Genomic DNA, 70,396 nt, shown 5'->3' on the forward strand with positions numbered 1-70,396 from the left:
CATTTATCTTATCTAGTTGTTTCTGGACAACCATAATCTGGGGTATTGGAAACCATGACCAAAGGGCTAGAAAAAAGGTGTCTGAGTAATTTACAAAAGCATATTCAGATTGTCGTGGAACATAGCTATATAATTTCAGAAATTCCTGTACCGTTAGTATACGGAAACGACAAGGCAATGCATAGGCAATCATGCTTCCTGATACAAAACATTGTTTGTTACAAACCTAAGAAGACCTAGACACAGTCTAACGGCTTCTTGTTCCAGCATAACCAGACACTTTATTTTGTAACCAGGGCCACCGAAAAACAATACGCGCCAAAATTCTAGTATTGATCGCATATACATTATATATATCATCACCGTTGTGCTTTTGCGTATACCATATCGACGGCTGCTCAGTCCGCGAAGAATTCCTTAGACACGTTGTGTTTCAAATGACATGGTTTCTATGTCGGGAGTCGAGTTTAAGTTGTCATTGTAAATTACTCCCAAATATTTAGGAGATCTCACCTGTGGATTGGGCCCTTGTTTCTGTTTATAAGATATTGGAATTGAGATGGGATCTGCTAACGGTAATATCAATACTGCACGTTTATTTACATTTAAGGTAATGCAGATTGCATCTAGTCATCTCTCCAGCATATTCACATATCTACGTAGATTTTCATATACAGAATACATGTCACTATATGCCGTAAAAATGTGATATCACCGGCATATACAAACACAACATTCCGGTGTTTCCGGATTGTGCTCATTTATATGTTAAATAGAACTTGCGGTAATACAGCACCCTCGGGACACCGAGAGTTTGTTTTCACTTTGACGATGCGCAACGATCCTTAAAACAATCAAACTTTCTTATCCTCAAAAATTCCTTCGCCCACGCCATTATACAAATAGGGAGATATGGCTATTTAATATGTCTTAAGAAAACTGAATGTTCCACACTATCACATGGCTTAGCTATATTCAATGTCAGTAGTGCCCCATGTTGTCTTCTTTTGCAAGCAAGTTGAATGCGGCTTTCTAAATCACCATGTGCACACCAGATGGAACAATCTGTTCTGAAGCCGAGTTGATTTGTGTTAAATATAAAACTTTCCTCCATCCAGACTACAATTTTTTATGGAGCACCCTCTCGAGCTTCACCATAATAGATGTAAGAGAAATGGTTCGTATGTTTGCTATGACATATCCGAATCTTTGTGTATTTTGTATCGGCACTATTACAGCTAATTCTCACTCATACGGAATCCAGGCATACTATTAAAAATTACCGTAAGTCACATGACGATAATTCGAATTATCATAGTAGCTGTAATTCAATCCGGACTAGAAGCTGACAAGGACATATCTTGTATCACTCGCGCTAAGTCTTCCTCTGTAACTTTAGTAACTTGCATTGTTAACGCTGGTTTTTGTAGATCGTAAGGCTCAGTTGATCAGCACGGTGTATGAACCGAGATACCTGTGAAGTAATATTTAACAGAGCCCAGGTGCATGAACAAGTGTCCACAGAAGGACCCCATCATGGGTTGAAACGTAACAACCCGTTGTTTTGCATGAATGCCGACTTTCCTCTTGTCCTGAATTGTAGTTGTGTCGGCGCAGGCAATTTAACGGCAATGGGCGACGCGTGCAGCGATCCCTTCTGGTAGAAACGAAGATGCAGCATAAGACATGGACAAAAAGGTGGTGTCCAGAACAAAAGTCGGTGAATGGACATACACGAGAAAAAAATGGGCTGTAATTTGTCGTACGTTGTAAGCCAGTATTGTATGTGAATGTGAAGAAGGGAAGTATAGTGTCCCACTTTTTGTGATTTTGTTGAATGTACCTGAAAATTATGTGGGACAAACTTCGGTGAAAACGCTGTGTCAGACCATTCGTTTCCGAATGGTAGGCTGATGTGGTCTTGTGAATGGTGTCAGATGCCTGGAAGACTTCAGCAAGGACTTGGGAAGGAAACGTCTTGCTATGATCACTAAAGAGCACACGCGGGGTGCCATGACGTAAAATGATGTCACGCAGGATAAAATCGGCGTATCAGAGGTAGCACCAGAGGGAAAAGCTACCGTCTCCATATAGCGAGTAAAGTGGTCAATGGCAATAACATTCCAACCGTGACCAGCGGGAGTAAGAGGGAGTGGTTCGTATAAATCGATGCCCACGAATTCGAAGGGTGTGGACGGACATGACAGAAGTTGCATTAGCCCCGATGAAAGATGTGTGGTACGTTTTCGGTGCTAGCTTGAGGTACACGAACCGACGTATTCGGCCACACAAGTGGAAATGCCAGTTGAGAAGAAGTGAGTCTTGATGCGGTCGTAATTCTTGTGTAAGCTTAAGTGGCCAGCTGTCACGTCATCATAAAAAGCTTATAAAACCTGGAAAAGAAGTGAGCAAGGAACGACCGGAACCTATTGTTTACCGAGAGGATGATGAAGTTTCCGGCATAATTTTCCGCTCTGAAGTTTGAAGCATGCAAGCTGTCGTCTTGGGCACTTGGCGAGAGTGGGCAACGTGACAAAGCTTTAGCATCTTGGTGTTGCTGTTCTGCCTATACGTGACGCTGTAGTCGTACTCTTGATAGGGTAGCACCTAATGGCCTAGGCATCCCGACAAATTCTTGAGAGTCGATAACCAACACAGAGCATGGTGTTCAGTTACGACTATGAAATGCCGGCCATATAAGCAGGGGCAAAACTTTTGAACGTACTACACAATGGCAAGGCATTCTTGTTCGGTTATGCTATAATATCGCTCAGCAGGAGAAAGTGTACGGCTAGCGTAGGCCACGACTTGTTCTTCGGTGGCGTCGTTCCGCTGAAGCAGGACCGCACCGATGCCAAGTCCACTGGCGTCAGTGTGTAGAAGAGTGAGTGCTGCAGAATCGAAAAGACGGAGCGCTGGCCGTGATGTGAGGCATTGCTTGAGAGCGTGAAAAGCGGTGTCACAGGCGTGCGACCAGAAAAAATGGGCACTTACAGTCAGAATTCGTGCAGAGCAGCGGCGATAGTGGCGAAATCACGCCAAAATCGGCGGAAGTATGACGCTAAGTTAAGGAAGCTGCGATGGTCTTTGGGTGTCGTTGGTTTAGGAAATTGGAGTATCACAGCAACCTTGTCGGGATCGGGCTCAATGCCATGTTTACTGACGACGTGACCTAAAACCTTGATGCTGCGACTGGCAAACCGACACTTCTTAGTGTTTATATGGAGACCGGCCTTAGCTAGGCACATTAGAACTTCATCTAGTCGTTCTAGATGCTATCAGAGCTGGACAAAAAGATGATGATGTCGTCCAGATAGCAAAGGTAAGCCTTGCATTTTAAGATCCGCAGTACCGTATTCATCATACATTCCAATGTGGTTGGGGCATTGCATAGGCCAAGAGACATTACACTGAAATCGAAAAGTCCATCAGGTGTGGCAAAGACACTCTTCTATTCATCGAACTTGTGCCTTGGGATCTGCCAATAACCAGAGCTTTAAAAGAGTGAAAAAGTACTCATCACTTTTTAATGTATCAAGAACGTCATCGATCCGAGGCGTAGGATAAACGTCCTTACGGGTAATTTTGTTTAGCGCTCTATAGTCAACACAGAATCGCACTGAGCCATCTTTCTTTTTTCATTAGTACAACACGAGTAGACCATGGGCTTTCTGAAGGCCTGATAACGTTGCGTGCGAACATGTAGTTAACTTCTTCATGACCTTGCGTTCAGAAGATGATAAAGGCGGTGGTGAACGATACGGGATCTGTCTGTGTCGATGCCATGAGTAGCCACGGTTGTTTTACCAAAGCCATCGAAACAAACGTTGAAGTAAATTTTGTGGTTAAGTAAAATGGTGAGCAAGGCATCAGTGTCGGTTCGATTAAGATCTGTGCTCATAGTGGCTCTGATAGCGCGAAATGGGCATCCTGCTGGCAGACAAGGTGGGGAGGAGGAGCCATGGAGGTGAAACAGTGACGATGCCTACAGGTGTTTTTCAAGAATGCTGACAACAGTGGTCTCCTCTGGCAGTAGCAGTGGTTTAGGTGTGGTGTTTAAAGCAGTACTGCTTGCATAACTACGAGATAAACGCACTAGGCAAGAGGAAATGGCGATTACGCGAAAAATGCAGCGCTGGCAAGGGATATCCACTGCGTCATCGTCTATAATGTCTCGTGATCTGATCGTAAGAACGCCCTCTTGGCCAGAAGGCAGGTGAAAATCGGCAGCTGTAACAAGGTAGGGCGACGAAAAATTGGGCAAAGAAGAATAGTCAGTGACCGCAAGAAGAATAAGAGGTTCACCACACGAAATGACAGCTAACGCAGTCGATAGCAAATCCCAGTCTAAGGTGATCTGATGAGCACATGAAGGAAGCACAGCTAACTTTACATGATGGCCGGTTCCGTCGATGGGCACGCGAGCAGTACACTCTCCGGCAGGGCAAATTAGATTGCCATTACTCCTTAGCACCACATAACATAGGACCAACATAAGGAGCCAGCAATTTCTGTAAATGAAAACACAATTCATGGTGATTGACCAAAATGGCAAAGCCAGTGTCTATAAGAGCATCAACCGAAACACCTTCAACTTAAACGGGCAGTAGATTTGTTGGGTGAGATGGTGGAATTGTTGCGTTTCGATAACGGCAGTTTTCCCTCCAGAAACAACAGCCTCTAGTTTTCCGGGTGGCTGTGCAGAGAGGCTGGAGCAGGATGTAAGGGTGATGACATACGCCGAAATGGTGACGGAGAACAGTAGCGACATGAGCAGGAAGAATAGAGCAAACCTAGGTACTGTGGATATGATTGGTAGACGCTGTAAAGAGGCTGGATACGGCACGGGAACGTATAGGTATTGGATCTTGGGGCAAAACCTCGCTCATAAGCTGAATATCCACCTCGTTCATCCTGCTGACGGCCGTGGCAGAAGCAGGATATATGGCCCCGTATGCCACAGTAAAAGCAGACGGGGTGCGGAGGGCGCCAGGTCGGGTAGTGTGGTTACACGGACTCTGTGCTGCCATCGAAGCCAAACGGTTGCATACAATGTCAGCAGGCCCAGATGACACTTGTGCAGGGGCCCGTGATGCACCGTCGACGTACGTAGGGGCACGAAAGGGCACAGAAAACGGGGCCTGTGTGACGCTTGTCATGTGATGATGACGCTTGTCCTGTGTGACGCTTGTCTGTGTGATGCCTGTTCGTCTCTGATATTGTCACGCAGGATTGGAGCAGAAGGGCGCACAGAGAATGACACACTTGCCCGGAACAATACCGTCAATTTCCTCTCGGACAATTGTGCTAATAAGAACTCGTAATTCAGGCTCTCCGGTAAAGTGAGCGTCGCAGGAGGCTTGTGGAAGACGCACGGAATAGAGCGCGTCTAGCGTAGGCATATAGTGATGGCGTCTTGAATTGTAAAGGAGGTCTGAATGACGAGGACATTGAAAGCGACAGAGTGGACACCTTTCAGTAGGTGACGAATGTGGTCCCCATCCGTCATGTCACTTGGGACTCTGTGGCAAAGAGCCAGCACATCTTCATAATATGATGTATAGGATTCGTCTGGCCCTTCAATCAGGTGGCGAGTTTCTGTTTGGCTGGTTGTAAGAATTTTGCAGACGTTCCAAAAATCTGCTAGAGCTGTAATCATGTCTTAGCGACCTCCTCGAGGAAAAAGGTGACAAAGTGCAGTTTGTCGGCCTCGTTCCACTGATTACAAGCGCTAGTTTTGTGTAATTATCCAGCCACTCTTCAACATATTCTCCGCGAAGACCGTGAAATATTGGAGAGTCATGTTGTGGGTGTACTCACGGTGTAGTGAGGCCCAGCAGTCTGAGCGGGTCGTGCGAAGAAGGCGGCAGCGGGTGGGTCGTTTTGCGCCATCACTGTTGGCAAGCACAGCCGTTGACCAGTCCGGAGCTCCAGGAGTGACTAGTAGAGCACGAGGACGTGGGAACCACAGCACGCTCCACCGCTTCTGAGAAGACGTCAGGTACGATGAAATGACCGCGCAAGCCACAAACAGCGCAGATCGCGCGTTTCACGAAAAAGATGATAAAGCGAATAGTCAGCGCTCGCACCACACACGCCACACACACACACACACACACACACAGACACACGCACTATTATATATATATATATATATATATATATATATATATATATATATATATATATATATATATATATATATATATATATATATATATATATATATATATATAAGTGCTTTGATTGCTTCAAGTGTGTACCTGGATTTTCAATTATGCCTTTTTCGAGGGTGTTAAATTGGTGTATGAAGTATGACTCACGTTATTCACGTTCTCGGTTCGATTTAAATCCGGTTTCTAAAAGTGTGACTGACAATTTGTCGAATGAGTGGCCGGGAAGGTTAAAGTACTTTGAAAGAGGTAGATTCGGGGTTGATCTGGCGTGGGCTCTGTGATTATTGAAACAAATACTAAAAGCTGTTTGCGTTTGCCCAATGTATTGCATGTCACATAAAATTGATAAAGCGTACTTACACACACCACTTGGCTATTATCGTGGGTCACGCTATCAAATTTCAATAAATACCGCCTCATTGCTGCATACTGGCCAATGAAAAAGCAGATGAAATGGCCCGTGAAGAAATTCAAAAGCAAAATACAGGCGAACCTATTTCAGTAAATCAGATGCTTCGCAGCTGGCTAAAAGGTTTGTTCCGAAGAAAGAAGAGACCATGAAACCTTTTAACGCATTAATATGATTTCTTCCACTCTATCGACCCACATATAAGGACTAGACTCCCATCCCGAATTCTTCGACACCTGGAAACTGGAAACCACCGTCTCCGCCGGCAGAACAGTGCTTATGCAAACAATTTACGGTATCGCTTCAGTCAAGTAGACAGTCCATACTGCAACCACTGTGGCTCCGTATAAACTGTAAAACGCATCTAGTTTGAGGGACGAGCGTATGCCGATGAGCATGCGCTCTATGAACACTGCATGCATCTCTTAACTCAAACAACTTGATCAGTTGATTGCGCCTTCGGCCCTTTCCCCAACTTCACGCAACAGAAGCATGCAATGAAACTTTTATTCACGTATTTATACAATATCGTTCAGCTAGAGAAACTGTAGGGGCACCTTGAAAACTCGTAATAAGTCATGCTGTCGACACACGTCCCGCCCAAGAAACAAAAAAAATGTTTGTAGATTTACTTTTGCTTCTTTCTATAAGGAATCATCCTAATATTTTCTCTCTCTCTCCTCTTGCCTTTCAGTTCCCAATCTCCATCCCCATGCAGAGTAGCAAGTCAGCGACACACACACGCCGGCTAAATTCTCTGCTCTTCAATAAAGAGCTCTCTCTCTCTCAAGTAGATATACGACATTAGATGAATCCCATGTTAGATTTTCTCGTATGTTAATTGAAAACTTGAATTGTGTGCTGGTCGCTTTGCTTGTCTCTCGCATTGCTTTGCATACAAGACATCCGGCATGAACTGTTGGAAGTTGAAGTATTGATTTGGGAGTTCACAAGCGTGTCTTTGAGGTTGCATGTTGGTCGATAAACGATGCTAGGAGCCGATGGGAATGCGCGTTTGAGACGTTCACTTGTTTTTTCAGTATGTTGCAAAGTTGTTTCAGGATTTTGTTAACGTTGGAAAAGTTCGTACAGTAAGTTAAACACAGGTGTGGCTATTGCAGGTTGTGTTGTGGAGGCCGGTTAATAAGAAGGTCCTCACGCTTCAGTTTTCTAGCTTTTTGAACAGCGTCATTAATTAGTTGTGGTGGATATTTCTGTTTATCGAGAATACGTTTGAGCCTTTGTGAACTCGCGTGGAAGTCAGTGCATTTTGAACAAATTTGTTTAAAATGGTGGGCCTGGTGGTATGGGATGCTATTTTTACAATAGCGTGGATGATCACTTTAGTAATGGAGGTACTGTTGTCGATCCATTGGTTTGCCGTAGAGGGTTGTGGAAAGTTTGTCATCTTCTGCTGTTATCGTAACGTCAAGGAAATTTACGGTCACTTGTGAGTAGGTGTGCGTGAAGTGTATGCTTGGATTCAGAGTATTGTAAGTATCGATAAAGCTCAGTATAATAGTTCATATTTGCTCTGAATACAAAAAAATGTCGTTTTTCTAAACTTCTGAACCAACTTCTAAACCTGCTGTTTTGAAGTTGTTTCAAAGGAGTTTGGGACGAAAATTTGTTTTCTAGATTTGCCAATAAATGTTAGCGTAGTTTGGTGTAAGCTTGGTACCCATGGCGGTTTCACTGATTTATCAAAAGTACTTTGATTGAACTCAAAGGAGTTAAGTTCCAAAACTGGCCTTGTGAGACTTGCGATGGCAGGGCGGTTGGGGGTGCGATTCAGTCTATTGTCCGTATATGTGTTTTGTAATGCGGCTATGCCATCGTGGTGGGAAATACTTGCATAAAATGAGGACACATCAAGAGTAACTAAGTACAAATGTTTTGGAAGGTGCAGGTCTGCAATTTCTCGAAGAAATTGTGTGGTGTGTTATACGTACGACTTCAGAGTGCAAGGAATGTGGCCTATTCTTTGTCCACGTACCCCGATATGGGCTCAGTTACTACGCCTATGCTTGATATGATTGGTCGGCCTGGGTTACCGGGTTTGTGAATTTTTGGGAGTATGTAGAAAAGACCTGGACGAGGGCGTTCTGGTCACATTAGTTTGTGCTCACTGCGTGTTATTCTTCCTTCGTCAAACAGCTTCTTTAAATCAGTTGTACGATACGCGTGTAATTTATAAGTAGGATCCCCTGGGAGGGATTCGTAGAATTTCAAGTCGTTTAGCTGACGGTATTCTTTTTGTAAGTAGTCGGCTGTATTCAAGACTACAATTGCCCCTCCTTTGTCGGCGGGTTTCATTATTATATCAGTCCTAGTTGTTAGATTTTGCATACTCTTTTTCTGGGATATTTCGTGTTTTCCTGCATTCGCTTTTGTCTATGGTACTTCTGAAATATGTCTCTCTGTACCACGTAATTGTCTCGCTGACTGTTTGAGTCGAATCGCTTGTTTGGTGGCGGGGAGTCTTTGATATGTTAGAAGACTTGTCTAAGAATTATTGACACAGCCTCGATTTTTCAGCGACGTTGTTGAGGTCTCAGAGTAAGTGAAACGCATCAAAATATTTTCTAGTTGGATAGAAATTTAGTCATTTAGATAATAGTTTTATTACGTCATCAACCTTCACAGCGGCCTTTTTAAATACAGAATGCTGCCCGTGTCTTCTGAGATTGTGGAACAACTTGAAGCCATATTCTGTATCTAAATTCAGTGTATTTTGTATTCACAATCGAGACTAGTGAAGAAGGGTAGGCGAGCAATGCTCTACATCAGTATCGTCGGTGGCTTCATCTTCATACGGTGCGATGAGAACTTTTGCAAAATCAAAATTTTATCGCGTCTCACTGAAGTAGAAGAAGAAATTAATGATAAATTGGCAGAGCCCACCGGATGTTACACAGAAACATATAAATTAATGTAGCCACGAGCTCAACACTCTGCTCAGCCCAGTTTAACCTAGACAGTTTGGTACCCACACAGCTACTGCTTAAACGGTAATGTCCTGCAAGTGTACGAGTGTTTATTTCAACAGAAGAAAGGAGAGCAATATCTTTGGTCTGGCAGAGCCACTTTCGAGCGAAGCAAATCCTGGTAGGGCTTTTATCAAAAGGCACAGGTTGACTTGCATTTGGCAGTTTGGCTGTTACACAGCCATCGACGTGTTTGTAGACCAAATTCTTTAAGCAATGGACGCACCTGCTTTGCGGTACCAGGATAGCAAAATGGGGATTAAAACAGTGCTATCATCGTACATGAGCGGTCTGCATAATGTTTCAGCCACTATGAGAAACGACGGTTTCAAAACCACACTATGAACCATCAAGCATTTGTATAAATTGCCTTCATGACAGAATAATTTTCTTTCGCGTCATCTTTAGTTGAAATATTAATAGATGGTGCCCATCTTGAAATTGGAGAAAAATGTAATGGCAGGTTTAAAATTTCACAGGAAATGAATTCTGAGACACTGATCAGCGTCTACCAAGAAGATAAATATAATGATACCTGTAAATTCCTAAAGCATAACGACGTGTCGTGGAGGTCAGCTATCAAAAATAAAACTGATTTTGATGGTAGTTTGGAGTGTCTCCGTCGTAATCGGCGTCTATCACAGCCATCGTGCATAGCGAGAATAGATATACGTTGCAAGTAAAATAAAATCAAATATATTTCTGGTTTTCATGTAATCTACAAGAGAACTTTGCCAACGCTTCAAACTGTTGAGAACTACAGCCTGTGTAGGTGTCATGTTGGTTCAACAGTCTCGGTAATAGCTATGTAAACTAACACTCGGCATCACACTATGTGAACTGCGCCAGGAGTTAGTGGTTTAAATCTGAACACCTATTACAAAACCAGAACTTTATTGAATTATGGCCATTATCATCAGCTGCAAAAGTGTCAACAAAGTGTGTACCCATGCAGGTGCCAATATGGCTTGTACACTGACTGTGTTTACTCCGTTACTTTGTGAAATGTTGGTGAATAAAATGTTGGTGTTGGTGAAATGTTGGTGAGGAATAAAAAATTGTACTTGAAGAAGGGGCTCCGTGGGTCAGGCGCGGCGGCTGTGCTTCTTGTTCTTATGGCCAGGAAATGTTCTTATGCTTCTATGGATTACAGGAGCCACTAGCGCTTGGATCATTGAAGGTACTTGCGGTAAGTAGCAATATCAAGCCTTTCAATAATAATAATAATAATAATAATAATAATAATAATAATAATAATAATAATAATAATAATAATAATAATAATAATAATAATATTAATAATAATAATAATAATAATAATAATAATAATAATAATAATAATAATAATAATAATAATAATAATAATAATAATAATAATAATAATAATAATATATCATTAATTCATAACATTATCATTAAGAAGAAAACATGGGGTTTTAACTGCAAATTCAGGACACGATGGTGAGGCAGATGCAGTAGAAGGCTCCCGAAATTTCAAGCAAACACTGGCATCGCACAGTACACGGGCCTCAAGGATTTCGCCTTTACCAAACGGCGACCGTTATGGTCCAAGTATAACACGTGATCTCCGGGCCACCAGACGAGTACCATAATCGCCATTCCATCGGGGCATACCTTCAATAAATGCTTATAGCAACTATTCAACTATAAGATTTAATTTCGATGATCTCTCTTGTCATACGTGACATAGCTACAAAAACATGTTCACCAGCCACACACAAATAAAATGCTGAATGTGGCAGTACAAGACTTAGAACATTGGCGTCTGCAATAATTATGTTTGAATTTCAGTATCAATGCGACAACTGTCACTACTGAAGACTGACAATGTTTGCTTCCCTGATATGCTATTTTTCTTTCTTTCTTTCTTTCTTTCTTTCTTTCTTTCTTTCTTTCTTTCTTTCTTTCTTTCTTTCTTTCTTTCTTTCTTTCTTTCTTTCTTTCTTTCTTTCTTTCTTTCTTTCTTTCTTTCTTTCTTTCTTTCTTTCTTTCTTTCTTGCTTTTTTTCTTTCCTTCTTTATTTCTTTCTTTCCTTATTTATTTTCTTCTGTTCATCTTTCTTTCTCTTTTTTCTCCTTTTTTACTTTCTTTACTTTTTCTTTTCTTTTTCTTTACATTCCTTCTATGTTTTTTCTCTCCTTTATTCCTTCTTATTTGTTTTCTCTCCTTTTTTTTTTGTTCTTCCTGTGCTGATTTCTTTTCTTTCTATTCTTACCTTCTTTCAAACCTTCTTTCCATCTTTCTCTCTCTTTTTTTCCTTTCTTCATTTTTCTTTCTTTTTTTCTACTTTTCTTTTTTCAATGAATGATTGTCACGCAGTGCATGATCGAGAGACAATCAATAATTTGGATATACTTGTAAAGGAATATATATGAGTGACGAATCTTGCAAGCCGAATACCTATAGAAACCTTTTGAAAATTGCGTGTAAGCACTGTAATAGCAAGCGGTGCATTTGTGTAGGACTAAATTCAAATTATTTTTTTCGAGAGAAGTTGCTGGAACATTACGTGAGAGTCATACACCAACTCTTGTTTATTTTGCAGTGCCTTACCGTTTACGTCCTTACAACGTCTCCCACTACAGTGGCTGGACAATTTGGATGCGACTTGATTACAATCATATCCAGAATATTCGGCAATGCAGCGTCTACAACATTAACTCCACTACTGTGTGCACTTCAAAACGCGCTTAATCTCGATTGCACTGGCATCTCATGCTGAAATGATCTCAAGGAATTGTGCTGTAATTGGGCCATTCGTAACAAAATGTAGCGTGGGTGCAAGTTGAGTTAAAGAGCACCCTAATAAGTCGACCAACAGAACGACCGCGCAAGCGCTTGTTTCTTCTTTGTAGGCTTGTTGTGCTCTGTTGCACATTGGTACGAAGAAATCTGGCAAATAAATGTGAAAATTGAGAACCATTTGAGAAGCTGATATAAAGAGAAAGGGCAAAATATGACAAGAAAAGACAATTTGTTCTACCATTTCTAGGCCTTTTTCTACCTTTTTAATTTTTGTTGTGGTAGTACTAGTGCCAGTGATCTTTTCCCCTAATAAAAATAAACGACAAAATAATAAAATGTTGTATTTAATGAAGATAAACCCTTACCAAACTTCAAGAAAACGCAAACATACGTAATTAGGGCAATTCTCACTGTCCATGAAACCCAAATTTCAAGGCATATATATGACTTCGCCTAAAGTGATGGCAATTGTACACTATACATATCAAAGAGATACCTGTGCTAAACACAGCGGAAAGGTGAGTATACTGGCAGCTTTGTGTACGAAAATCTTCACAAGTACTAGATTTTGTTCTGCAATCGTTGCAAAACCCAGTGAACCTGAGTACAAATTACTGCGCTTCAGTTGCTGCTACCACCAAAATAACCTTTTATAAGTAAGTCCTGCTTTCATCTGAAAAATAATAAATTCGCACGAAGAACATTCAGCACCAGGACAAAAATGCTTTACTCTTTTAAAGCAGCATGCCTATATGTAGGAGAAAACGTATGCAGGCAGAAATATTTTACAAGCTTTCAAACCCAATTCAAATTTACCAATATTATGACGGAATGGTTGCTTTCAATAGGAGCGTTTAACACCGTGGCCTTCGTTCCCGAAATTCATTCCAATAAGGCACCAATTTTAAATATTTTTGTTTTATGTGTAATGCCTTTGGAAAACCAAGAATAATCGCTTTGAATGTGATGCACAATTAAAATGTGACTTACTTCTGTGCAAGAAATAAAAGGGCAATTTGGTTGGATGTCCACAGCGAGGCAATTTTAGGAGCTATGTAGAAACTGGCTGCTTCAGAGTTCATGCTTATTGCTAACACATGAACACATATCGAACACAGGTGTTTCTATATGTTTTCACAAGTCAAGGAGCCAGAGGCGTTGGAGCGTAACACTTTACAATGTAGACGGAATGCTCATACTGTGAAACAAAGCCCACCTGAGGCATGGGAGCGTGATACGCTAGGAATATTCAGTCATATTTACACTTGTAGTAAACACTAAAGTAAATCCTTTTTTTCGTATGTAAATAGGGGAAATAATGATAGAGAAACGCATATAAATTGCCAAAAAAAGAAATTGGAAGGCACTTTTTCTAGCACGACATTGACAGTGCGCTCATGATCACGTGGAGTTAAAAAGCTGCCGTAGAAACAAAATATTCTAGGACATTTTATATGAAAACACGTAGCCAACATCCCTAACAGTTACGGGACATGAGCGAATAGCCTTTCACGCTGGTAAATATGTCAGGCATCGGAAGTTTCAGAAGTCGTTCACGCTCATCAATTTATCCCGTCTAGAATATTATAAGAATGTTTCGATGTCCTCCATGATAAAACTAATCAGCTTTCCCCAAGTATGGCTTGCAAGTATAATTTTTTACACCATCATAAACAATTGTTCTGAACATCAAGCTAGATGCTCATTTCATGTCGTGACAGCTGAGTTCTCACCCCACTGACTTCTTCACAGCAGGCTTCAAAGAGGCCCAAGAACAATTTTTGAGCATGTTCATAAGACACTGTAGATTGGTAGTCGAGGATCCCGAGAAAACATGCCGAAAATAATATTCGTTACTTCCGAGTACCGTGACGCTGCTCAGTGGTGGCAACCAGAAGCTCTGTTGAGGTGATGTAAGTTTTGCACCTGCTTGAAACAGCAGACACTTATGCTAGTTTTTACGCGTTTGTGGTCCTTCTTCAACGTTGTGAACGGTCTCGATATTACCTTAACCCTTTAAATTTCTCAACTTAAAGGGAAAGTAGCAAGACAAATAAAAAGCCGACTGAGTTCGCTGCGACCCTCGATGCTCGCAGCCTATATACACCGGGAGAAAAATTTATTTATTTATTTATTTATTTATTTATTAGAATACCCTCAGGGCCCGTAGGGCATTACAATTAGGCACCCCGGTAAAATTAGAGCCCCAAAAAGCCATCAAGGGTTGAAAAGGTTCAATTTAGCAGGCAAATAACTAAGGCGCGTAAATGTATGCAGCACTCATTTTCTGCACGTGTACAGCAACTTCCAGGTTTGCGATTCTCACACTTAGTTCGTCTGCTGAATACGATACAATTTTGCGCATACTTATCTTTCTATTATGTTACCCGGCACTTATTTACTTAATATAGAATGTTTACGCTTTCCTACAATCTCAAGAACATGAATCCAAGGGCCACCGATGTGCGAAGTATTTCATTCTTTTCCAAAAAAGTACTTTCCGATATCATCGCTTTCGATGGGATCGTCTCAACGACCGCCATATTGGATGTATAGTCGCGCCACCAGTAGGTCTATCTTGAAAGTTGCCAAGAGCGAAGCACGCTGCCTGGAACTCAAAATAAGTTCTCAAAGACAGCTGAAAATTACTTTCTCTTCTCTCGATAAATGATGAAACAAGCTCGAAAATTGCTCTTAAAAGCTATTGTATCAACCATTAGTTGATTTGCGCATGGTGTGCTTGACTGGCTAAACGAGTCGCCATAGAATGCAGTGACTTCTCCCCGCGCCTGCTTGCGATTTCACTGAAATTTCACGCATGCTAAGAAAAAAAAACCGCGAGTGCTCATGGTCACAAGGCGCGCAGGAGGTATTTGATTTTCCCGAGCCGTGCCTCCCGCTCAGCTTCTAGCGCTATGGTTGGAACAAGCGAAGACAGAACGCAGTTGCAGCTTGCAACAAGTCTTCGTAAAACCGCTTGTGGTGGATGGATTTTGAAACTTTTTGTGGAGATGAATTCGTGAGGCAATAAGCTTCTTTATTGGATACTATAAATATGTGGAACACCCAAGGGCAGATCGCGAAGGCTGAGCGGGATTGCGAACGGAGCCCGCTGTTCCAAGCAGGATCGCTCTCGCAAAATCTGCGATTGGTAAGCGGAAATCTAGCGAATGAGCATGAGAGGGTTCGAGAGAGTGCAAAGCGTTTTCCGGACATCCATCGGTGTTTAAATGAAAGGCGGGTGCACAGAATACGTAACTAGAACTTCCGGTAAAATCCGCTTATTTCGATGAAGCAACCCGTCATCTGCAGCTGCTCTCAATGTGTCATTGGAGCACACAATTCAGGCTCCCAATCTGCCATTGGAATGTGATTGCTCCGCACTGAGCAGAAAAACTTGAACCGAATTTGCCACTGGAATTCAACATTAGGTACTTGAAAATGTTGCAAAGGCTGTTTAAAAAAGCTCGTGTCGAACGTAACTTCCTCGGTCGCTTTACACCAGCGACGTAGCGCTTATTCCCTCGTCATCCGCTGGTAATTAGACTGAATATTACTGAAAGTTCTGACTTTCAATAAATTCAACTTTGCCTTTTTTTGAAAAGCGCGTATGCTTATGTTTATTCAAAATAACAATTGTGATGTCTTGCTAGTTCATCACCTAATATTGATTGCTTCGTACATTGCGATGTTAAAAATGATATACTTGAGTTAATGTCAATTTATGGTGCGAAAATATTGATAATCAACCGGCAAGAGTGCTTAACAACCTGTCAAATAGCTGGATGTGTGCTTTACAAGTTTTTATGATCATAATGTATGCTCCGAAGTGTTTTTGTATGGAGAAAGTGACCACATGCCATTTGTGCTTTGATAACCTTGAAAAAAAAAAAAAACAAGTCCCAAAGTGGAGTTTATATGAAGCTGTTACCCCATGCATCCGTCGTACGCTTCGCCTTGTAGAGTAGAATATCTTTAAAGGAGAGAGACTTTTCGGTCGATGTGCGCTTAAACATAGCGAGCAGTGAAGAGGTCGAAGCGAGAGAGATGACACGCGGTGAGCGGCGTGTCTCCAGGTAGAGAGTGACGTTAACACGCAGGCACCACGAGGAAAGGCATGACCTACTTGGCTCCGCCAAAACACATGCGGCCAGGGGAGCGTGATGCCGACAGAGAGACAGCATTACACAAACTAGTCAAAGAGCTGCTTCGCATCTAAGGGCTCCTAACTATTCTTGGTGCTGATAATAAAATTATAGGAGCTGAGAGATCACATGTGTATACTGTATAAAACAATAATAGAAAAGCAATCTCTGACATGACCTTCACAAATCAGTTCAATATGTATTTCTTTCTTCAGGTGCTTTTGAGGCCCAAACGAAGCGTCATCCTGAAAATAAGCTATATCACACTTTCCTACGGTCTGCACAGATTCCGCGTTATTAATACCAACGTCAGACGAAGAAATAGCATTCAGTGTGTCCACACTTAAAACACATGCTCGCCCGCTTACAATGAAATTAGAGTTCAACCTGCCGAAGCAGCTATATGGTATTTTTCTCTTCCCCTAACTTATATATGTAACTGGCATTTTCACTAAGTGAAAGTTGCATTGGTTCTTATTGTACTTGAAGGCAGTAGGATAAAATTTGCCCCCACATCTCCGAATCGAATCGTTAGGGTATAAATGCATTTCTTGCACCATGAGTGCACGGCGTAGTAATTTCAATGGCACAAACTGAAAAGACAAGGATTTGTACCATAATCATGATTTAGATGCTTCGCATCTCAATTGACCTGCACAATATTTGACCAGTAACACTAAGGCGGCTGTTGAAAATGAAAGTGGTTTGTGCCGGGCCCACCAAGACTGACTTCGGAAACATAAAATTTGGGGTGTCACAATAATTAATTTCAGCTAGCTTGCTTTCAGATGCGAATCTGGTCTTTTACTAGCCTGTGTAACGCTGTACCTGCGTCCACACCCCTTCGTCGCTGCAAGTGTTGGAGCGGTGCAAATTAGCTCCAGCCCTTCTAGCATTGCGCATTGATGTCTCTTTTCCTCACCTGCCAAGCGATAGCCGCGTGTCAGCTCTCTGTTGCTTCATCCCCTACCTCACTTGCAATGCTCGAGTCGACTCCTCACGTGGGCATAATCTCACCAGCGCCAACTCTCGATCTGTCGCCAAGCAGAAGCCTCGAGCTAACGGGTGCTGTCCACATTGTCACCGCCTCACGGTGTCGATAAAGTGGGCATCCGTCCCTCCACCATGAAGAAACGCAGATGCAGTGCTGTCTGGGTACTGTCGTCTGTGCGTAATACAGCATGTCGCACTTCACACACGTTGCCGCCGAGCCGTGCCGACAGACGCTGGTCGCAGTAAACACGGCTGGCGTCATACTATTGATTGACACGTGGGGTCTAACGTCCCAAAACAACTATATGCTTATGAGAGATGCCGTAGTGCAAGGATCCAAAAATTTGGCCACATGAGGTTCTTTAACGTGAGCGTCATACTGTACTGCTCGCGTTTTGCTAGAGCAGCGTTGCGGCTGTTATGAGGCGCGATGCCAACACGGTCCCGAAGGCGCCACTGCTCCGAAACTCACCGCTTCCAAGGTCACTGGCTGTTTGGTACCGTATGTTTTTCAGCTCGCGACTGCTTCTGCGCAGAGCTGATAGACGAGCGGACAAGACGACGGTGAGTTAAGGCGAGGTTTTTGTACAGCATAGAAATAGAGGCGTTATATATTCGGCACTGGGGCCGGCAGCTTAGGGACTCGAAGAGCCGAGATGTATTTTCTGACTCATACGTTGGTTTATCTCTGACGCATAGGTTGGCTGCTTGCCAATGCACCGCTTGGCTTTTTTTATACGCCCCGGGTCATCCACTACGTCACCAACGTCCAATCGGAACCGCCGCTGGTGGCGTCAGCTTCCTCAAATCAGGAGCCGCTGTGCTGGGTTGCAGCCAAGGAGTGATGTTGCCCCGCATAGCGTAAGACCCCCCAGACTGGATGGCGGTGCTTGCTTCATCGGGCCCGTCGGTTGAAGGAGCTCGCTAAGCGTTGCGTACGAAAGAATGGCGCCGCCGCTTGATGAAGTCGTGGAGTTGATGGCGTCAGGCAGGCTCGCTCACTGGCCTTGATACTGATTGCCTTTGCAGAAGCAATGACGTTCGGTGTGGACACCCAGGCGTAACACGGTGCACAGCGTGCGCGCGCGTCAACGTCAAGTTAGAGTATATTGGGCTCTGCATGATGCGCTCGCTGTTATTATGCTAGCTTCACATATACCAAGTTTGGTATTACGGGAGGTGATTGGACGACAAAGGCATGCGACTAGTGCAAACTTGATAATCTTGAAATACGTGTCATGTGACATCATGACTACATGCCATGCTCATGAAGCGCTCGCGGCCGTTTTAGTAGCTCCACATATTCCAAACTTTGTGTTGTATGACACGAACGGACGACAAAGGTAAATGACACGCCCATGCATGATGATCGTGGCAGGCGTTTCATGTAAAACATGTATACATGTTACACTCATAGCGTGCTCACGGCCGTTTCACTAGTTCCTGATATACCAAATTGGGTATTACGTGACGTGAATACGACAAAGGTAAAGATTGCAACCAATCATGATAATCATGACATGGAAGTCACATGAAACATGACTACATGCTATGCCCATAGCGCGCTCGCGACAGCATTCAGTATCAGGTGGCGTGAATAGATGACGAGTGTAGTGACACGTCAAACATAACAATCATAACATTGAAGTCTTGTACGGCATAATTTGCCTCCGCCTCGAACAGTATGGCTCTACTTAAAGAAAATGGAATTTCGGTGGCGCTTGTAGCACTCGAATGGCGGTTTTCGATTCGATTGTAAGGTCTTGTACATGCGGCGTGAGGTTAACATCAAACGATGATTACTGTTTGTCGCACAAAATTTCGGTCGTGATAATGCGCACAATTTAGGTGGCCTAAACGTAATGGTTGATTTTTCACAATAGCTCTTTCTTTTCGTAATCTTTATTCGTGTTCATTTCGTTGGCAGCGCGGGTCTATCGATGTTAATTTTTGAAAAATTTTATGCACACCACATCACATGCCTCGATTCTCAGACACGCAAGACTAGATGTTCAACACAATTCACACTATGTAGTGGAGATATTCGTGACTTGGGTGACGTATACGTGTCAATAATATATGCTGTAGTTGGAAATAATCTTTTCGAAAATTTTACCACGCGTAAATGTGCAGCCTGAACTTGGAGCTGGCATTACTGTGAAAGAAGTGAGTCGATTATGCGAGTATAAAGGTGTGGACTGTGAAAAAAAATTGCCCGCAGCTTCCCTCGGGGGAACACTGAGGAGGATGCGGACCATATAATTGGTTAACGGGGTGTTAAAGTGCGACTTACTTGGGTCGATGGCTAAATTGGTTAACGTGGTTGTGAAATGGGGTGTTAAATTGCGACTTACTTGGGTCGATGGCTAAATTGGTTAACGTGGTTGTAGGAGGGGGTGTTAAATGAGTGAACACGTACACACGTATGCGAAAGGGCGGCGCTGGTCGAAGGGACGTCGATCATTGTGTTTGTGGATTCGTTGGAATTCATTTCACCGCGACCTTGGACGTCGACGCGCCGTACAAACCAACCGACGAGCGGCAACTGAGCGAGCGAGCGCCGACCTTGAGCATATATACAGCACGGCGGCGCATGCACTGTCAGCTGTTGAATGTTCTCGAAGCGCGACGCCACATGCGCGTCCACTGGAGAATCAGGAGAATTGTAGATGTCGAACGCGGTGTGTAGAGGAGGAAGGGTGCACAGATGGTGGAGGAGTGAAGCGCGCGCGGTGTGTAGAGGAGGAAGGGATGCACAGATGGTGGAAGAGTGGGCGACGGCGCGACGGCGCATGCGCGCGCGTCAGCTGTCGAATGTTCGAGAAGCGGTGCGGACGGCGCACTACAAGGCGCGAGTATAAGATGCTCCGCATCTAAAAGAAAATGCAACGGTCACTAACTCTTCATTTATACCTTTGCACTGGAAACTTGGCCGACAAATGTGGTGGCAGGTTTGGCGGATTGGTAATGTTGCACTGTGGCCACCAAAGCTCTGTTGCAAACCCAGGAGTTTGTTGCTTGCCTTTTATCTGTGGTTATGCAGCCAGGTTATCGAGCAGCGATGGCGTACTGGTTAGAGCATACGGCTCGCATGCAAAAAGTCCGTGGTTCAAATCCCGGTGCCACGCAGTTCCGAAGCGGATAAAAAATATCCGCGTGGTGATGGAATTGCATTACGAGGCCTGGGGTGCGGCCTCACCGGTAACCACCGCCGGGAACGCACTCCCTCACCAGAGAAGGATTGGCCACTCCGGTGCACTATTTGGCCACTATCTCCCACATGCATACGTCAAATAACTCACGGCCCTCAGTCCCCAGCAGCTGCGAAGAAACTGACCGTGGCGGCGGTCAGATCTGCAATGCAGCAGAGGGTGCTAAGAATCTCTGGATCCGTACAGGCCGCCATTGGAACCTGAGCTTGGCAACGTTTAACACTAGAACCTTATCTAGTGAGGGAAGTCTATATGTACTATTCGAGGAGCTAGAGGGTGTTAAATGACATATAATAGGGCTTAGTGAGGTTAGGAGGACAGATGAGAGCTATACGGTGCTACAGAATGGTCACGTCCTTCGCTATCGGGGCTCTGCTGACAGAAGAGAACAGGGAGTGGGGCTCATAATTCACAGAAACATAGCTGGCAACATAGAGGAATACTAAAGCTATAATGAAAGGGTGGTAGGTATCGTAAGTAAACTCAATAAGAGATATAAGATGAAGGTGGTACAGGCTTACGCGCTTACATCCAGCCATGATGACGCTTCAGTTGAAAGCTTCTATGAAGACGTGGAATCGGCAATGAGTAAAGTAAAAACACAGTATACAATACTGATGGGACACTTTAATGCAATGGTAGGGAAGAAGCAGGCCGGAAACCAGGCAGTAGGAGATTATGGCATCGGTACTAGAAACGCCAGAGGAGAGCTACTAGTAGAATTCGCAGAACGCAATAATTTACGAATTTTGAATACCTTCTACCGAAAACGAGGAAACCGCAAGTGGACATGGAGGAGCCCTAATAGTGAAAATAAGAACGAAATAGAATTTATAATGAGTGCACACCTAGGCATCGTGCAGGATGTGGAAGTGGTTGGCAAGGTACGATGCAATGACCATAGAATGGTACGGTCTCGAATTCGCCTAGACTTGAGAAAAGAACGACAGAAACTGATACAAAAGAAACCAATCAATGAGCTAGCACTGAGATGGAGAGTACAGGAATTCAGTGTTGCTTCAGAACAGGTACTCGGCTCTAAGTGAGGAAACCAACCTTAGCATAGATACAATGAATGATAATCTGACGAGTATCATTAAGGAGTGTGCAGTGGAAGTTGGCGGCAGGATAGTTACATAGGACACTGGCAAGCTTTCCCAGGAAACGAAGAATCTCATTAAGAAGCGTCAAATCATGAAAGTCTCAAGTACAACAGACAAAATAGGACTGGCAGAGCTTTCGAAGTTGATTAATAGGCGTAAGGTATCCGATGTAAGAAGGTATACCATGGAGAGAATTGAACACGCTCTGAAAAACGGAGGAAGCGTCAGAGCAGTGAAGAGGAAACTTGGGATAGGTAAAAATCGAATGTATGCACTAAGGGACAAAGAAGGCGAAATAACTACCAATATGGATAGGATAGTTAAAATAGCGGAGGAGTTTTACAGAGGTCTGTACAGTAGCCGGGACAACCACGACTTTAATACTATAAGAACTAGCAGTAACCCAGATGACACCCCACCAGTAATGATAGAAGTCAGAAAAGCTTTGGAGAGCATGCAAAGAGGCAAAGCTGCTGGGGAGGATCTGGTAACATCAGATCTGCTGAAAAATAGAGGACAGATTCTGTTAGAAAAACTGGCCACCCTGTTTACGAGGTGTCTCCTGACGGGAAGAGTTCCAGAGTCTTGGAAGAACGCTAACATCGTCTTAGTACATAAGAAAAGGAGATGACAAGGACTTGAAGAAAACAGGCCGATTAGCTTGCTCTCTGTAGAATACAAGATATTTACAAAGGTAATTGCTAACGGAGTAAAGAAAACATTAGAAATAAATCAACCAAAGGAACAAGCAGGATTTCGAACAGGCTACTTAACAATCGACCACATTCATACTATAAAGGAGATTTATCAAGCAGAAAGGTTGATGCTTGGAAGGCTTGGAAGGCGATGCACCAGCCGCAATCTCCGAGCTCGAGCCGCTGCTGCACACTTGATGCTGCTGCCTCTGCGCCGGAGTACTTCCTCTTTTTTACAATGGCTCCACGGAGAAAAAAGGAGCCGTCCTGGCGATTTAGTCCTGTGCAGGCAGCGTTGAACCGTGATACTGCTTGAGCCTCTGGACGTGTACAACCTCGCGGTTGCGACGTCGCAAGTCTGATGGTGGCGTAAGAGGCTCAATGAGGTAGTTTACTGGCGAAGTTTGTTCGAGAGTACGATATGGCCCATCGTACTTTGGCAGAAGTTTGGAAGAGAGCCCAGGTGTGCGATGTGGCACTGACAGCCATACAAGAGCACCCGGAAGAAAAACGGGAGTTGAGGTCTGGGCATCATGAATTGCTTTTTGCCTGTTTTGGTCATCGCAGGTAAAGCGACGAGCTACTTGGCGGCATTCTTCTGCGTGTCTGGCGGCGTCCAAGATCGGTAGGCACTCGGACGCGTCCGGTCAATAGGGCGAAATGGTGTCAATGGTGTGGGAGGGTTGACGGTTGTAGAGGAGGTAAAAAGGGGAGAAGCCTGTTGTCGCTTGCGTTGCCCTATTGTAGGCGTATGTAATGAATGGGAAGACTAAGTCTCAGTTAGAGTGGTCAGGCGTCACATACATAGATAGCATGTCACCGAGAGTACGATTAAAGCGCTCGGTAGCCCCATTGGTTTGAGGGTGGTAAGCGGTACATGTGCGATGTACAATAGCACACTCAGCGAGCAATTTTTCAATGACCTCGGACAAGAAGGCGCGACCGCGGTCACTGAGGAGTTCTTGAGGGCCTCCATGCCGCAACACAAAATGACGCAGTAGGAAAGTGGCAACCTCCTGTGCTGTATCCGTTTGAAGACTAGCGGTCTCAGCATAGCGCGTTAGGTGGTCGATAGCAACTATTATCCACCTGTTGCCAGTCGGAGTCAATGAAAGTGGCCCATAAATATCTATTCCAACCCGTTCGAAGGGTCGGGAAGGGCATGGTAAAGGCTGCAGTTCACCGGCGGAGGCGTGTGGTGGAGATTTTCGGCGCTGACATTCAGCACAAGAGCGGACGAAGTTGCGGACGAAGGTATACATACCACGCCAGTAGTAGCGATGTCGAAGCCTTTCGTAGGTCTTGAAGACTCCTGCGTGGCCACATTGTGGGTCAGCGTGGAAAGAGGAACAAATCTGCGACCTCAGGTTTCGTGGAACGACGAGCAGCCACTTGCGTCCCTCTGGTGCGTAGTTGCGTCAATAGAGAAGCGTGTCACGTATCGAGAAGTGTGGAACTTGGCGCCGAAGCGTTCGCGTCTTTGGGAGTTCAGAAGTGTCGGAGAGATGATTGAAGAGAGACGCAGTCCACGGGTCATTGCGTTGTTCGATAGCAATGGTGTCGAAGTCAAGCGATGACAATTTGGAATCGCAAGCGGAGTCAGCTGTGGCATTCTGGGACAGGGGGGAACGGGAAAGGGCGTCGGCGTCAGCATGCTTGCGTCCTGACCGATAAACCACACGTATGTCGTAATATTGAATTTTCAACGCCCAGCGAGCGAGGCGGCCAGATGGGTCTTTTAACGTCGAAAGCCAGCACAGCGCGTGGTGGTCGGTCACGACGTCAAAAGAACGACCATATAGATATGGGCGAAACTTTCCAAGGGCCCACACAATGGTCAAGCACTCCTTTTCTGTGACGCTGTAGTTGCTCTCAGCCTTGGTAAGTGCGCGACTAGCGTATGCCACGACGTATTCCTGATGATCCGGTTTACGCTGTGCGAGCACAGCACCCAGGCCTACACCACTGGCGTCGGTGTGGATTTCAGTTGGAGCATCAGGATCGAAATGGCGTAGAATGGGTGGCGTCGTGAGAAGCCGTCGCAAGGTGGTGAAAGCCTCATCGCAGGCAGGGGACCACGATAAGAGGTCTTTACAGCTGCTGAGAAGTTGCGTGACAGGTGATGTAATAGACGCGAAGTTTCGGACGAATCGCCCGAAATACGAACACAAGCCGATGAAACTTCGAAGTTCTTTGATGGTGGCGGGTTTAGGAAACGCCGTAACAGCTCGCAATTTCTCGGGATCCGGGAGGATGCCTTCCTTGGAAACAACGTGGCCTACGGCCTTTAGCTCTTCTGGCCTTTTCGATGATGGTATGAATACCAAACTTTGTGTGGCATAACACGACTGTACGAAGAACATATTTGGGTAGTCGTAACATGAAAGTAATGATATGTATGTTATGAATGTCAAGATTTACATTTCATGATCCTGCAGCTCTTGCGGTGGTTTCGTTCACCTGGCGTGTTGCAAAACTGGTATGGTATTGCATGATTGCATGGCGAACACAAGTGACAGCGCCTAATAAAAAAATTATGACATGCGTGTCATGTACCAACATGACTACATGCCACGCTTATGACGCACTCTCGGTCATACTGCTAGTGTCACATATACCAAATTTGGTATTACGGTACGTGACTGAATGAAGAACGTATCTGGCTGGTGCAAACATGATGATCATGAGATGCGTGTCATGTAACAACAAGACTACATGCCACGCTCATGATGCATTGGCGGCCGTTTCGCTAGCTTTACTTATGCGAAATCGGGTATCACGAGACGTGAATGGACGACAAAGGTGTGAGACCAGTGCAAACATGATAATCATCAGCTGCGTATCATGTGAGAAGATGACAACATGCCACAGTCAAGTCGCCAATACACTTCGACGTGCACGTGCGCATGTGTTCGTTTCGTCGCGTCACAAAGACGTTGCCACGCTAGGCGCCGGTCCTGCCATATACTAGCAAGAGCGCACTCCGTTGCTTTGATGCATACGCGTTTTAGCGCGTCTGGCGTCCCTCCGTCACAAAAAGATTGTTTGATTGATTTGTTGGATTTAACGTCCCGAAACCATCATATGAATATGAGATACGCCGTAATGGAGGGCTCTGGAAAATTCGATCACCTGGGGTTCTTTAACGTGCACTCAAATCTGAGCACACGGGCCTACAACATTTCCGCATCCAATGGAAATGGAACCGCCGCAGCCGGGATTCAATCCCGTGACCTGCGGGTCAGCAGCCGAGTACCATAGCCACTAGACCAGCGCGGCGGGGCCATCACAAAAAATGGCAGCATATCCACGGAGTGAATGATGGAGAGCGGGGCGAAGCATCCGTCCGCCCGTTCGTTCTTGCTTCCGTCCGTCCATGCGTCCGTCTGTGTGACCGTCCGTGCGTCAACTCGTGCGTCTGTTCGTGCGTCCGCACGTCCATCTGTGCGTCCGTCCCTGCGTTTGTCTATGCATCCGCCCCTGCGCCCGTCCATGCGTTCATCCGTCGGTGCAGCCATCCGTGAGTCCGTTCATGCGCCTGCCTGTGTGTCCGTTCGTCCATCTATTCAACACTCGAAGTACCACCACCTCGCATCTTTCCATCATATGTTCCGCATATGCACCGCCATACAGCGAACATTCCAAGGACTAAACGAGAGGTGGCACACGCACGCTTTCTTACGGCTTGCGCTTCATGTCTACTTCCCACCTTTAACCACCTCGAGTTCATGGTACATACTGTAATAAGTTCATGGTGCATACGAGTTCATGGTGCATACTGGTATTACAGTTCACTGTAATAACGGCACTGCGGCCCAACGCTCACTAAACCTTTATAAAACCAAGGAGGTTATGCCCAGCGAGTACAACGTAGCAACACTTTCTTGTCAGATAGCGCTCAATGTACATATACCCATTGCTGCTAAGGGGGAATGAAAGACAGGAGAATTCGGCTTTTAGTTAACGCGCACGCTGCGAATTTTTTTTTATTGTTTAACAACGCACAGAAGAAACCTCTCACCGGCCCCACCTTTGAGGTGGCCCCGCCGTCAGTGTCTAGTGGCTAAGATACTAGATGCTGACCCGCAGGTCGCGGGTTCGAATCCCGGCTGCGGCGGCTGCATTTCCGATGAAGGCGGAAATGTTGTAGGCACGTGTGCTCAGGTTTGGGTGCACGTTAAAAAACCCCAGGTGCTCGAAATTTCCGGAGCCCTCCACTACGGCGTCTTTCATAATCATATGCTGGCTTTGGGACGTTAAACCTCACATATCAATCACCTTGGAGGTGAAAATGTAATACTGGTTAGACATCACGACTACTACTACGACTACAACGGACGAACGGGTGCCGCTATAAGGAGTTTCGCCCCTAAAAAGAGGGAGACGCAGTGCTGTCTGGGTAACGCATTGGCGCACCAAGGGATGCTGGTCGTGCTGGTCGAGCTTGGCGTCAGAGTGAAGAGTACTCGCGTTTTGCTAACGTAGCGTCGATGTGCCCAGCGTGCGCGCGCGAACGTTACGTTGGAGTATATCGGGCTCTTCATGATGCACTCGAAATTGTTTTGCTAGATCCACATATTCCAAAATTGGTGTTACGCGACGTCATTGAACGATGAAAGTATATTACAGGTGCAAACATGATAATAATGAGACGCGTGTCATGTAAGAACATGACTACATACCAAGCTCGTAGTGTGTTCGCGGCCGTTTCGCTAGCTCCACATATACTAAATTTGGCATCACGTGACATGCATAGATGACGAATGTGAATAACACATCCAAACATGATAATCATGACCCGGAAGTCTGTACGGCGTAACTTACCTCCACCTCGTAACGTTGTCGTGATTGAAAGTGGCATATCAACATTCCTCATTTGTGCTTCGCATATCCTTGATTCCCACTGTACGTGGGATCTGCAAATTTTATCTCGGAGGCACAAAACAGAAAGAAAAAAAATCATCATCATGTCTGAGCTGCAAAAATAATCCTACTATATCTTAGTACGAACGCATTCATTGGAAGGATTCTCGCTAGCCTTCACAGCGTTGCACTTGATGTAGAAAACGTAGCATAGGAAAAGACAATCGTAGAACACATGACCATGGGCTCAGAGGTGTGGCTCTTATGTAGGTGCCGTCATAATTTCTTATGATTTTCCACTATGCATAGCCCCCTTTTCTTCCGCCCTCCCGCTAAGTGCGACGCTGAGCTGGATTGTGCTGCTACTCAATAGTTTGTGTGTTCGTGCGACTAAGTCACATTTGGAAACCTGCTCTTGGCGAAAATAAGAATTTCATAAAGCAAACACTTCGTGGGAGCTTAGTTTACCATGATTAAGCAGTAGCACAAGGATGGTAAAAACAAGACGGGAAACAGTGTGAACCAACTTGCGGGTTATCCCACGTCATCGCATATACTAGGGGGTCCACGTAATATCATAAAAAGTTTTAGAAAAACCATCGGCCCACGGAGCTCCTAACTCCTCTATATTAGTGTAAATCTTCTTTTCAACTGGTCACCAACAATAGGCACTTTACTTAGGTAACCCTTTTATTGTAGTTGGAGAGGGTGAAATTTAGCAAATAACCTCAGGATCCTCAGGTTGTCTTGTGCTGAATTGTGCCTGGCTGTTTTTGTAGCGTAAGCTACAGCGGCTGAGGTTGAGCAGTTTCGCGTGGAAAGAAAAGACAGACGACGCGCTCGCGCGACGCTACATGAAGCCAGTGCCAAGGTCGTTCCACCAAAAAGAGGTTAGCGGTGATGCCAGTGCACTCAAACGCTTCAAAGCGTTTGGTTGATGTCATGTTCAATCCTTATTCCATGGACGTGAATGAGTTAGAGAGACAGAGAGATTGTGTGTTTGTGTATGTGCGTGCGTACGCGCGTGTGTTTACACTTCAGTGAAACGATGCTGGTTTCAATCTGGCAGCTTTCACTGGGGTACCTTTCATCGTGTCGTTGAAACGACAGCCACAGTTAGCGGATAGTAGGTGAAAGACGCCGTCTACGTTCGTCCTCCTTGGTTTGCATCGGCCGATTTCCGCCACCTCGCGGGACATACAAGGCACGCGCGACGTGACGCTGACCGCCCTTGCACGAGCGATTTTCTCGATTTCTGCAAGCGTGGATGAGTGGCGTCGCCATGGTGTCGTCTTTCGAACTATTGCGGGAAGGAGGGAGTGTAACCGCCATCTTAAAGTCCTCCGCCACAACCAGAGGGGAGAGCCCAGATAATCTGGTTGCCTTAGCTATTATTCTCTTAAAACGCTGCCTATGATCACTAGAACTACTGTATAATTTAAATATAAATATACTGGCAATGTTGGAAGCATTTGGAATGGCTTCAACCGAGAATGGCTTCGTTTTTGACCTTACCTCTAGATCATGTGTCAAAAAGGTGAACTTGTTTCTGACTCACGTGGCAACCCCTCTGCTTTTCCCTTTAACTGTATGTACTTTGTACACCGGGAGAGTTACAATATCAGACAGCGTCTCCTGCAGAAGCATCACCTGTGGCTTCTCTCTGTGAGAGCGGAGAAATTGCTGCAGGGTGCCCCTTTTGCTAAGGCTCCTCCTAAAGTTCAATTGACATACACTGAATTCAGCGTGTTAGGCTATCTTGATAATTGGAGGTGCTCTCTGACTCTAGCGTCCGATTCTCTACAGAAGCCGCTGTTCCATTCGATCTGGGCATGCCCATAGGAATTCACGCTGATAAAGGCGTTCCCTCAGGAAACAAATTCGGGTGAATCCTAGTTGCTCCCTTGATATTGGGGCCCGCCACCATAAGGCCAACGTTCTGTAATTGAGCCTTCAGACATTGACTTCTGGCATGTGGAATGTTCATATGCTGATAAATAACCGTGAGACGTCATTCTACTGCCGAAAAACCCTCATTAAGTCTAAATATAAAGGCAAATTGAATTTAAAGTCTGTAATTTCAGATTTAGGTTTAGCCTGCACAATCTCGGCCGATGTCACAGCCTTTCGCTTAGCTGGGCGGCCGAGAGGCCCCCTTCTTCGACCATGGGATCGTCCGCAGGTTAAGGAGAAGGAGAACCTACCGACTGAGAAGCAGATACCGAGTAGCTTGACATGTATTGGAACGTCTAAGCTCAGCCATTTTGTATCCCAGTGACTCACTAATGCTGCGCATTTCGGCAGTCCTTCCTACGCTGATTTAGCTCTACTAGACCATGCTCTGGCGCAGTGCGCCCCGTTATCTTTCCACCTCCTCTGCTGCGCACAAGGTCCACCCAGGTGCCACCCTGCATCTCTGGTTCGGGTGGGCTTTGGAAACGGAGTGTTTCATGCAGGTTACTGCACCGGCTCCTCAAGTGTGATGAGCCTCTAGATTGGGATCAACGACGATCTCTGGATCGGTACTTGGCTCGCCGTTTAGACGAGGTTCCATTCCACAGGCCTAGGGAGCGACTTCTAAACCGAGATATTGATTTGAACCGGCTGCTTGCTCGTTGCGGTGAGTCACGGCCATCCACCCCAGTTGCAGCAGAACTACAGTTTTAACGGGAGTTGTGGTGCGCAGTTGTGTGAAGTAATGAATTATTTTTTGTTATTTATTGAAGTAACGTCGACCCAATCAATAGCATCAGTCTCACCCAAAAATTGATAAAGGGCCAAGAAGTTATTGAACAAAATGTCTTGCGTTATTTGCAAGCCTTTCAGTCAGCAATAACTCTGTTAGTGCTTTTAACTTTGCAGATCTATTTTCCAGATTTCTTTGTGCTAGTCTGCACAGTGCACCCGACAACACGCCAAAAGAAAAACTAGTGTATGTACATGCGCTCAGCTAAGCTGACATTCCCATGCCTAATCTAGTGGAGTGTGCGCAGTTGCACCTTTGATCTCTGAAGCACGAGAGGCCCGAGCAATAGACGTTCAGCGTGTTTTGAAGTCCGCAAAGAAGTAAAGTTACCACCGGAGGTGCTCTAAAAGAAAATCATCGGGAAATGTCTATAATTAGGTTGCATCAAAACTTTCCAGCGGCTGTGGTGGAAAACGTTGTAAGCACGCAAATGGCAAGGCACCGATAAAAGAAACAACAAACAGTTTGGTCATGTAGGACTATTACCTAATATTGTAGCAACCTCTCCTCAAGAAGTATTATTGCCCCAGCACTGCACAAACATTCCGCTAGCTACTCCAATGATCGTATTCAACTGTCAACAAAATTCGTGCATAAAACCATTCAGTGATATTTTCTTCTCAAATATAGGATTTTATGATGATACCAAAAATCTGTAAAGCTGTTGAAAAACACGAAGTACATTTAGGTGTACAGTGTGCAAATTCAATACTATTAAATATTAGGAAACAGACCACAATTGTAACAATAAATTTACTGGTATAGCGCTTTGCCTGTGATCCCTTCCTAAAATTCAGTGCAGTGTGCTTCAACTGACGCTCCAATAAAATCTATCAAAGCATAGCACTTACGGGAATGAACGACGCTTATGCTAAGAACTTCTGAGTATTCTCATTTAATAATGGAGACATTTCGAACGATATCGAGCTCTTAGGATAAAAATGAAACTTCCGCTTTTAACTAAACAATCACACCTTTAGTTTTAATACTCTTTACAGCTGTTGTAGATACTGGATTTTTTTTCCTAAATGAGTACTTGAAAATTTGACTGGTCATTCGAATGCGTTAGGCGATCTAAAAAGTTGAACAGGCAATGATAGTTATTACAAGGAATTAAGAATACAAGTATTATGCATCTGAGTTCATATATCAGACTGCCTTAAGGATTTCAGCTGAACGATTAAAAAAAAAATTGGTTATACTGCATTGCGGCCTGTTTCTTATTCTTCTTTGTCATCTCGTGTGCGCTGATTGCATTGTTTGATTGATCTCGACCGATGTCTTTCTATCAAAATACAGTCGACAAGTCCACATTTGCGCCGTAGTGAAAATTTACCTTTTTGTCCAGTGGACGCAGCTGTACCAGCGTCTATGGTGATTTCACAGAATGAAGGATCACTGATTGAAAAGAATACGCACGGCAAACATGTAGCTGACGGAAAGATAGCAAATCCAGCAAATCCATTGACGAGGAGGGAAAGAAATAAAATAAGACGACCTTTTATCGTGGCCCATTCTCCTGAGTGGGCTGCCTCGAGCTGTTGATTCATCAAACCACCAACCACATGTGTGTTTCCCCTGCGCATCTTATACGCCGCAGCTCCGGCTTATAAGCTTCATCCTCCTGTAGTCCTCGAGAGGCTGCCTTTGATATTATTCTTAGCTCTCCCGCAATTTGTGGTAACCGAGATCTTGTGAATAAAATGAAGGCTCCGTTCACTTGCTTCCCGATTTGAATTGTTAGCAGTAAAATCGTTACTCAGAATTCATGAATCTCGCGTTATTTGTTCAGAAATAGTTTTTATTGCCCATCCTAATTTGTTATTCAGAGCATATTAGCGATGATTTCATGTGCCCTTAATTTTAATATACAAAGCCTTCCTGACAAAGTAAACGCCCAAGTTTATGAACGGTGATAATCAGTAATAGCCACAATTGTATTAAAATAGAGTTCACTAATACTTTTTCATGCAAGGGTTTTTCTGCGCATAAAATAATTAGACCAATTATTGCACCAGAGCAAGTATGCCATCCGACATAACGTATAAGTGTGTCGTGGTTTGCTATGAAAAATATCAAACTTGCCTGTACCATAATTAACAGCACGACAAAGCTGTAACTTTAAATGTTGCTACGTATCATCAGGAAGCAGTTTCTTTGTGGGCTGTCAAAACCGATCAGTGTTTTTGAGCACCACCACCGCCACTGAACTGTCCCAAAGAAGCGTATAACGCTTTGGCTTTTCATCCAGAAAGGGAGGCTAGAAAGGCACTATTACGAATTTACAATGTGTTTTTTTTGTAATCTAGAATGCCATACAAAAAAAAAACAGTATCTGCTATAGGTTGGTGCGCATAGAAAAAGTTTGCTTATTTTGTGTTCAGGAAAACTAAGAACGTTTTTGTTGAACGACCCCAGAATTCCATTTATAGAAGCAGTAGATGAACCAGCTGCTTTGAAGTTCATGTTTTTTTACCACGTGAGTACGTACAGAACACAGTCGTTCTTTTCTACTTCATCAAATAATGGAACCAGGAGTCATCTAATGCATTTCAGAAAAAAATCCCGTAGTCTTTCACAAAGTCCTCGTGAAGCGCGGAAGCGCGAAGTGCTAGCTAGCAATGTCCGGGATACTTACACATATAACGAAGACAAGAGTGCCGTATTTTTGTAGTATGGTTAAGAGAAACTGGATTAATCTGCAAACGCATGTAAAGTAGAACGAAAAAGAACGAGAACAGCTTATCTCAACAAAAACATCGGCTATGTGCGAATGATCTTGTGGAGTGCGGTACTTGAGGTGAAAATGCATTATATTACTGAATTTTCGGTAGAACACGCAGACAACAATTCTCAAGTACTAGCCTACATGAGCGAGTAATTTGTCGCCTCGATAAATACGTCCGGAATCATAGATATGGTGTTCTTAACTCAAAACTGATTGATGGTCAAGCGTTTATCTCGTCTCACATATTATAGAACTGTTTGAGTATCTTTCGGTATCCAACTATATAGCTTTCCTCATTGATGGCTGAGATGGTTTGTTTTATTATGTTAGCAATTATATGGACACTCTTGGTTGAAGTTTGCCGCCGGCGTTGGCATCACCGACATTCACGTATACGTAAGTATATATGAATGCGCAGAAAAGAAAAAAATAGTCCAAAAAATGAATACAGTGCGCGCAATGACACGTCTGACCTCTGAATTAGGAGTGAGAGGAGTTAGCCAATGGTCCACGAAGGACCACCTCCTCCAACGTTAAAACAATGATATTTATATATACCACTTACCGCTGGCGATTAGCCTCTCGGGAAAACTGCTATCGTGTTTTCAGAATTAGCAGCGAGATGGCGCAATGAGCGCGCGTGGCCATATCGTCACAATGCGGTGACGCACACTCTCATCTCCCACGCGTACTTTATCACGCGTACACTCGTTTATCTCCTGGTGGGCTCGTCTTCTTCTTATCCCTTTGTTGTCGTTCTGAGCTCGCGCTGCAACAATCATCTCGCGGTGGGGACAATTGTACTTATTGGGCCTTCAGCGGAACTCGTCTGTTGTAGTTACTGGGCGCACAATGGTAACTGCACTCGTTACACAGTCCGTTTGCGAAAAGGGTGCGCTTTTCTGACACAAAGAAGTAACATCTGAGACGCCTATTTGCGTTTATCTGTACCTGTAATTACGTTTCGTGCGTCATTTGTGCGTGAAAAGTGTGGAGAACGTTTCGATTTGCTTGCCATTCTTCATGTGACCTTCCAATTAGTCGCTATCGCGTTCATTTGTTCGCCTTTGTTTCAAACCGCTGACTTTTTTTCACCAAGAAGAACAATGGTTTTGAAACTCAAGCTCACTCCTCTTGTCGTTTTGTGACAGTTGACCCCCTGACCCTATTCATTTCATGTATTTCGCTCCCCAGCAGTCTTTGAAAAAAACTCGCTTCAAACGTGACAGCCTCAGTTGCTTTACACAAACGAGGTTGAACTCATGCTTTTGTTGTACGTTGGTAATTACCAGAATATTTGTAATTGTGTACCCTTGTATTCTTGTGAAAAACACGTTTGCTTTTTATTTCTTTGACCATTTAGTACTGTATCATGAAAAATGAATGCAAGGCAGCCTGGTTTTTATGTCGCAACAGCTGCGCATAAATGAAAGTGTCAATCATGTGTCTTGCCGTGGGCGCTCAGAGTCTCTTTTTTTACGTTCAGAAGTGAACCGTTGTTCGAGCAAAGTGCATCAGAACACTGCAACACATTTCTCTCCACAACCGTGGAAGTATGACTCTCTTTAAGATGAGCGTGCTCTTAGTAATCTTGAGATCTCTATGCATTTCATTAGTACTCAACGGTAAGTGATCTCTCTTTGTGCAGATGTCGTTCTATTTTCGTGATCAACGAAGAAAAGAAGCTGCGTGTTTCTCTCACACATATCGTGCTAGTGTGCTTAGAAAGTTGGCCCAGTACTAAGACCATTTCGATATAGAACCGATTCCAAAGATTACAGCAATTGCTGAACCTTTTAATGTTTCAACCAGCCTACCTTTCAATATAATTGCAATAAGCTTTAGGAGAGACAGTCTCACTTGATCTTTGTTTTTTTCTTTGCGAGCTGTGGTTGCCTAGCTGCTGCACAGTCCTACTGCTTATCACCAGGACATAGATCCTCTTCATGGTCATGGTGGCTGAATTTCGATGCAAATGATATAAATCAATACATCAATGCTTTCGTAGGTCAATTCGGGGCACACTAAAAGCCCAGTTGGCCAAGCCAAGCCCGGTCTTATTCACTACGACGCACTTTGCCACCATATAGTCGCTCTGGTCTTTTGAACAGCATCGAGTTATTCCTATTCTCTCGTTCTAAGCGTGACGAGGCGTGAAACGTTGAATTTTTTAACACGGTAGCGCTCACCGCATGACGCAATTTCATTTACATGAGCATTCTCTATTCCTTTCAGTACTTATACTACAATTTCGCCAATGGCATGTCTCATTAGGCACATTTTCGAAGGTTCAGAGAATCGATGACGAAGCATGGCTGCAAAAAAAAAAAAAAAAAAAAAATCGGCTGATCTCACACGTCATGACAACGGGTTTCATGCGTAGCAGCCGGCGCGCAATTGTGCATGCTGAATTGTCACGGCTTGAAGGCAAGTAATAGGAGGTGGATCGAAGTTAGGTGCAGTAGTTGTGGGCACATCGTAGGCTTTTGTATTTGCAACTCTGTGAAGAAAATGCTCAATAAACTGAAGCTGAAACTGAAACTAAACGAAAACGTCCATTGCAGTTTCATGTATTCGTGACTACAGTAGGTAACGTATGGTCTGACAGACGGCAGTGTTTTCAAAACGCAGTTCAATTTATGGTGTGACAAAGATGATATCAGTCATACCTTTCATTAAGGTATTATCTTGAGGTCGAAACACACTTGAATGAAGCATGGTGAATTACAGAAGTAAAAACAGTGTTTATTCGACTACCATATGAGTATAGTGAACATATAAACACAGCTCGCGTTTGCCCGACTTAACCACACTGTCAATGGCTTACGTATGTATTGTTTATTCATTGTTCCGACGTTATATAGCCAGCAACATAACCACAATTAAAATTGCACCGATTTTGAACCGGTGTAGGGTAATCTTCAAAAGCTGTTTGGAGACATGAGACTGCTAAGTGTTAGAATACTTGATTCTAACGCAGAACGCTTGGTCACTTTCTGAGATCATGACTTGTTATTCGCATATCTACGCTCCCGGCGTTAGTTAATTTTAATGTTTTTATATTTAGGTTACTTATGAGTGTGTTTGCCCTCCCGGGCTGGGTATAAACATTCAATCATCTGTGGCGCATATGCGCGCACCACCACCCGGGGTGTATAGGTACGTGCCACATGTGTCTGGAAGGAAGGACTTCATGATGTATGTGACTGAATTTTCACCTTATTCATGTCGTGATAAGACAGTTATATTACTCATAAGATCTCACCCTTCTAAATCAATTTCGGTCAACACTTTGTTAAAGATACGATCACGAGAGCACCCAGACGTAGGTGGCTAGATAGACAGACAGATAAATAGATAGATAGATAGATAGATAGATAGATAGATAGATAGATAGATAGATAGATAGATAGATAGATAGATCCTGGTGAGAGGTGTTTTGCACTTACAATTGGGATGCAGCAACAGACACCTTCAGACTTTAGAGGTGCCAGATATATATTGTAGTGTCTATTGGGCGCCAGTGTAGTGTACATGCGTCCTGCAAGAGTACGGTCACTAACGGCGGTTGAGACCTTGCGAGCCATAGGGCCGCCTTCACCGTCGCCTCGCATGACTAACGCCGCAGCGCACGCACATTCGGACAGCCATGGTGCCGAGCGTTGCACAAGTACACAGTACTGCTCCCAAACAAGTCACAACACCTTTGAAACACACACAAAAAAGCAGTACAGTGTTCGCTGCTATAGGTGGTGGGAAAGCAAAAGAGGCTTGTCCACACCACGGGCGAAAGTACAACACATAGACGCCGCGAGCACGTCTAGATAGATAGATAGATAGATGGATAGATAGATAGATAGATAGATAGATAGATAGATAGATAGATAGATAGATAGGAATGCTAAAAGTGAGCATTTCGCTGAGAAATGCTCCGTATATTATACGATGACTTTCACAAAATGTACGACTCTTCACGATCCACGACTTTAACCACCGCTATCATGGCATTGAGAGTTCCTGGTTCGGTCGCTCACAAGTTCTCCTGACAAGGAACTCAGTCTTTACCGGTTCGACCTATGGCGTGATCATCGTCAGGAACTTGTTGCAAGTGTACAAATAACAACTACATAAAAACTGTTAGAGCTTTACCTCCGAAAAACACGATTTAGGTACGAGGGACCTTTCACATTTGGGCACTGGAAAATCAGCCGCTGGTTGTTCTTTTTACGTGCACATAAATCTAGCACATGATGCTCTTAATTATTTTCGCCTCCATCGAAATGCGGCCATCACAGGTGGGGTTCCATTCTGTGAGTTTCGTTTAGTCGTCAAACAGTACAACCACTAGACACAGCGGCATGTGTAAATGTATAAGTCTGTAAAGTCAGAGCAAATCAGCTCAAGATGAAAACGTGAAGATGTGAAGAGTTCGTTAAAGTTGTTACTACATCCAACGTTTAAATAAGTGGGTGGATTTCCTCAATCAATACAGCAATTCGTTTATACTTTCGATACGCTCTTGGCCAATTGATGCAACTGATGTGCGGAAACTGGAACTACAATGGGAAAAATAGTAGGGCCGCCACGACGAATGTGTATCGGTTGACCTGAAAGAAAAGATAAGTAGCCAATTAAGAAGACACTGGTGGACGTACTAAGATAGCCATCGCAATGACTACCACAATTCAGCGAAGAGCCTATTGCTTTATTTTTTATTCATGAACTACAGTGAACTCTCTCTCACCCAAACTTCAAGGGACCCATTGAAATAGTTTGCTTAGATGAAGGCTCCCAAAATTATTACAATATGGTGAAACATTTAACACAGCATATATAAATCAAAAGTGTAGAATAAAATTTTTCAAAATAGAGTTTGGCCACTTTTATTTTCACTTGCGCCCTCCAAACGCAAAAAGCAAAAAATGTCTCCAGAGTACCTGCGTTTCTCTGCACTGCCTCTGGCACAGCTTGTTGCCATGAGACGAACTCTCAAAATTTTCCATATATGCCACAGCCTTGGCTAAGTTTCAGGATTTGATGCCGCCTTAGCCATTATCGCTTCTTCAGCCAACGTTTAATCCTTTGGTTCGGGACGTACACTCGAAACATTTGCAAATCTGTTAGTTTTCCACAGCTACTAAAGCACACTTGGTTAATTTTTGTGTCCTGCACTTGAGTTAATGCTCATAGAACATACAGTAACTACATCTCGCTTGGCTGCTCACTTAGGCGCCACTCCATGCACAAAAAATGTTGCACCAGGTTCGATAGATAGGTAATTGGGGGGGGGGGGGAGCAACACAAATGGGCTGTGGTGGTGGTACAGAACGCGAAACATAATTGAATTGACCCGAAAATTGAGCCCGGGTCTAGAGGTAGAGTTGGTTCAAATGAACTATTCATACTCAGAAACTTCTTTACCTGAAAAATTTTAGCATACAATCCCAACGAAAACAACCAGAAACTTGCTGAAAGTCCGTCTTTCAGGAAAGTTTGTTAACTTGATCAACGGTCGTACAAAAGAGAATCTACTGCATTGGTCTTTCCATTTGATTGACCCGACTCGGCATAATAATCCTGCTTGCCTCCCCCCCCCCCCCCCCGCTTTCATGGGCTGTGTTCCGATTCCATAACAGCATTGTAGATAGTCTACGCCGACAGCTTAGAAAATAGTATCAAGCCTATGTTGTCTGAGAAATGAAACACGTTTACACGGATTCTACGCGATGAGGCGCCACCTTGAGTATAGAATAGAAAGCTAGAATAGGCAAACATAACTGTTGCTTTTTACTCTTATTCAAGTTAGATTTCAAGAAAAATAACTTTACTCACACTGAGTGACTGGAGAAGGGTGTTTGAGTGCACATGCCTATCCTGGCAAGATTCAAGCTATCCGAGCCGTTTGGTGAGACGCCATTTCGTTTGGACAACAAACTGGTCTGCATTGTATTTGTCTACGATTTGGTCTTCTTGAAGCTGTTCATTTGCCGTCTACGTGAGATTTAGAATCAGACATTAGATGGCCGCCGTCCGCTTAGCTGTCTATTTAGTTCTCTACAGTGAGTATTGGAAAACACCCATAGTTGCCCTTTCCTTATTCTTAGTTTCAGTTAGAGGAGAAAATGCAGCATATACTTATGTCCTTATAACCAGTTGGATCCTTGGAGAAGGCTGGTCGGCCTATCAAATCATTAGCGCTTCAGCGCATTCCCTATTTACGAATATTGTCGTTATATCTATGCCACGCCATGCAGCAGGTCATTTGTTTATTTACATTCGCGAAAAATTCTTCAGTTAGTGTACCACAGCTCAAAGCAAACAATAAAAGTGAAATCTGAGTAATTTATAATATGTCCACAAAATATGTATAGGATCTGGTGCTTTTATATGTGAAGCAAAATGTGGGTACGGTTTAGTTATTATATCATTTCGAGAGAAATCGTAGCGTAACTGGGAGACGTGGGACAATGAGACCAATGAAGACGAGCGCTGTCGTGTTTAATAAGTTCGATATTACTTATAGATACCTTCAAGTTGATTACATTATTAAAGCAATGTCACTTAATTTGATGAAAGAAGAACTCCAGCAGTCTCGATTTAAATAGAGCGATACTAGGAAAAGTACCTCTGATGGTTTTCTGTTTCAGCTAACAGCAACATCATCTTGCCCTACTGACATTTTTTGGAAGTAGCCGCCGTATATAATATAGAGAGACACGCGTAATAATTCACGGTTTTTGCTCCGCCGCAGTGGTCTAAAGGCTTAGGTACTCGGCTGCTGACCCACAGGTCACGGAATTTCATCCCGGCTGTGGCGGCTGCATTTTCATTGGATGCGAAAATGCTGCAGCCTCGTGTGCTCAGATTTGGGCGCACGTTAGAGTACCTCAGGTGGTCGAAATTTCTGGAGCCCCCCACTTCGGCGTCTCTTATAATCATATGCTGAATTTCGGACGTCGAACCCCGCATGCCGATTCACGGTTCATCAAAAAGTGACTTGAAGCATAGTACTAAAACTATCATTGATAAAAATGAACAAACTGATACAAGCAGTAACTTCCGAAAACAAAGCCTTAGTTCTATAGTAACTGACACATTTGCACCAGTAAAGAACTAGATAAAACATCAATTTTTCTCCTCACGACATATGAAGAGGCACCTTCGTGATGGCGGAAGGCAACAAGTCATATACTAAAAGCAAAGTCACATCAGAGGCATGCGAATATAGTCAATTTCTTTAACAAACACAAAGTGAAAACTACAAGAAGCATCGTTTTCTTGGCATCTACCTGCTCAACATGTGCATAATACCCTTTAAAAGAAAGCAGTGCCATTGCCAGCAAGAATTAAAATAAAACCTGTATGATGAACTGCTGGCAACTCTATAAACAAGCCGTTAGCGTGACTGTCTGTTCCGTACGCCTCATTAGTACAGCAGCAAGTAGCTGCGATAGCCTTCATGTAATTAGACATCTTAATATTGATGTCTTTCCGCGTGAAATATCAAGACTAACACAACAGCAACTTAAGTATCAATCATGATAAGACAGCGTAGTCTCACTCCGCATTGCCACCGCCGAATAAGTACCAAGTGTGTTAGTGTATCCGCAGGCGCGCTGCTTCCTTTCAGTTCCGTTTAAACATGATGCTCCACATATCGCGCTCAAGCATAAAAAGAGCCGTTCTTTATATACATTTCGTGGGAAGTGTGAAGTTATGGAACATGATGTGTACCTTTTTCATTGAAAACTGGCGCGCATGTAGAATCACATGTTTATTGATATATGCTATCGTAAGAAGATTTAGAATTAGGAATACGCACTGAAAACTTACTAAACTTTCAAACAAAGGCAACCCTCTAATCTTTCATTCGGCTAGTTTTAAAAAAGAACATAAAGCAAATGCAGGATCTTCTTAATGTCTGCCCTACAGATATTTCACAAAAAAAATTATGAGAGCGGATCGATGAAATAACACAAGCCCGACTTCATTTTAACGGATCACTGAAAGTAGCTGCAAGAGCTTCAATCAGATGAAGAGTTGTCGCTAAGAGATGCCTCAAAAAATAATAAAGTAAAGCCTAAGGACACCATGACACGAAGAGACAGTCACCCTCGTTGTGCTAGGTTTCGCTATGAATTTTTTTACTGTTTATTTATTTGATTTATTTATTGTACCTTCAAGGCCCGATGGAATTACAGAGGGGAGTGGTGAACGGAAAATTATGTAAACTTGGGTAGTAAATAACAGAACAAGAACGTAATACAACAGTGTAATAAAACAAACGACTACAAATAGCAGTACATACATTGTAGCAAGGAAATGTTTTGCAATAATATTAAAAACAAACAAAGAAACATGACATTAATTCCTGTTTATACAACCTTACAACAATAATCAGGTGCCATGCATTCCAAGTTAAACAATTTTAGCTATAGCCTTTCGAAAAAGATGATTATCAATGATGGTGACTATGTCATTGGGAAGGAGGTTGCATTGTCGAGATGTTCAAGGGAAAAATGAATAATTAAAGGTGTTAGTGTTTCCTGCTTGAATTCCGACTTTGAAGCGATGGTCTACACGGTGTGATAAGCAATGTGGCTGTGAAATGAAGTTATTATGAAGAAATGGGTGATGGTATAGCTTATGAAACAGAGTTAGGCGAGCTATTTTTCTCCGTGATGCTAGAGATGGAAGACATAGGTTAGCTTTCATTGAAGATATGCTGGAAGTGCGGTTATAATTGGAAGAAATGAAACGAACAGATTTGTTTTGAAGGAGTCCAAGAGAGAAGATGAGGTTTACGTTGTGAGGGTCCCACACTGCTGCGGCGTATTCAAGTTTCGGGCGCACTAATGACTGATAAAGTAGTAATTTCAATGATGATGGGGCGTTAGAAAATTTGTGACCTAAGTAGCCAAGCGTGCTGTTAGCTCTACTTGTATGTATTCAATATGAAGAGACCACGTTAGGTTTGACGATATATAAACGCCTAAGTACTTATATAAACTCACAGGATCTAAGGGGATATTATTCATATGGTAGAATGGAAGGATGGTAGAATTTCTATGAACACGTAAAATTTTACATTGGTTAGTATTTAGTTGCATTCGCCAGGTATTCCACCAATCACTTAGAAGGTTGTAATCTGATTGAAGGGCATTAGAATTGTCAGTACTGATTATATCACGGTCAATTACGCAATCGTCAGCAAATAGGTGAACATGAGATGTCAATGTAGATGGCAAATCGTTAATGTAGATTAGAAAAAGACGTGGTCCTATTACTGATCCTTGTGGCACGCCGGAGCGAACTTAAGCTACAGGTGAGTCATGATTATTAGCAGTAACAAACTGATGGCGGTTACAAAGAAAATATTCAATTCATTTCAGTATGCAATTTTCGAGGTTCAAAAGACTTAACTTGAAAAAAAAACAGTTGATTCAAAACTTTGTCAAATGCTTTACTAAAATCTAAAAACACACAGTCAGCAGATGAGGCGCGATCTAAAATACAGTTGCCGGTTCTTTCAGCAGCGACCTAGATAGATTCGGTTTCGTAATCTGACAACTAATTTCATATAAAACATTTTACTCATAGCAAGCAGATAGCCGGAAATGCACTTGAATGAGCATATTATAGTGGGATTTAACGTAAGGCTCAAAGCATAAATCGTAGTTGATGCTTGTGGGGCATATGTAGACTCAAGGAAGAACACCTTTTTTTTTTTCAGACATCTCTGTTGTTCGTGCTATGGATGTGGTGTCGGACTCAAATGGTCCGGAGCTAAATATTTCTAGTAGTGACTGCTTTGAGCTAAGGTTGCCCGACGTTTTCTCCATAGGCGAGGTGAGGGCATTTCAGTTTTGCTTTTGTATAGACAAAATGCAGCTCCAAGAGCTTCAAAAAATGAACAAAGATCGCTAACAAACTATTCAAGAAAATATTTCAAGATACCACTCAAGCGAGAAAACAATCCACGTTTATAAATTAGGTTCTGCCGCAAAAATATGTACTATTGCCGGTTCTTGAAGTAGCCAGCTTCTTGAATCATGTTTAGTTATCCTTATTACCAGCCTATTATTATGAATTGAGCGGTGTCGGTTTGATAGCGCTGCCATTTTGTTTGCTTTTCTTATCTATCGATTTCTTTATCTAATAGTCTCCTAAAGAAAAAGTGATGAATATCTTTCAAACAACTTCAAAAGCTATGAGGAAGCTTTGCTTCATTACAAAAGTTCATGCACAAATTCAGTGCCTCTCATTCTCCCTCCAATACTTACGTGCAGTGTAGCGCTTCATGCGTTCGGCTGTGGCCTGGCGACAGGGGAGTTTTTCAACTTCTACTCTCATTCAAACACAATGACTGTGCATACCGCCCTCGCTACACTACGGAAAAAATTACAGCTGATGGTTCATAATGAACATAGTAGCATATGTTTTATAATGTTGAGGCTGTGTTCACTTCATTGTCTCTCTGAACTTGTAATGATCAGTCAAATATAAAAGGTAAATATCAGTCAAACATCTCGCTAAGTAAATCAGACCTACAAAATGAGAATAGTAAGCATTGATTTTTTTTTCAGTGCATACGAGAACAACGGGACCTATGCGAAGAAAAGGTACGTCACAATTTCAAGGCGGTTACTGCAAAAAGGACAGAAAAAACAAGAAAGTATAGAACAGAAGCGCTGTCTATTAACTATAGGTTTGATGATAGAAACATTTCATATATAAACGTAAAGAAAAGCACTAAACATATCAATAACTACGACCAAGCATCTAAACAAGGATGCTCTAGATATGCATCCTCAGCATCTGTGAGAGCGATTGAGGGCTGGCTTACGCATTTGTCTTTTGCTTTTACAAACTCAAATGCTTCAGATATTTCACGTGTCTAGCGGTACCTGCACCTCATCATCACAATGGTTTTGTTCAGCTCAGCAGCGTAACCACACTGTCAGCAATAGAAAGAAAGATGTGTGGACGGCGCATATTTTGACAGCTAGCGTGTTCCCTTAGACGAACGTTGAGACGGACGTTTGCGCCGCTTAGTCTTTTGTTTTGGTATATGGAGCCGTGATTGCCTCACGGGATATTGCTGCAGATTTGTATCTTCCAGCCTGCAAGGTGTGATAAATCTGGATTTATGCCATTTGCAAACTGTACGGCCCAGACCAACAACTGTGGCTGCGCACCGTTGTGACCTTGTGGCACTTTTAGCCAAGAGTTCTCAATGTATCTTTACAAGTTGGTAAAAATCACATAATCAAATGGCTCGCTTTTGTTCTCAGAAGAATACTATGTAAAAATCGTACGTAATTGCGCTACCTATTGCTTCGAGCATAACTCTGTCTTGGTGTTCCCGCAATAATATTCAAATACAGCACGCTCAACACACAATTAAGGATTTCGGGTAACTGCCATCGGGTGAAACCTTGTGGTGGATCTCAAGACCAGTCGCTATATTTTGATAAAATTACTTGGAAAGACCGACTTGGCAAGGCTTCTCTTTGCAGGCTTAAAATGCGTTGACATTATTGAAAGACGAGACTTCTTCGATCACTGCGCTGGTGCCAGCACATGTGGATTTCTGAACATGCTGTCTTAAGGTTAGAAAGCGATTAGTTATATCATGTGGAAATTCAGGACTTGAAGTGGTGCAACAATTTCCTGTATGAAGAGTACCAGTATCATTTGCGCTCCAATTTCAGCAGGAGAGTGAGAATATGGTAGGTATCAAGCTGTCACTTCTCGTTTCTATGAATTGGTGGTATATCTACGTGGCACCTTCTATTGGTGACCACAACAATATCTGGCATGCCAAAAAAGCCATATCTTCATGAAATGCTCGTTCGTAAATAATTTCATAATGAGTTTTCTAAAGAAATTTTATAAAGAATATTTCGTTGAAAGACCAGTAACGCTACAAAGCGTGTCGCTCACCACTAAATCTGAACAGCACGCAATAGACACACATGAAGCGTTTTTGTAAATCAATAAACAATGAAGAAAGCTCCCTGCTTGCGTCACTTCAATTTTACCAAAAAGTTGTAGGGAGCCTCTGTTTGACTTTTAGACTGGCGCAATACAGCGCAAAAACACACAGTGCAGGGAACACAAACGACGACGCAGATGGAGTGGATGACGCCTATGTCGGAAAGCGTAAATGTCGGCGAAATTTTTCATAACTTTGTTCAATGTTCAGCGCTAGTTGTCGTCGTTTGTGTTCCGTCGATTGTGAGTGCAGTGCAGCAGAATAATGTACTGACAAGCCCAACTTGTCATTTTAATGTGCAGTGTAGAACTCAAAGTTATTTTCTGTAACTAGCTTTGCGTGCCATATCTGACTTTTTCTAACCTACTTACCCTTCAGTTACGGCTACCCATCGTGGTCACCAGTGAGAGATGGCACTCCGTATGCATGTCTCGAAATTCACATTATGCATACTTCGCCAATATGGCCCGTCAAAATCAAATGCTAAGTTTCTACTTATCCTGTAGTGCAAAATGAAAGGGAACGTAGAACCTGAAGTGTGTTACGTGAACCCCCTTCCGTTAGCCGTAGAGACGTCGCCCGCTTCACAGGGCTTCAAATGACAAAATTGCAATTTAATGGCCTCTTCGTGCCTTGTTTTTCAGAAGAGGCTACCCCGAGCTATCGTGGCGGTTGGTGTAAGTAGGCTTCGTACATTTTCTTGCGACACTTCGCGTACTCATGAGCCCAACCTCAGTGGCCTTTTTTCTAAAAACACATAGACAAATATTGCTGTCGGCGGCAATGACTGAGCCTAATTGTGCTGTTTAAGAATTAAACAACAAAATTGTAGCGTTTTCGAGTTTTTCTCATAGACAAATCCTAGCTCAAATTTATGCATCTGCAGTAGGCGAACAATTGTCTTTGTAAGTTTTAAGATAGAATAAATACATTTTCTAAAGATCACCTAATATCGCATTTGCTATTAAATAACGAACACAATATTACCGGCGGTGAAGTACAAAACTAATTCGTAAAGAAAGCATTCATTTTATCTTGCTAATATTATAAGGTCGGATTTATGAATATATCAAAGTGTCCACTCGCAAATTTTTTCAGAAGATGCAGTTCAGAAGTGTGATATATATTCCGGCACATTTTCAAATATGGGTAAACGAAGGCTGTATACCATTTTGAAACGCATAAATATTTGCAATGCTTACACACACAGGATCATGAAGTAACATTCTTCTAACCACAACTGGAACAGTCTAGCCTTAAGTTAACGCGTGTCGTGCATATGGAATACCCTCTGGTTGAGCGATCGCCATGCATTTTCATAGCAGTGTGTAAGTTAACGTAAATGGTTATCTTGTTCTGAGGAAGAACGGGCAGCAAACTTCCACATTGCACAACAATCATCACATATATTTCGCTCATCTTTCAGTTCAGCCCTATCCATTGATAATCGTCTTGAAAGTGGTGAGACCTCGTCAGGCTTTTATCCTTTAGTCTTTGCCTCCCGCAAAAAAAAATTCTGTATCTTTTCTTCTGCAAAAATAAACAATGCTCAATGTTCAAAGTGTTTATTATACTCTTACAGCAGACTTCGTGACTTGTTTTTGTTGGAACACGGCTCAATTATATACCGCCCTTTTTTCAGTGTACTTTGCTCGGAGCATTTGCAAATTTAGACACTGTCAGCGCTATCATGTTGATCCGAGACATCTATGTCGCTCTTGCAGAGAGGAGATTTCACAACGGTAAGACGGACCTTACGCTTTATCTACACCTTTGCGTGTACACATGGCGCAACCCAGAACGCTTCATCTCGTCTTTGTTTGTTGTAGCTCACCCCTTAACAAATACGTCCACCATGGTGGATCACTGGCCCCTGTGCTCGACTGCAGACCAAAAGGTCGCAGGTTCAGTTCCGGCCGTGGCGACAAGTGTACTGTGCGATGTCTGTGCACGGTGAAATACGTCAGGTAGTCCAAATTTCCTGAGCCCTCAACTACGGCGCCACTAAAAATAATATCCTTGCCATAGGGCATAACACGCCAAACGCATTATCTTTGCCATGCTGAACAGTTTACCATATACTCTCGTGTACCCTAACAACCTCACTTTCGTTGTTTTAGTTCACCCTGTGAGCAACACTTGCAAAAAAAGAAATAGTATTAGCGCTTGCAACGCTTTGAAAAACAAATACCGAGTGTCATAGACGGTCAAAAAAATTTCAGTTGAGAATTTAATGGGACATAAACCTGCTTGTGGTATCTGCAAAACAGCATTAACAATGAGATCAGTGATATTACGGACGCTCGGTGTTAATCTGTTAGAAGACTAAAGTTATGCTTAAAAAATTTATAAAACTTTATCAGAGAAAGGTCGTTTGTCTATTATCCCGATGATCATGTGTTTTTTTACAATTGTATACGAACTAATTGGGTTGGTAGTGAAAGTCCCTGAATTTATGATAAGACGAAGTTCCCTGATCAAGTGAATGAATTAGAGGGTGCTTTTTTTTCAGGGGCTCGCTTGTATGCTCCCATCATCAAATCAAATTAACAGACAAAAAGGGCAAGAAAGCGTGGAAGATGTTCATTGTAGCTATCGCGGAGCACCAATTGTGCGTGAAATTGAAATGAGGAGAAATGGTGGAAAAAATTGACCCCGTATCTGCATGTTTCACTGCAAATATCATTGAAAGACGATAGTGTTGCGTCTGGGGGGGGGGGGGGGGGGGAATAAAAGGTTTATTTGATGGCCTGCACGGAAAAAAATTGGTGCATGGGATTCTGGAGGCGCTGCGTGAGACATGAGCGCCATCTGGCAGTAATCTTGGAAAACGAAATGATGGCTTCTGGTATAGTGAGCGAGCGGCGTTTGTTCGCAATCTCGTAGGCCATACTTTGTAGAATGCAAGGTGACTGGTGCGTGCCACCAAAGTATCGTCTTAGCAAAGTGAAGGTAACACCCACTTTTCTTTCACTGTCAGCACAGCGTAATAAGCACTAGGTTTCTCAGAATTACTTATTTGCGCCTTTCGTAGTATAAAGAAACACGCCACAGATGCTGACGTGTTGTGATTCTGCCTGAGATACGTACAATGTTCAATTTTATTCGAAAATACGTAAAAGTTTGAACACAAAAGCCAGATAAATGTGGGCTGGCGCTGTCCATGTGGTTAGATTTGAGCCGTTTTCTGTGGCAAACAGAGAAGTCGACAGATGTAACTTTTGGCGTCGAAATCAACATGTGGGTATTCGAAATGTAACTTTCTTTAACTATGACGAGGACTTGCCTTTAAGACATAATATTTTTGCGAGTATGTTTGTTAAATGTGCGTAGTTAGGCCGGTGTTGTGTATGAAGGGAAGTAGTGCCCTTTGGAATGTGTTGTCGTGTATCCAGCGGTTGTAACTGGCAGTGTCGCTGAAACAAAGGCCGGCTTGAAGAATGTGGCTGGAGCGTTCTGGCTGCAACACTTTACATGTCGATATAAGGTGGTAAGTATCTGCTTGCAATCTCGGAGGCCATACTTTGTAGAATGCAAGGTGACGGGTATTTGTTTTTTGTAACACACTTTTGTGTGTCTGTGTTTGTGTGAAACATCGAATGTACACGTTCTTTCCACGTCATCTCATATCCATGTTCTTGTAAATGAAGTCCGTTTTGTCATCATGGTTATTGTACATCCAAGAAGAAAATGTTCTGTTGAAATGTTATTGACGTCTGTAACAATAATTTTTTTTAACAGTATCTCAAGAAAGGCTATCGTCTTTAAAATTACGCCTTCCTTCGCTACAATATCAAGCTTAACACCCAAAGTTCGTCATACGGTACCCAACAAGCACAACAACTAGCATCCCCCCTTCTTTACTTTGCTCGAGTATATGAATTACATTCTTGTACTGGGCGATCTGCATAAATTTATGGCAATACTGAGCAGGTGGAAAACAGGGCGCAAAGAAAAAGATGCGTGACAGTGCATATCCAGTGTCTTCTTTTGTGTGTCCTGTTTTCCACGCGCTGTCTTACATTCAGTACATGCTGTTTGCACTGAGAATGGCTAAAATAACGACATAAGCCTTCGAACATTCCTTCCTTATCTGCATTTTTGATAGCGAGGTTCTCGTTCCGGTAGATTTTATGCCTTCAGGTAGTACGCATAATCTCATTGATATGCTGTACGCTCCCTAAATGTTTTCGCGATACGTGACGCCATCTGAATGAAAAGTTTTCCACGCATGCTGTCATGGCCTAGATAAGCACCGACTGGAATAATTTCGAAAGAAAAATAAAAAAAACTGGAAAAATGCAATTGCTTTTGAGAAATAAATACACTTACTCCAAAATCACTTGAATAGATGAAACAAAAGTTAACAGCATTTTAGGATGCACAATGTTCCTAGTTTCATTAGAACTTCATTTGAGACAATTCCGCAGTACTTTCACACATACTGGGCTAAATAAACTATGAAAAACCTTGCGTACGCTCTTCTAGGACGAAAAAGTCGACGCTTCTGTGAAACGACATTTTCACATCAGCCATCTGTCACAGATACCAGACATGGAGCCCCATCTCGTTGAGCTTTATTGAAGTATTGCCTTCTACGCTCAAAGTTCAAGCGGAAGGTAGCAAATATTAGCTTCATATTTTACCACGCTTGCTGGAAGCAACACCTTCATCTGGGACGATGAGAAATAAAGTGTCTACTGTATATATACGCTCGAGTTGCGTTTTATGTATTCATGTGAGCTTCAGATAGGGTATTAGAAAAGTGCAAACAAAGAGCGAGTTAGCTTAATCAGTTGATTTTCAAGCTATTACAGCAAATTCTCGTTAATTCAAACTCTATTAATTTTAAACAAATATTTCCAACCAACGCACTGGTTCTTGCACAGTCCTATGTGTTTATATGCGCGAATATTCTTGATATTTCCAGCGCGTCGGTAGCCATCATGGCTAACTCGATCTGGGAGCCCCTAGTTGTCATCACTCTTCATGGAATCCGGCCGCAAGTGATCCCAATATCTTCCTTATAAAGAAAAACCAATTTTGCTCTAAATGTAAAATGACGCCACACTGGTATTTTTCTGCAAATGAGATTTTGGATTCTGTGCTGGAGCTACAATTGAGCAAGCTGCAAAAGATGTTCATTGCAGCAAATGTAAATAACGGATTACTCTTAGTTTGAGTAACGTTAACTTTTGCATGTAAATGAACGTGTTTGGGAGCATGAAACGCATACTATGTTACGACCTAAGGGCCCTCTGCTCCTGGAATGGCACGTCGGAGCTTTTTACTGTCATATCCATGACGAACCCGTAATTGTGTTTGCTGTTTGAGCTGTTTCAACTTTATTTATGAAGTCACTTGCCACAAACGTATAAGGGTCACGTAATTCATGAGCACTAGTCCAGAGGTGGCTTCCTCAGGTCATGGCAGCTCAATTCAAATAACTTTATTCGTCCTTTCAAGCAGGTACGATGCAGTTTCTACAGCATAGTGTTTTTGCAGGATTTTGTATTTTGTATATATTTCTTTTTGCTAAAGCAAGGCGTTATATCTTTATTTCAGCTGCCAATGTCGTGGATTATTACTTATATGCAAAGAAATACAGTGGGCACATTGGTGACCAAGTATGCGAAGGAGAATTGATAATTACATTGCCGAATATATGGACTAAGGTTGGTCAGTTATCCTCAAAGATTTTCGACTCTCTCACGCATGTACACTCGCGCTGAATGTGAGTCGCAACGTGCTGTTTGTGCTCAAAATGGAGCCAACATCCGAAGCACCATTTACATTAGGAAAATGGTGAATTAAACTCTCACAACTAGCAGTAGCTTCTTAACAAGTTTAACGTTTTTTATTGTCATTGTTCAAGATTAGAATAACTTTATATTTAGCCAGCTTGTTGCAACTCAGACTGAGTGCCTATGTATGTATGTATGTATGTATGTATGTATGTATGTATGTATGTATGTATGTATGTATGTATGTATGTATGTATGTATGTATGTATGTATGTATGTATGTATGTATGTATGTATGTATGTATGTATGTATGTATGTATGTATGTATGTATGTATGTATGTATGTATGTATGTATGTATGTATATGTATGTATGTATGTATGTATGTATGTATGTATGTATGTATGTATGTATGTATGTATGTATGTATGTATGTATGTATGTATGTATGTATGTATGTATGTATGTATGTATGTGTGTGTATGCATGTTTGTATGTATGTATGTATGTATGTATGTATGTATGTATGTATGTATGTATGTGTATGTATGTATGTATGTATGCATGTATGTATGTATGTATGTATGTATGTATGTATGTATGTATGTATGTATGTATGTATGTATGTATGTATGTATGTATGTATGTATGTATGCATGTATGCGCTTCAGAATAATCGTGTGCGTTGCCGTGTGATATAAAATTTACCCTATTAACGAACCATATTAACAGATTGGGAATATGTAATCCTTATAGGTTCATTCTCTCGTGTTAAGATCATGGGACATGGAGGCGTTATTTAATCCGATTCACTGGGACCATAGTCGGGACGACTTTTACAGAGTAGTTATTGACAAAATATGTCATGATGGAATTATTGAATTATTGCGAGATAGTGCTTCAGGCTACTTTGATACTCCAAGTAACATGGTTCACCGTAGCAAAAATATTTTGAATATATTTACTGAATCTTTTAACAGCGAAGCTTTTCAGGTACTCACGCTGCGTGTTGATGTCGTTGTCGTAGCGCCCCGTCAGACCGAAACACGGGCGTTACATATATGGCATATAGAGCGTTCACAGCCCACATATAGATTATAAATAGACTGTATTCTGACGCTGCATCTTTCTATTTATTTTTTCGTTCATCAGACCGTGCATCATTTCGTACATTCTACTAGTTGGTGGCTTCAACGTAGACCTTATGGAGCTTAGGACTTAGGCTCGCTCAATCATCAGTATTCACGGATCTGCAGTAAATTTGTGTCGTTGTTGATTACGTGTTTATTGAGTATGCGTGTTCATGTTGATGCCACATTTCCTTTAAAGCGTGGCGCACACATGTATTCTGTACACACTAGAAATCAGGTTCGCTACGTTTGATAGTTAAGGGTTCATATTTATGAAACGATGCAACAAGGGCATGATAATTAAATACAGTCGATGAAGAATACGCGAAAGGCAGGCGCTAGTATCTATCTACGCGTGTTCTTTATTATCTTTGGTTTTATCGTCCCTCCATTTCAACGTTTTATAATCGCGTACACTTGTGTAGTAGCTTGCTCTTGCAATGTATACCTCTCGCAAACGCAGTGTGTCAACGAAAACTTGGCTGGGTGCGTGCAAGGAGCTACAGTCGATGTAAGTACCGAGCTATAGCATCAATTTCTTATGGGACAACAAGATGTGGTAAAGTTCCCAAATGTCATTCCGGTAAACGTGTCGCAGTATTCAATTGCAAAGAAAAGATAAATGCTGCCGAGGAACTTCGCAGTATTAGCCTTCCGATGATGACTACTCAATGTTTTCGCGTCCTGTAGGCCTGCCTTGCAAAAACTGTTCAGCACGATAGCGCCTAAATATAAAGTTACCCCTGTGTTTAGGGGGATTGTACTTGCTAAATATCTGTAATAATCCACCCGCTTCCCTGTTGCAACAAAAAAAGGGCGTTTTCCAGTTGCACAGAAAGCACCCCACAGTCACTGCGAAAGCTGAAAGAGAAGCATTTCTAGAGCCGATTGGAAGTCCTCTTGGGGCTTTTCTTGCAAGCACGCTTGCAGGGTACCCACTACTCTAATAATTGAATTGGTGGCTTATGTTGGAGAAGTATTTTCGATGAACTCTTTTATTGGGCTTGAATCATTGAACAACCAAGTAGTGATCCAATTCCTAATGTGTGATACATGGTTACACATTTTAAATTGATTGAAGCCTGGCTGTTATTTTACTCTCCTACTACGTTATATGCGCATGTTACCAAGGTGCCTTCCCGCTATGACACTTGTATACCGCTTTTGTGCGCTGGAGTTTCGAGTACTGGAGTGTATCAGTTGAAGAATACAGGGCTGGCGCAGAGAGGACCACACTTCTAACTCCATTTCATCATGGGTGCTTTTGTCTTATTTTTTGTGATATTTCTTACAAACACAATTGGCGTAGGACAACTGCGGTAACCTTGTCGTGATACACTTGTTCTAAGCCAAAGTTACGTGCGTCGAAGAGAATTTAACCTTGCTGGTATAACGTGGCAACAGAAAGCACAAGACCGGGTCATTTGGCGGATACCCTGCAGTAGACGTAGTGAACCTGATGAAGATCTTGATGTTGGGAAACATGACATCTTGCTCTGTAGAAAAACACATGTTCTACGCCAAATATAACGTAGACTTACGCATCGAAAGGACAGAGCAGGTTAGATCGACACGTGGACACATTTTCCCCTGTCTTGCTGTAAATTTAAATATGGTATTTGTTCTAGGCGAGCCAAGTGTGGTCCATAATACATCTTGAAGAGGTAAGTGCCACAAACATATTGTTATTTCTCTTCACACTGTAATAGTGAGGCAGGAATTATGAAGCTGCACCTAAAGCATAAGGTTGATTCACACGCACACACAAACACGAACACATGCGCGCACACACAAAAGATATACGTGTTCACACGATGAGAAGGAGGAATAAACTTTATTGTAAAATACAAACTGCAGGTTTAGGTGGCCGGGCCTAGGCCTCCTTTGAGGGGACGTCAAGGGCTTTCCTCGATGCCGCCTTTGCCAAACAACTTGTCGAAGCCCTGGTTAAAGTTTTTGGCGAAAGAGCTCAAAACTTCGGTCAGGGCTTCACTGCTGTTATGTGTGTAAACACTGGAAGCGCCAGGGTGGGGGACCAGTTGGATGTACATAATGTAAGCTGTTTACTTGCCACAACAAAATAAAATCGACGAAGAAACAATAGTACCTGCTTGTATTGTCCGGCATCAATCTTTCGCCGTCAATTTTCATTTCATGTAGCACTCCAAAAATCGGGCGTGTAAACGACTGATATTCCATTTCCATAGACTAGTGTGACAAGTTCCGGGAGCAAAAAAAAAAAAGATAAAGTTAAATGGCGCAGCTTAGCAGTAGCCCCTACTTCATAAATCTTTGTTCAGTTTCGGAGAATCCCATCTTGTATTAATTTTGTGTGAGGCAGCAGCATAGTCAGATATATTTTTCAGAGAATATTACGGGTTTAATTATATTTTTATGTTTATGCGTATTGTTATATGTTTCCGTGCGTACATATGCAAAAAAAGTTAGACAATCGGGAAATTTTTAAACCCCGACTCCTCTTTTGGCTTTGCCCATATAAGGAATTCTAGCTGGAATACTTTTGCGCACTCAAGGCGAATTGTACTTTGAATGAGGCAGCAGTTTCGCATGTCGAATGAAATGCAATATTTTTATCTGGTCGAAACTGTGTGAAAATATTTATTGAATATCGCGGTTTCATTATGCTCCCGAGAAACATTTCATAAAAGAAACAGTTCAGGAATCTATAAGCGCGATATCTTTTTAAAAACCCACATAGTTGAAAATGTGATGTCGGAATTCGCCTTGTGCACCAGTGGAAAAAACGAAGACATTGAACAGCTTAGAGACTGCTCAGATCTAAAATAACATTTTTCGAGTAGCTCATGCCTACAAATTAAGGTTTCTCAGTAAAAAAAAAATGGTAAAAATTTGCTTTCGACACCAACATGGCTTACTTTCTTGACAAAATAATGACTCATCAAGTTAAGGTCATTGAAAGCAACCTATGAAGTCTCTTTCATAAAGAAAGCCTGCATGCATAACAATAAAATACAAGCTGACATTTCATAGTGGTCTTGTGCAGACCTGCTATGAGTAACAACACGGGCATCAAAGCTGAGGCATAAAGTGCCTGAGCACGCGTACACTCCTAATGTACTTGTGAAAGGGAAACTGTACAAAGAACCTACATGATGACGGGTAGAGTAAAGGTTTTCTTTTATGAGACAAGTGTCCTAGTACTTAAGCTCATAGCAAATGAATGTGAACGCCATTTGTAAAAAGCTGATGCTCTTACCAAGTTTTATTCTGAAAGCCGAAGCTGTTTCTTTTTGTTTTCATGAAACGTCTGAGTAAAACTCACGTAAATATGACACGCAAGCTCACCAAGTACAATGACTTGTTTACTTAACACTAATATTACTAATGAAAACTTTTCGTGATCTAAGAGGAGTAATGCACATATCAGGGTCATTACTGATAGCAAAACATTAAACTGATTTTGCATGCCACTATCTTTTTCCTCTTACCAATTTCAAGTGCATCGCCAGAGATTTTTTCGACCACGTCCCACAAGATGCTATTGAGGACCTGTTTTGTGACTTTCTCAAGAATGTGCAAGTTTCTTCGGCTGCTGTCTTAAAAGCAAAGGGCTTACTTATGCTGATATTCAAGGACAAATGTAAGTGATTACATCAACGGGATGTAGGATTGAAGACTGTGTGTACCAAGTAGGTAAATTTGGTAGGCTATGCTTGACCACAAGGAACGATGAATTAGTTTCTGGATGATTTAGTAATACTTTGAGGTAAATATGTTTTACAGAATGAAGTTTCACTTTGAATGTGTGAACTGCACAAGCTTCGCTATTTGGAGCACAAAACACAGAAGCGGGTTAATTTGGGCCAAAGCTACTACATTTTCTGGAAGAAGCTATGCTCATTTGACACCTCTATGAACGTGTCATAAGTCACACTGTGACCATCGCATGTCATAATCTATGCCATCAATTCAAGTTCAAGAACTGTTTACATTCAGTGAATGCAACGTAGCACACAAGATGAAAAAAAAAATTATAGCGTGAAGGGACTTGAAGAACAATTCTCTCCAGGCGAGTCAGCACCGTAATATTAAACGCTGCGACAGTCTATGATATGCCTGTAAAACGTCCCGCAATAACTAGTTGCCCTTTATATGTCATTGTGCGCATAATTAAAAAGTAGTAACTAAAACAAAATATTATAATTATTTCTTGATTTCTAGAGGCATTGACTGCGCCATGGCGCCATATAATCGTATACTTGTGCCAGCCTTCTTTTTTTGTAGCGTTAGGTACACTGGCTAAGGATGAACAGTTTTAGTGGCATAATGAGAGCCGTGGTGTGTATGCCTGAGGAGCGGTGATGTCACACGACGTCACACAGCTACCGCACCGGAGAACTCCTGGAAGCTCGTGCAGTGACGTGTCCTTGTGGGCTGGCGCTTGACCCACGTGATCTCGCTTGCTAGTCCACCGGTCTGTCCATCCTCGCATGAGGCCGTGCAACCGTCCGTCCGTCCATTGGTCCATCCTTAGCTCACGCTGCGTATATCCTGACATGGCCAGACAAAGCCGCTGGTATTTTTTAACATCTGGTTGCTTCGAAAGATTACTAATACGACGAAGTCATAAGGACAGAAATGAAGACGATACACTGCACTTTAATAAAATATTAGGCCTATCTACTGCTAAAAGCGTTCTGTAGACTTATATCTACGAATGCAATGCAGTTGACTTGATGGAGTGTACCACCATCTGGTGTCAGCAAGATTGTGCACATTGTTGATGCAGTATTTGGCTGATGACAAAACGTTTTGGCTGAGCACATTACAGTGTGAAAGACACTGAACCACACAAATGTTGTTCAACTAGCCTTGTATTATTACTAATACTTAGATTACTCTTCTGCCCTGCTATATCACGCAGGTTTCTTGTTAGTCCTTCTTTGGTCCTTACTGTAACCCCCTTCGTTTGTGGATATTTATTCGCATTTTATGTTTCATGCTTATCGGTTACGCCGCCTATGGTGACGCAAACGACCACAGCAAGACCGAGCAATGCAGGGACACACACCTTGGACAGTTGCTATAAAAACGGTGCAGCACCACCTGTGGACAAAAAAAAAAAAAAAACGTCTAACGAGACATACATGCAGCTCTATACCCCAAGGCTGACTTGAAGCTAACGTTACTACAGCGCTTCGTTGGAAAACAGGCAAACTTGAAAAACACAGATGTACTCACCTTTCAGGATAAACAAACAAAGCCTCACCATACAGTATTCTTATTCAACAATAAATTAATTTATATGATCAGGTGATGAATGAATGGGTGAATGCGAAACTTTATTGTATGATCAGTTAACAAAATTTATATTTCAGTGGTAAAGGTGTCTGATGATGTCTCCATTTTCCAGGTTTGTAAAGCATCATTCCTGACTACCTCAGTTGAATGCTCCAAGCTTCCGTGTACAGAAGAAAAAGGAAATGAGGTCAACGTATCCTGGCTATTTCTTCGCAATAGATTTCCTCTACAGTGCGTTAGTGTACCACGTCGCATACGTACAGTGGCGGTTAGGTCATCTAGAGCCACAGAAACGAACTTTTGGTGCTTGTATACTTGTTGCTATCGTGCGTGCGTGATCACAAAAGCTGGCTGTCACCAAACAACTTAATTTTCCATGGCACCCGATACTGTTGAAACATAGAAAACGACCGAGGAATAAAATTTAAGCAATTTTTGCAGTAATGGGACCAAACCTGAGACCTGGGTCGCCTCCGTTTTGTCTTTCTTTTTTTGCTAGGTTATATCTTTTCATCGTATTTCTTCGCTTTTATTGTTCTTCCCGGTTTCTTCTTCATCTCTCCTAATTTTTATTGCGTGTTTTTGTTTTTTTAAAATTTGTATTCGTGGTTTGATACTCAGATGTCTGGTCGGCTCAGAAATTAGGTCATCTTAATGAAATAATGGCAGCTTCCTGTTTTTTCCAACTTTCTTGCTTTTTGGTAATGTCATTTACTTCTTTCACATTATTTTTGTTGGTAAGCAATAGTGAAGTTCGCATTTATAGGATACTATATGTCTATATATACCACTGGGTAAAAATTCCGATGAAGGTTGTGAACTTGACAACATTAGGTTCATTGCAATAACCTCTAATTTTGTGAAATTGATTGAGCGAGTGCTAAATATCCGTATAATAAAATGCATTAACGAGAAAAATATGCTAAATCCGTCTCAAATTGGCTTCAGATTATGGTGCTCGATATGGCATGCACAGATAAATATTGAGAGTCGGATTAGGTTAGCTCGGCGTGAAAGAAAGTATGCCGTAATAGTAACGTTGAACATCGCAAAAGCGAATGACAGGGTTGAGCATGCAGTTTTATTTAAGCAATTGGCCAACATGAAGCTCCCAACTTGCAATACGGCATGACTTGAGTTTTTTTTTTTTCTGTAATCGGACATTACTTTTTTCCCAAAGCGGCATTTTTTCGTCTGCGTACGCGCAAGCATGAGGCGTTCCGAAAGGGGCAGTCTTTTTCCCTGCGTTATTTATTATACTAATGAGTTATATACCAAGGCATCAGAACGTACAAACATATGTTTATGCGGATGACACATTTTTTACAGCAGCCGACAATATTCACAATCAATATCAGATGCTACAGTCATATTTATCAGTTCTAGAAAGGTGGCTTGATGAAATACACCTGCATCTGAATGTGCGAAACTGCTCCATACTGCCGATTCCTTTGAAATACCTCATTCATACTTCTCTTTATTGTCATCTAGAGTGTATTCCGCGAGTTGAACAAATAAAATACCTTGGTGTGCTATACGATCGTTCTACGTCTTGGAAAGAACACATTGAATACATATAAATAAAGGGTGTTCGGGCGGTCGTTTCGTTCCGCAACATTAGTCATAGTCGATTTGGCAAAGCGAAGGCCAACGCTTTTATCAATATACTGCATGTACGTTCAGGCGGTGCTGAATATTGGATGCATATTATACGCTTATGCTCTTGCTTATAAGGTTCGCCCGCTTGCAATGCTTGAGAGCCAATTTTTGCGCCTGTGTTTAGGTCTTCCTAAATTTGTAACCATTAAAGTCTTGTATATGGAAGCTAGGCTCCCATCGCTTAATTCACGTTTGAAAAGATTGGTGGTACAATCATTTTTGAAACTCCCTAAAACCCCAGGAAGGCGTTCTAAAACACTTTTTATCTCCCAGCCTTAGTCGTTCTTTTGAGCATATCGGCCAAGATTTCACTCGCCTCAAGTTCTCCATATACAGAGCTTCCGTGACAACTTTAATGTTCAAATAGGTGCCGTATCTCCAATCAGTGATAGCAACAGCTACATAGAAATACAGCTTGACGAAAAGTTTCCAAACAAGCGAAACTAATGTCGGACCACCCTTTAAACTTTATTCTGAGTGATTATGTGGTTCAATTATGAATAAGGACCGTCATTACGACAGACGCTTCGAAAAATGAAGAAAAATGTGGAATTGGGATATTCGCCCTTATCCTAAATTGCTTATTCTCTCTACGCATTCCAGATTTTGTAGCCATTTTCATAGCAGAGTTTTTGAGAAAATTTGGCTCTCTGCAAATTAACTGCACAAACTTGTTTGGCAATAACTTTAACAGATTTGCTGTCGGTGTGTTCTTCTCTCACTGCAAATGACAACTCCTACGTGCTGAGTACTTTTAAATTATTAGTTTCACCGTATATACAGTTGGTTATATTTGCTGGGTACCAGGGCATAAGGAAATTTTTCTTAATCAAATGGCGGTTGCATTAGATGAGTCATCAATATATGGCCCAATTATTCACGTACTTCCAGCATTTAAATTCATTATAGGAGCTATATTAAGGAGGAAAATTATGTTTTTGCCATTCATAATAAACAAATTGGAATTTTAACACCTACATCATTGTTAAAACAGTAAATTATGTGACACGTGTGCAGTTGAAGTCTCAATTACAAAGCTGAGGTGCCATGCTCCATATATAAATTTTTATTAACACAGAGCTGGTCTGGCTGCTTCACCTAATTGTTGGTTTTGTGGAGTCCCTGAGACATCAGAACATTATTTGATATATTGTAAAAAATACGCTGTATTGCGCAAAGTTACATTAGATGCCATGTTCCGTCTCGCGGGTTTGGAGTTGACCACTTCAAACGTACTACCTTTGGGGGCTTTGTCCCTGGGGTTCACTGACGGGAATGCTGACGATGCTTTGCAGAAGTTTATTAAAGCTTCAAAAATATTTAGGCTGTAGAACCTAGTATTACTCCTAAATTACCTTTTTTTCAAACTGCTTTATTCATACATTTACTTATTGTTATGGGTGAAACCATCTGGTTGAATTTCTGTATTCCTTATATCTGATTGTTTATTTCTCATTTACCTTTTTTTTTTCTTTTCGCATAATATGACGCATATGCATCTAGCACGAACAGTAAGGAGAATTCTGGGATTGCTTGGACATGGTCCGACGATTATATTTTCACAAGTTCGGGTAAGCACTTTCACATTAGCGATTCCACTGAAATCGTACTTCTTCCTGGGTCAAGCGTATGAGACATCTCACTTTAGCAGTATAGTATTTTTGAATCACCTAAAGTGTCAGGCCCAGGCAAAGACGCAACGAATGTATGTCATAGTGCTTCACCGATTTGCATATTATCTCCAGGGATTCCAGCTTCCCGTTTTCTTGTTTTTTTGTGGAACCATCAAGGACCCTTCCCACCAACACTATTCCTACTTGAAATAAAACACGTTTCTTGAAGTTCACTTTGAGACTTCCCATACTGAGCGTTTCGAAAACTAGTGACATGTGTCTGCGCTTCTCTTCTTTTGTTATTGAGGAAAGTATTATGTCGTCATCGTAAACATTGCAAAGTGTGCGCAGATAGGGCCTGGGAGTTTTGTTCAGGATATTTCTGAAACCAGGCTGGGGATTGCTTGCACCCAAATGGTATCCTACCCTTGAATGCGCAGGGTCCTTCCAGCTTGCAAGCACCTTACATGCACGAGAATCTTATTAATTATTGACAGAGATGCTCCACTGTCGCACAGGGCTTTTTTGGCGTCACTAGCGTTAACTGGAACGTGAAGCAAGCAAGCAAGCGGAAACAACGTACACATCACACATTCAAGCCTTTTGGAACTTTTTCTCGTTTTCGGCTTTTCTTTGCGGTAACAATGAGGAAGTGACCGTGCGCCATCTTGCCCACTGCTGTTATTACAACAGGAAGAATGATCGGAGATTTGTCATGAGTGAGAGCCGCGAGATTAGAAAACGATGAAGACGACAAGCGTTGGAAGTAGCAGAGGTGCGTGCTCGGAATGTTTTACAGAATTAAATGCACGAGAATCGAGTCGAAGGGATGGACAAGAAGGTGGTGGGCTGGCATTGTTTCGAGGTACTTGGTGGCGGAAGTTTGCATCGTTAGCACGCTCTGGAGACGCGATAAACAAGCGCTTTGGTCCTCTGCCTGAGACCCGGGCGTCTTGAGGTGACCAGCGAAATAGATGGTGATTGAACGGAGGCTTCTCGGAGACGCAGCTGCCATGCCTAACAAGGACGAGTGTTTCCAGCGCAAGCCCTCTTTCGAAAGCAAGTCACCCAAGGCAATCCCTGGAGTACCACGTGAGCAATCGAATGCCACGATGGGTGAAGCAGTAGACAGTGGCAGAATCCAGAGAGGTACCTACTAGCGTCAGCGATGACGGCCTACCCGCACAGGCGGTGACTGGACGCATCGAGCAGTGGAGTGGACGTTGGGATCGACCACAGTCCGGACTTTCGCAACGAGCTAGCCATGTCAGCAGCACCACGTAGGCTTGCCCGAACCACTAAAATAAATAAGGCGAAACTGACAACTTTACTTTGGAAGAGTGAGAATTTTTGAGATACTATCAAGAACTATTTTGCCACCAGTTCGAAGCTAACTTCATTAGTCTGTAGTTTATTGTGTGATTTGGTACACTTCTATTTAATTTATAGTACCGTTTGTTTTCCCGGGATAAATGTTTGTTTCTCTTTCGAATCTGTCTGAGCCCATCGCGTGAGCCCACTACCCGTAATAACAAAGCGGTCAGTAGTATCAAACTTATGGGTATGTATAGTCCATGGCAAACACATATCTGTATATATGCGTGAGGGTCAATTTGACATGGAATCCTAGGTCCAACGACAGCATTTCATTGGATGTTCACCAGTAAAGCACAATACACAATGCGAAGAGCCACACAAGTATTGTAGAAATAGATAAGTTTCTTTCTGTACGTGAAGATTTAACTTTTATGAGCACAAGGTTTTACTAAATGCAATGTTGACAGGTGATCCAGATTACAAATAGAATAATTTTATAAATTTCATCAACTTATACGGGGCTTCAAAGGCTTGCCAAAACTTTAAAAGTAGCACAAATGAGAGGGTTTAGAGCTTGTGAAATCTGCATTGAAAGTTGATGATGCAAAAATTAGCAGTTGCTTGTTTTAGCAACAAATGCAAGGCCAAGCCTTCAAGGGCCCCAGATAGTGCACTAGTAAGTATAAGCGCACCTTGAAAAATAAAGTACACGTTAGTATCAGTGCCTACTGAACTTTCATCACGTCCTCACCCATGCTCAAGATATTGACACATTATCATGGTTGGCTCTGTTAGTGACGTACAAGCAGCCATTTTCTTTCTCTTGTGCCTGACATTATCAACACTGCTGATGCTGGTGCACGGGACCAATAAAACCACACCATCGGGTCAACATCACAAGGTGCACCAAGCTAAGTAATATTATACGCCTTTCTCATGTTTCACACAAGCTCATAGTCGTCTCCGTATGAGGGATATTTGTATGACAGAGTTAGGCGAGCTTTTAGAGTTGCTGTTTGTACACCTTAAGATGCAATTGTTTTTTTTTCAGGATTTTGAATTATACAGCTTCAGCAAACCTGTGTCCACTGCAGTCTAGTTGTTAAAACGAAATCAACAAATAGCAAATAGCTTGCAATCTGCTTACAGCGATGCCAAAAGGAAATACTGCTGAATTTCTTATAGAAAATCTAACATCAGCATCTACATCGGCTTATTTAACATCTTTAAGGGCTTTTTGACTACTTTCTGAATCACCGTAAATTTCGCTGTCAGTTAAAGAGAAAAATCAACCCATAGACTTCGTTCGTCTTCAAGCCCAACAATTTCCTCAGCTAGCTGATTCAAACTTGCCTGCATAGAAAAAAAGAGAAACAAAACAGCATCTGGCGTGGCACCAAACAAAAGCTGGCATGACACATGCTCTAACAGGTTAACCATATTTGTTTCGTCTTTTTGCTCATTACATGTGACAACCAGTTTAGCATGTTAAGAAAAGTACATACTATTCAAACTTCGTGCTACTGACTGGTTTCTAATAGCGATTCTGGACAACAAGCAATGCATTCTTGATTTATGCAGCTGAGCAATTTAGCAAGAGGAACGAGCTAGGGATCAGGTGAAGTAATAGTCCTTTCCGTTGAATGCTGCTTTTGCATTCGAAATAGCCCTCATAATATTAGGGCTTTAATCGCACTCGCAGCATGACAACATATGTGAAACTGCAAATGAGGACAGAAAATTGATGTGATCATAAAGAGATCACGGTAGCTGTAATACTGGACAAGTCATGAGAACATACCATTCATGGTTCTGGCAAGAAAAGTGTAATTATAGGCCTTATCTACACAATTTACTCTATCACTGTCTTTTCGCCAGGTGCTAAACATTTGAATAACTAGTAACACTGAATGAAAAGGATAACATCACAGCACAGGTAGCTTAATAATATTTAAAAGGATTTCCTATTATGTTAGTTTTTTACAAGATAAATACACAGTAGCTTAAACAGAAACAATACATGGCAGAAATTCTTCCTATCTGACCTTGTACTGCTGAGCGATAATTATCCCATTCATTTCATTAAACTATATTTTATTAAAAGCTTCATATATGGGCTGCAGAGTTACGGGTAATTCCTATTATCAGGCTGCTACAACACCCCTCCCTCCCTGCTCCTCGCACTGGGCACCCAGCTGATGCATAGATATAGTGCGGCACTATACATAAATGTGGAACAGCTGACTGCGTTGCCCCGCGGAGGAAAACTGTCAGTTTCGGCAAAAAAAAGCGGTTGCCTCACATGAGCGCGAACGTAAGGGCCCCACATGAGAATTGACATTGCCAGATGACAATATTTCCTTGAAAATAAAACTTGCTTAAGCGGCATCTAGGGTAGCAGACGAGAATTTTTCTGGCTCCACACATTCCGCAGAGGAATTTTGATGAGTCACTATGTGCCAACTATTGTAACTGGCCTCCACGGGCCCATCATTTCAATAGATGCATGGCACTGACGCAACAAGAAATAACACTGTGTAGAACGCGTAAACACACACGCGCACATAAACACACACACTATTCTATACCAGTGACATATTAGTATTTAGTCGTACAATAGTAGACGTGCTGTTACTTCACCACAATCCCCGCTTTGATAATAGTTCAGTCAGTTGGCGCGCTGCTTCCCAGTACGCGACTTCGCTTGTCGCAAGTTCAACCCTCAGGTGAAATAATCTTTTCAAGCATTTTTAATGTCGCATTGCGGGAGAAATAACCTAGCAGCTTCGAATAATTCATCGTTTTTTCTTTTTAAGAGAAAATTGCGTGGAAGGCTGACGCTGTATTTAAAAGGCCCGACACGTACGCCATTGCCGCTTTTTCTGCTGGTGCGTCATTTGAATGAGGCACCAGCGTGGTCTTGCCTGCTTAATATATTACTAGGAAAAATATCCCTGAGCCCAGAAAAGAAGAAATAGTGGAAACCCTTAGCGCTATAATAAACTTTAACTAGCTTTGGTGTCGTTTGAAACCAAAACTGATTATATAAAAAATGTGACAATTTATTAAAATATTGATAACCGTTTTTATGATTGTTTTGATTTAAAATATGGTTCCCTCAATTGAAACAGCAAAGTTGATAGGCCAAGAAGATTTAATGCTAGTATACTTTCTGTTAGCGGTGAAACATCCACTTTTAAGGCTCTGTTAGCAACACTGACGTATTTTACTTTTAATGGCTTTCATAAAAAATCTTGTGTTCGTGAACGATCGCTCGCATGTCAGCTGTTGCTGAGACGCACTTCTTGTGCATAATATATCAGTTTGACAAGATTAGGAAGGTTATAGGTGCGAAGAGCGTGTGGTTGTAGTGGCCACCGTAGTGCGGTGATGATTGAGCCGCAAGGACGTTGACGGCTCCACCCACGGAGGAAGGAAAGGTAGGAGAGGCCCTGACGTCACTCGTTGTGAAGCCGCGATGAAGCCCGAAGTCGGCCATAATGACTGGGCAAATTCTTTTATCATGTTTACACCCGAATGTAAAGCAGAAAGCACGACCCTCTGTTTGGTTCGGAGAGCACGTGAGCTGCGCAGCGTGCGTGTCGTGACGATCTGAAACTAATGAAACGGGGCTCAACACTCTGGGCTAGTGCGACACCTTCGGCGAAATCCTTTCGTCACAGGATTAAAAGTGAGTAACAGCTCACCGACAACGAAGCAACTACAAGAGAACGTGCGCTAGATGCACTGACAACGACGAGTATTTTCAGGTCATTAATTCAGCAACTGTACAGACAACACGATCGGTCGTGCGCCTTCTACGATTGCATTCCACCGCGCGGCCGACGCAGCATCCGGCCACTGTGTCCGTGTTCCGCGTGAAACTCACCCGTGTCAGCATTCTGCGACCGTGGTAACTTTGAGCAAGGTGCAAGGGACACTTGAACGCGGTTGCTGTTACCTTGAGATTACATGCAATGCTGGGGGAGAGTGTATCAAGCGGAACAGAAAAGGTGTTTTAATACGCACATGCAAGTTGTTAGTGTACACACACAACACGAAACTACGTATGTGCACATGGTCCTCATAGCGTCTTGCTGGGCTCAACAGCGTCATCCGTTGTCACAAGCAAGAACACTGCTCAACCGTCACTGACCTGCCAGGCATTCATCGTCGTTCAGCTTCGTCATGGTGCCCAATGCAATTTCGCTGAACACTAACAGCTTCATACATGTCATCCGCCGCATGACACAGTGATATGCACTCTTTCTATGCACTGTGGAAACCCCGTGATGAACAGAAGGATTTGTACACGTTGCTAAGAGTACAGGGACTGCCAGGAGAACACTGCGTAACCAATAACGCTGCGCAGAGCACGGATATTGTCCGCCACTGCTCAGCACGAGACCTGAACAGGCACACATGCCGCCACCAGCCGCGGTCGCTCACTGCTAAACCAGCTCCACTGCGCAACACGTAACCATAGCAACGCCGCCATTGTGCCCATTGAATATGGCCGCCATGATGTCATTTCTGCCACACTTTTCACGCCGCGCGTCGGCTGGGCATGCCCTTCCTACCTTTTCTTCCTCCGTGACTCCACCCCTGGGGACGCCAACAGAGGTTACGGGGAGCACCAATGAGAAGACCAAAGGCTGCCGCTACGACACAGTACTTCTGGATACGACAGGTGAAGTAAAATTCCTGATTCCTCATTACATGGTCCACGCATTGTGTGGGTATGTGTAATCTCTTCTCGCTAGCCTCGTCTGAGAATCCCCCCCACCGCCCCCAGTACTTGCGATGTGCTCAATCACGCCGTGTTTAACAAACTAGGTGATGTCCCAGAGCGCTTGCTGACCACTAGCTACATGTAACCTGCATATAGAATATCGTACACGAAGCTTGCAGGTGTGGCTTTGCGAGTGTCATGTAAAGGGAGCTCACGAGAGGTTGGTTTAGAACGCACGCGCAACACAAACGTGAAGCTTTGCGTGCGCTGTTCTAAAAGTTCATATACAACACTATGTGCTCACGCCGAGCTGTCGCCGACGTGAGAGAGGTATGTCAATGGATGATATGCTTTGCGCAGTGTGGAAATTCACGCAACCATGATTTGCGAAGATTTTTTTCACTCGGAGCGAACCTACGATGGCATTGAGGGGACGTAACAAATACCGCAGTTCCTTGTCACGTGTTTTGTCCGAAATAAAATGAACGCTGCAGGTGCAAGCGACTGATTAATAATAATAATAATAATAATAATAATAATAATAATAATAATAATAATAATAATAATAATAATAATAATAATAATAATAATAATAATAATAATAATAATAATAATAATAATAATATAACAATAATAAGAACAATATAATAATAACAATAATAATAATAATAATAGTAATAATTATAATAATATATTATTATTATTATTATTATTATTATTATTATTATTATTATTATTATTATTATTATTATTATTATTATTATTATTATTATTATTATTATTATTATTATTATTCTCGAGTACTGCAGCCCAATGCAGGGCTATTACAGGAGTTGCGTACATAAATACAATGAGAAATAATAACTATAACATAACAAGTTCTTTAACAGAACAAATATCTTCACATCCTAAGCGTAACTGGGTACAAAAGGAAAGAAAGAAATCATATAGAACATTTTAGTAAACAATAATACTCGAAAAAAACTCTATATTGACCATATTAGTACTTGCGAAAAAATTGCCTTAAGATAGTGCCTACGTCTTGTTGGAAGAGCATTAGCATACGCAAAGTAATTATTATTAGTTAGCCGATATAAGTTGTTCAATGTGCTGCACCACAGTGCTCATGCTTCAGAAAAAGCTTGAAACAAGCATGTGACGTGCGAAGCCCGAAAAGTGGCATTCCATGCCAAATCAATTATTGTTTTCTCAACCATCACGGATAAGGCTGAAAAAATTTTCATATCTTTCTTAAAGTTCGAAACTCGTCCTGCTTGCCTACAGGGCTGTTTTATCGCTAATTAACACTGGCTCTCCTTGGAACAGCGATCACTATAAGTGAGGCTTTTTTGCCAGGTTTTGGCCATAGCGGTACTATATCTATTAAGTGGATGTGACAGTGCAGGTGCTCTAAAGGTTTTCGCTGTTTATCTGAAATAAGTAAATTCTCCAGGAAACGTTGCACATTTTGTTTTCAAGTGTATAAATTGAAACTAAATTTTGTGTGGTTCAGCACTGAATTTTTTGTTTGGCCTGTTTCACAGCTCTTAAGTTGATTTCTTACTGTCCTCTCAAAAATAATTGAGTGCGGTTCTACTGCATGTATTTCAATTCAAAGTGCAATACAGGGCTTCTGAAACTTAGCACAATGTTTCAGTCATAAAGATAAAGTAATCAGTGCTGGTTTGACGTCTTAATATGAAATAATTTTGGTTTGTGTGCGCGCAGGTTCACCTAGCTAATGGTGTGATGCCCTCAAGGGTCGCCTTAAGTCGGCTGATGGGAGTTACAAGGACTTCCTTTTGGTCAAGTGGTCTACAATACCAATGAGGTAGACAGACTCTGGTACGGCACGCACACGAGCTTCACGGAAACTGCTAGAATTGGTTTGTGGCAGAAGGCGGCCAGAAACCCACACAGCAGCAATGGCATCCACAAGAAGATGAACCATAGAGAGGTTAGTGAGGAAGCTTGCTCATTTCAGTGGTGTGTATGTTTTGTCATGCATGCGTTTTATAACCTGTTTCTAGTTTTGCGACCATATTGCCCTGTTTATGCGCACAGCTGCAAGTTTTAATTCCAGCCACAGAATTTCCAGCCATCGAGACACTTAATTTGAATGCTTCGATGCATCTCCTTAACCTGCTTTGACTGATTCCAGTGCTGCGAAGTGTTGGGCTCAGCATGTTTGCTGCACCTTATAGTATAGATGGAGCAGGGGTTGATTTGAATAGTAAATTTTTGTTTCATGTCTGCCTGAGCGGTGGGTTTAATGTACTCACTTGGCAAGTTCATTCTCGCCATGTTTAGCTCATGGCTATGGTACACGCACCCCCATCAGATTTGTTGCCATATGCTTGTTTCAACAATGAATCAATGTGTGTGAGAGCTAAAACACCGTTCGTTTTCGAAATGACAGTTGCTGCTTGAAAGAAGTAATGTGTTCGTATTGAAGATCAACTGCTTGCTCACCATATTTGTGATTTATTTATTGTGGAATATCTACAAGTGCTATGAATGTGTGTTTTCTTGTTTTTTTCAATACTTTATTTTCTTAGCAGAAGCTGCAATTTCAAAGTAGAAAGGTGCGTGAGTTGTCACACACAATTGTTCATTGCTGATATAAGCATTGGCAATGATTTTCATGGACTTGTGTTAAAATATCAGCGAGCGAAATGTGGCAAAAATGGACCTGCCAAGTCTGTTTTCAACTCGCCAGTGAGGCAGAATTGAAGTAGAAATTCACTGTAAAATCTACCCGTGCTTCATCTATTACTTGTTGCAGTAAATAAATCGTGTTCAATACTTTGCAGCCTTAGCATAAGTCGAATCAGGTCCCATGTGGAGGAGTTAAGCTTATGCGGCACATGCCTTATGGGTGAAATGCTAAAAGGCATTGATACTTTGTTTTTGTCATGTATTGCATACAGAAATAATTTGGTATTGTTGAAAAATAGGTGGCATCTACCTGTTGCATGTTCTACATTGTCTGTAGTGGTCCGCGAAAGGAAAACCTCAACTGTGATCCATGATTGTACCGACATTCCAGCCCTTGCTGTTTGATAATTTGTGAGCGTTCCCTTAGTCATGGTTTGTTTATACGATAAGCCTACTTTGAAAAAATCGTTCCTCAGTTGATTAGGTTGTATGAGAAACAGATAAGATTCTTTGCAAATGTACATTTTTTGCTAGTGATTCCTTAGTGAGCTTATAATAAACTGCCGTAGTTCAGCAAAAGGCATTTCTTTATGAACACAAAATAATCTGTCTTCTTTATCTTTTAAAGCTGTGCGAATATTATAATTTTGTGTGCAAAACCAATTTCAGTATTAAAGTATGAGTGTGAATGAACTATTCTTAGAAATTTGTTGAATACATTTTGAATGCTTCAAAGTGAAGTTGCGAAAGGAATCTATCGCGAAAGAAAAGTTGCAAAAGAGTCCTAAACACGTTAATTTGGGATGGGAATATGGCAATGTTTTTTAGATAGGGAGGGGCAGATCGGGTGGCGAGGTACTTCCTTTTTTATCAAGTATGACACAATGAAAATGGGATTGAATTTATTTGTCATGTTTGGTGCAACTAATGTGGTGTCGACAGCAGTTCACACGAGAAAGGTTCCTAATCCCCCCCTCTCCCCCACCAACATCAACTTCTGTTGAGCCCTTTCTAATTTGGTGAACAAGGGCGTGATCCTTTCGAATTAGGAGTGCTGATCTCCCTGAAAGTGTCTGTGAATAAAAACACCTGAAATTTCAGATAGTTAGAAGGTTCGTACAATTTTTTTCGGACCTTTCGGTCTGAAACATTATGAACCACCGCCATGTAGGTTTGAACCAGCGCTTTCATAAGTCAAACTGACCATGCCCGTAGAGTAGCGCATGAAGTGCTTGAAAGGCAACTTTGCCGCACAGTGTGGACGTATTGAAGGAAAGGAAAAAATTCTGAAAAGGTCGCAGTCAATCGGGCATTCTCTGTTGTCTTCGGGAAGTTCTAATACTAAATATATCAGTGAAAAATAATCGAATAGCAAGTGCTATTCGAAAAATATTTGAAAGTTCAAATATTTGCACACTGTTAATTTTTTTTCTGAATG

The 70,396-nt window shown here is 42.4% G+C and overlaps 2 protein-coding genes across 6 annotated transcripts in view; both read left to right on the plus strand.

Annotated features, from left to right (window-relative positions):
* The window catches only part of LOC119185303 (uncharacterized), a 60,114-nt gene extending 47,440 nt beyond the window's left edge, over nucleotides 1–12,674 (plus strand). Inside the window, exons 8-9 of the mRNA XM_075868321.1 lie at nucleotides 10,726–10,761; nucleotides 12,139–12,674. Of these exons, the coding sequence (XP_075724436.1) occupies nucleotides 10,726–10,761; nucleotides 12,139–12,315 (213 nt within the window). The 3' untranslated portion in view covers nucleotides 12,316–12,674. The remainder of the gene's footprint in view (nucleotides 1–10,725; nucleotides 10,762–12,138) is intronic.
* Nucleotides 12,675–34,287: 21,613 nt separating this feature from the next.
* On the plus strand, nucleotides 34,288–57,438 carry LOC119180050 (uncharacterized). Of its 5 annotated transcripts, XM_037431181.2 has the most exons (10): nucleotides 34,293–34,448; nucleotides 42,557–42,672; nucleotides 43,410–43,445; nucleotides 45,466–45,498; nucleotides 46,464–46,563; nucleotides 50,387–50,496; nucleotides 52,160–52,207; nucleotides 53,325–53,360; nucleotides 55,177–55,318; nucleotides 57,092–57,230. In XM_037431181.2, the coding sequence occupies exons 1-10, from the start codon at nucleotides 34,379–34,381 to the stop codon at nucleotides 57,097–57,099; spliced, it is 699 nt and encodes a 232-aa protein (XP_037287078.2). In that variant the 5' UTR covers nucleotides 34,293–34,378; the 3' UTR covers nucleotides 57,100–57,230. The 5 variants fall into 5 exon arrangements, with proteins under 5 accessions (XP_037287079.2, XP_075725943.1, XP_037287076.2 ...); XM_075869828.1 differs by lacking the exon at nucleotides 55,177–55,318 and having other exon boundaries at nucleotides 34,289–34,448; nucleotides 45,469–45,498; nucleotides 57,092–57,438; XM_037431179.2 differs by lacking the exon at nucleotides 55,177–55,318 and having other exon boundaries at nucleotides 34,292–34,448; nucleotides 57,092–57,438.
* Nucleotides 57,439–70,396: the final 12,958 nt, after the last annotated feature.

The sequence above is a fragment of the Rhipicephalus microplus genome, chromosome 7 (assembly GCF_043290135.1).
Source record: "Rhipicephalus microplus isolate Deutch F79 chromosome 7, USDA_Rmic, whole genome shotgun sequence".
Lineage (NCBI taxonomy): Eukaryota > Metazoa > Arthropoda > Arachnida > Ixodida > Ixodidae > Rhipicephalus > Rhipicephalus microplus.

Excerpts from the sequence above, each read along its gene's own strand:
- LOC119180050 (XM_037431179.2), top strand. The coding sequence starts at position 34,379 with ATGACTCTCTTTAAGATGAGCGTGCTCTTAGTAATCTTGAGATCTCTA. Across the intron at positions 45,499-46,463 it reads GAGCTATCGTGGCGGTTGGT|TGTACTTTGCTCGGAGCATT; the intron begins GTAAGTAGGCTT and ends CCCTTTTTTCAG. Across the intron at positions 50,497-52,159 it reads TGCCGAATATATGGACTAAG|TGTGTCAACGAAAACTTGGC; the intron begins GTTGGTCAGTTA and ends TCGCAAACGCAG.